At 38.8% G+C, this 72,089-nt stretch overlaps 1 protein-coding gene and 1 long non-coding RNA gene across 2 annotated transcripts; both read right to left on the reverse strand.

Annotated features, from left to right (window-relative positions):
- Positions 1–6,933: 6,933 nt before the first annotated feature.
- LOC148694283 (uncharacterized) lies at positions 6,934–8,919 on the reverse strand. The gene is made up of 3 exons (XR_015966954.1): positions 8,779–8,919; positions 8,574–8,670; positions 6,934–8,454 (listed from the first exon to the last, which is right to left on the reverse strand). It is a non-coding gene; the product is annotated as an uncharacterized LOC148694283 (long non-coding RNA).
- A 6,483-nt stretch (positions 8,920–15,402) lies between these two features.
- LOC137740962 (phospholipase D alpha 4-like) lies at positions 15,403–18,737 on the reverse strand. The gene is made up of 4 exons (XM_068480766.2): positions 18,524–18,737; positions 17,645–18,205; positions 16,361–17,558; positions 15,403–15,998 (listed from the first exon to the last, which is right to left on the reverse strand). The coding sequence occupies exons 1-4, from the start codon at positions 18,617–18,619 to the stop codon at positions 15,553–15,555; spliced, it is 2,301 nt and encodes a 766-aa protein (XP_068336867.2). The 5' UTR covers positions 18,620–18,737; the 3' UTR covers positions 15,403–15,552.
- Between the last annotated feature and the right edge of the window lie 53,352 nt (positions 18,738–72,089).

The following is a 72,089-nucleotide window of genomic DNA, read 5'->3' on the forward strand; positions in this document are numbered from 1 at the left end:
CGCAATTGTAGCCGAGGAAGAAACATATCTCGGCCTTCGGGTTCTAGAGCCTAAAGACAAGGTTGCTAATTCTACGAAGTTCAGTATTAAATTCGGCTTTCAGTGTGCCGAATGTAGTAACCTAGTAACGCCTCACTTCGCCGAGGAGGCTAATGAGATGACCTATTCCAACACGGACTTGGAAATCCTTGTTAACTGGGACTTGGATAAATAACCAGTCGGTCTCGAAACAGTGTTGTTTATCCAAACTGAAGGTGTTCATCGATCGGCTGATTCTACGGCTTCAATGCTATTTATCCAAACTGAAGATGTTGTCGGTTGCCTCCACATTGCTATTTATCCAAACTAAAAGTGTGTTGTGTGTTGATTTTGGAGAAGGCCTCTCAATGTTGTAGATACCCCTGTATTTATAATGCCGAATCGTGCGACGGCTAGTGCAATTCGGCCAGTGCAAGAGCCTTTGCCATGAACAATAAATCACGTATTGATACTAATGGATAATCAACCACTGTTTGATAATCATATTGAGCAATCCTTATCAACACTATTCGCGGCATGCATGGTTGAACGAGTTCCCAATATTCATGTTGAGTGAATCTGGCTTCATAAAAGTCTACATGTTGACTCACGGTGTAAAAGCATAAAAGACCAAAGGTTGATTATCTAATTGTTGCATCTTATCGGCACCATCATTCAAAAAGCCCATTGTTCCTTTGTAGCAAGTTGATACAATCCCATTTTAGTTCTAAGTCTTGCATGCAATCCCTATTTTCCGTAGATGTGATAATGCATTATCCCATTTAATTAAAATACTTGCATCTTGCCAGGATATTCGGTAGACATAATTACCCCATCTTGCATGCTAAAATAAATTTTGTAAACTAAATGATATGGAAGTTGGTGATTGAATTATTACTTAATTATTGATAAACGTGCTCATTTTTATTGGTAACATCTTATTAAATTTGCTAATTTAGTCTACAAATTTAGCCGAGCAGTAATCTTATAAAATTGCAACCGTATTATCCCTCACGGCACTGCCAAATTCTATCAAATCAATCTCCTAATGATGCATTACTCCACATGGCCAAAGCAATACAGAATAAGACAAAGGCATATCCCCATTATTCCACTTTGTTCAAATCGACTGGGATCTTAGATAATATTAAGTTAAAACAATTTAATATACTATTAAGAGATTATAATTATGATTGAAACCTCAATAATGATAAGAAATTACCTTAACAACTCTATCATCCAATGGTCTAGAACTCTGCTTATTCAAAGGTCTCAATTGCTCGGACCAATGGTGTAAAATTGGGTACAAACACATCTACACCATATAACCAAAGTACAACCTAATCAATTAATTTTCAACAATATTAAAAGCATATGCACAAAATATGTACATAGTATGCACAAATGAAGATCGAACAAACTATGAACAAAATTAACTTTCAAAATGCATGCAATTACACAACCCTAAAGCTTAATCAGTTAATTTCCCCCAAAATAAGTGCAAAAAACAGTCAATCGCACCCAAACCCTAAATTCCCAAATTGGGAAAAGCTAAGTTCAAGTAATGAAAATTCAATTAAAAAAATACCTCTTTTTTTTTTTTTTTTTTTTTTTTTTTTTTTTTTTTGTTGCCATTACAATTGTTTGAATCGATGGATACCAAACTCGCTTTGGCCACAAAACTTATAGAAAAGATTGGAAACTTGGCATCAGTCGAAAAATTGAAGAGCATTTGGGTCACGTTGTTTGGGGCTAGGGTTCTTCCAGCTGGGGTCGGGCAAGAGAGATTTTCGGACAAGGAGTATATGTTGATTAGGTTGGACGAAATAACCCATTCATATGGGAGGGCAACCTGGTCATTTCAAGTTTTAATAAAATCCTATTTTTGTCATATACTTATGCATGTCGTGTGCATGTTCTGTTCATATCCTAAAACTCCTATTTTGGTCCCAAAATTAAGAAAATGGTCCATTAATGTCAATTTTCCAAAGATAAATGTCAAATGTTAATTTCATGGTTGACGTGGCAATGTCAGATTTTTTCTTCCTCCAACCTATATGTTCTTTTGTTATAAATGATAGGGTAAATTACATTTTACCCCCTCAGGTTTTGGTACAATTGCAACCTCATACAACATCTTTAAAACATTTCAATCTCATATATTTATTATTATTTCATTTCAATTTTATACATCCGTTAGAAAATATGTTAAGTTAACTGTTAAGTGATGACGTGGCAAATATGAGGTCTTCGTTTATGCTGACATGGTTGCCAAACGTGTGCCACGTGGCATAAACAATTAATAAAAAATTAAAATCTAATTTAAATATTAACATATTAAAATAATTAACTAAAAAAAAAAACAAATTCTTTATCTTCCCACCCCTTCTCCCTTCACCAACCCTGTTCCTTATCACCACCCCCTTCTCCCATCACTTTTGCACCAAGCTTCTCCCTCCAGCACCACCACAATCCCCCATCACCACCTATTCCTCCATCACTACCCATTCCCCCATCACTTCCGCACCAAGCTTCTCTCTACAGCACCACCACCATCAATTTCCTCATCTGCAAAGCCCCGAGCAACCCAGTGACCCCTAATTTTTCCTCCACCTTCATCACCACCTCAAACTTTTTCCTCGATTTCTTTTTCCAAGTGGTGCCCTTCACCTTCGTCTCTTATGTCAGCCAGCAGCTCTCGCTCACTCTTTACCCGTCCCTTAGTTGTTGTTCTCACACATGACCACCTAAACACCCTTACCTCACCAAATGACTCATCGCTGCACCAACTCAGCTTCAAATGACTCGCTCGATTGGGATGATTTCAACGACTCTGTTGCCACACAATCCGAGGAAGAGCTCGACTTGGGCTCTTGGCCCCAATCTTCGAACCTGACCATTTTAAGCCTGACTTAGCCATCAACCCTGACACTGCGCCCATGGACGATGGAGTTTTGGAGATCGAGGAGGAGCTCGACTCGGGCTCCAGGCATCTTTAAAGACGAATAGGGCCTGGAGGTTTCTTTGAGACCCATCATCCAATTGAATTACTTGGATTTGGGATCTAGGGTTTAATCGCCAATGGGGAATTCGAATCAAATTAGATGCAGAAATTAGGAATTTGGGATTTTTGGTTAGAGAATGAGGTGCAGAAGTGATGGGGAATGCGGGTGGTGATGGGAGAATGGTGGTTTGGGTGGGTGATAGAGATTTTACCGCACATGCAAACGGGTTAAAAACTCCTATATTACTTGCAAGAATGACAAGGTTATTGTAGTATAAAATGGTTCTCGCAATGTCGTTCTCCACAGGGATTATTAAATAATTCAAAACAAACCAAATTCCAATTAATTATTGTAAAGTAGAAAGTTGAGATGATTGGTTTTAAAACCTACTTAAATTAAAACGAATTAATTAATAAAAATAAACTAATCTGCAATATTAAAGATGAAAGGGAAAGAAAACTGTTTTGGAAAAATCAAATTAAGAAAGCACTAGGATTCCACCATCACCTAGCAATCCTATGTATTTTTATCCAATTACTTATGATCTACACATGCCACTTTGAAGGTTAGGTTTTTCTAATTTATATTCTACTTGGAACCTCCAACATAGAACGTATGTCTAACATGCAACCCGTCCGGACGTTCGGATCAAATCTGAACATGAAAGACTCATTATGTTTTATGAAAACCCTTTGAAAAACCATGCAACCCTTAAGACGTGGTGTTCATCTTAAGTGAAATTACAATTATTAATCACAAGAAGCCAGCGTCAATTTCAGGGAACCTTTCGACCAAAACTGCATCAAATTACTTTTCTAAGGATCCTAATGGTGATCAAGAATTAAGACAATTAGATAGTTTTAATCACGGTGATTAGTAATTCAAAGTGCACATGCAAACAATCATAAGCAATTGAATAAAATTACATATTCATGCTAAGGCTCAAGGCTATGCCCTAGAAAAAGGAATTAGTTGCGCATATTCATAATTGAAATCATAGAAAATATTATTAAGAATAAAAGGAATGAAAACACCTTAAAGTAGAAAATCTCCAAGAACCCTAGCAATTACTCGCTGACTCCAAAATTGCATAAAAGAAAGCTTCCCCCCATAACTAGAACCGGCCAAAGCCTTTTAATATCTCCCTAAAGCCAGCGCACAAACCCTAACAATCAAGTATTTTATTCCCACTAAGAAACTAAATAATAATAAAATAAAATAGAAAATAAAGTCCTAATTAAACTAGGAAAAGCTGCACAAAAACTATTCAGCCGCGTTTTAGCCTCAAATCTCCTCCAAATCGGGCCCAAATAGCTTGTTTCAAAGATAAGAATGTTCTGAACACATCTCCAGAAAGCCATGAACCTATCCGAGGTCATCTTGGGCTCCAAAAACGCAAGTTAAGCCCAAACTATTCCAGCACTGCGCATTGCTCCTTTATTTTATTACCAGAAAATCATCGCTTGGTAGAAAAATATGATATTTTGATGCGATCAAGCCAAGTGACTCACGAACGTCCTCCAATTGGAATTACTCCAAAATTCATCCATTTGGCCACGTTTTGCTCCAGAAGAAGTCGAAAGTCCTATATTAGAAATACAATTCAAAGTATCAAAATTCTTCTAAAATATTAACCAAAGTATACTAAGAATAGGGTAAAATATATAATATGAAATTTACTCATCAGTGGGGAAGATGAAGATTTGTGTTTTTTGTTAATTAATTATTTTAATATTTTAATATTCAAATTAAATTTTAATTTTTTTATTAATTGTTTGGCTACGTGACACACATTTGGCAGGTACGTCAACACAAATGAGGATTTTATATTTGTCACGTCATCACTTAACGGTTAACTTAACAGATTTTCTAACAGATGTATGAAAATGAAATGAAATAATAATAAATGTATGAGATTGAAATGTTTTAAAGATGTTGTATGAGGTTGCAATTGCATTGAAACTTGAGGGGATAAAATGTAATTTACCCTAAATTATATTTGTAGGGCCACTTAGTACTACGATTTAGTGGTATTTCTTTTCACTTGTAAGTGAGAGGTTTTATGTTCGATTCTCACCAAAGAATTTGAACCATGTTATTGCTAGCAATTTGATATTATAGTGATCGTGGATATTCATAGAGAAGAGTGCGTATTGGGTCGTATGGGATTGTGTGTAACCCCCGTCGGTGAGTGCTTCTTCTTCGGACATTGGTGGTAGCCTTTTCTCTTCATTATGGAAAACTATATGGAAGGCTAAAGTCCTGCCAAGAGTGAGGAACTTTGTGTGGAGAACTTGCCAGAACATTCTCCGACAAAGTCAAATTTATCAAGAAAGGGAGTATCGACGGATACGGTTTGTGTCTTCTGTATATGGGTTCCGAGATTGAGGCATATGTTCTAAAAATGTCATTTCACTAGAATGCAGAAATCCTGCTTTCGACTTGCTTGTATGGTGATGTGGCATCTTTGGTAGGAAAGGAATGATCAAATTTGAAAAGGAAAACATGGGTCTCCAGGGGTGATGGCACAACATTCCATGGCGTGGCGGTAGGAATTTCAGCCAGCTGCAGTTCTCAGGTCTACTGCACAGCAGCGGGGGCTGCACAGTCCGCATAACATGAACCACGGGATGAAGGGATGGGTGCTAGAAAAGGGTTGGGTACGGCTTAGTGTGGATGGGGCGACAAATTTGCAGGCCAATATAGGTGCGGTAGGTGCTGTCTTGCAGGATGCACAAGGGAATTTTGTGGCAGCAGGGACATGGTTTTTGCCTACAATCTCGTCGGCATTTCATGCAGAGATGCACGCGTTCCTTCATGGGGTGGAATTGGCATCACATTTGGGGTTCCAAAAGGTACGAATTAAGAGTGACTCATCCCAAGCTATATCCATCATCAACACTTGTGTGGATCGTGCTTCCACAATGGATTTGTTAACGGGGGATATACTTCATAGTCCAGGTATATTTATTACTTCAAATTTTATTTTTGTTTCTAGGAATAATAATGGGATTGCCTATTGTTTGCCAAAGGTAGCATTGTCTAGCAGTTCAAAACTAGCTTGGATTGAGGAGCCTCCAACTGTTATTTAAGCCCTTGTCATCCAAGAATCAGTGTAAGCTTTCTCAGTTTAATGATATCGTCTTTGATTCAACCCCCAAAAAAAAAAAAAAAAAAAAAAAAAAAAAAAAAATTAAGTGACATCACATTTTCTCATATGTCAAATTTGACATATGAAAATTCATATGTTAATTTACATAGGGTTGACATATCGGTTGAAGCTTATTTCTACTTTCAAATTTGACTACATGGCATTCTACTTAGAATTTGACATCTCCTTTAGAAATGGTCTTAGCGAGTCAAAATTTAATTTGTTGGTGACATTTATTTCACCGAAGTTTCAATGACGGTGATACGATTTTCTCATGCTGCCATCGGTGGTGATACAATCTTCTCATAATATGTTGCCACTGGAGGACAAAGTTGTGGATGAGGTTGTGGGTGGATTTTAGTAGGTCAATCCCAGAAGTGCTTGTGCCAGTTGAAGTAGGGGAACCTTCAAGGCAGTAAAAAGCATATCAACACAGCTTCGTTTTGTTGGTCAAAGCAATCCTAAAACGCAACACATCTTTTGATTCTGATTTTCCACCTTAGGGTAGCAGAGCATTACCAACATTTTTAGTCTTCAACTCTAGTGTTGAAAATAAAACTTGAAAAAACCGTTGTGATGTCCCTGGTGTGTCAATAACATAAGTAGAACATGTTTAGGAGAAGAAATGGATTGGAGAATAATGTAAAAAGAAATTAGAGCAGATGTGCTGATACATCCCGACCGGAGTCGAGGTATGTTGGCCAACACCCAGAGATGACGTAACCAAAAAGGAAAGTGATGCATAAAAATATGGACAAATTTAAACCAAAGCTAACATTTATTTAAACTAATGCAGAGAGTGCACAGTAGTGGGAAAAACCCATAAAACACAAGTGTTCAGAGTGTAGATGACAGTAAGACATAAATAGAACAGTCGAATCTAGTTAAGGTACTTATTACACAACTGGAAATAAGCTCCTACATTTATTTATGGAAATGTCAGAACTGCCAGAGATCCCTTGTACGCCATAGAAAATTCAGCTAACTAAGTCTTGGAGGGGCGAAAAACAGAAGGGTGAGTGGGCAAAAACAAAGGTTTATAAAACACATTTATTTTCTGAATATACTAACCCTTCACCGTAAAACATGTATAGTTTCCAGAAAAATAATACTACATATAAGTATGAAATCAAATGTAAATCAACAATAATTCCATAAATATGCCAATCATAATATCTCAACCGTAGCATAAGAAAATCAGGTGCTCATCAATCTATGCTAACACATGAGTTCATGCAGAGGGAATCTGACATGAACAGGACTGGGTATAATCATAATATGCGCTCTAGTACTATAATCACGTGAAGACTGGCGCTAGGTGCATCACATACAAGTCCTAGTTGCTTATTGCAACCTAGGACATGACTGGCACCTATAATGGATCCAAGGTGAGCGTGTGGTGCGATGTGAACATACACTTTAAGCTTGACCCTGGCCCGGGGTGAGTACTACACCGGTGCAAGCATGCATGACGAGCAAGTATAATGTATATGAGCATGCCATGACAACATATAATCCCAACAATATAATGGCATTTTTAAAATTAAATAAAATAAGACATGATAGGCATAAAATCAATCCAAAAGCACTTATGTAAACTATAATACTTTCTATATAATATATAAAAGTACACAATCCGGCTCACCTTAACACTAAATTATTAGCACAAACGTGTACAATTCTACCTATTGTTAACGTACTTCAACTAAGCGTAACTTTTTCGTTACAAATCTGATTCAGGTCTAACTCGCGCTCATGCATTCATAACAATGAGTACTATTTAATTACGATAAAAGGAAAAATAAATTAAAAGCCGAATAACTACGTTCACGTCAGGTTTCATTTTGCCAATAAGGACATAAACATCATTTTACACACTCGAGAATGAAATTATATAAAAAATTAGGGACAGGTCGTCACATGTGCTTTCCTGTGCATCCGACATCCAATCTCCCTTCCCGCAGTAAGGAATAGTTTAAATTAGGATATCGTAAGTGAGCTTACTCTATCCAGAAAAAGATTTTCACAAGCTGGAGTTTTGAAAAGCGCCAACCTCAGCTCCTCATGGACATTGAACAACAGATAAAATATCAGCTAGTAAATGAAAAACTCAAAGAAAAAGATATACTTTCCATGACCCATGTCAAAGAAATTAAAAAATTAAAACTAAAAAAATTATTCAACACGTGCATAAATTGATGAACCTTGTGAAGTAATCCATCGTCGAGAAAGGAACTACTCAACTTAAACTGTACGCGCAATGCTTCCACCTCATTCACACTAATTGGGAGAGAGAAACAGCGAGAAACATTATCCAATCTATTAATAATTAAATTTAATTAAAAAAAAGATATAATTTCTGAAAAGTTATATACTAAAAAAAAAGCTCATGTACAAACATGGAGAAGTGGCGGCGAGTCGAACGACGTCATCGTGGGTGAAGGAAAGGCGGTGAGGTTGACAGTGGCGATCGAAGCAACTAGCTAAGCTGAAGATCTGAATTATTCACAGAAGTAGCACAGATTGGTGTTGAGTGAAATTTTCCTTCTTATTTTCTTTGGAAACAAACAAAGAAAGATGAAAGTTAGAGGGTGAGAATAATACCGTAAAGCTGTAGGCGGAATAATTTATACGAAATAGTAGGTCACGGATTTGCAACCCGGGTCTCTCAGTGTTCGCCATTGGCGTTTGCAGAGAGAGATGGAGAGGGAGTTTGCCGGTAAATGCTGAAGGAAGGTAAAATATTCGTTTTCTTTTATATTTAAATATAAGGATAATGTTTGAGAGATCAAAATTTTTCATTAAATTTATAAACCAAATGATATGTCACCAATATGAAATGAGCACGTTAATCAAAATTAAGTAATAATTTAATCATCGACATCTACATTATTTGGTTTATAAAAGTTGATTTAGAAATTTAATATTCTTAGCATTATCCTAAATATAATATAAATATCGGTTTACTGAAAGTGCTAGAAAGACAAATCTTGTATTAAAACTCGAAATAACTCAGAAACATAGTTTAGTTGAGGGTCAGCTGACATTTTGAACTCTGGTGAATCTCCATAGATAACTTGGATGCTACCCCTTTAAAAGTTGGAGTTTGCCTTCATACGTGCCCTCTTACTATTTGATAAAATGCTTCAAAAAAGAGTTGTCCTTATTATTATTATTTAAATATTACCTAACCAAAATGACGTCATTTTAAGTCATGTTATTTTATACAAAAAAAAAAAAAAAAAAAAACACAGCTTAAACGAAAGATAAGATAGCCAGAAAAAAAAGATACACTAGAACTTGAAAAAAATAAAAAGACTGCAAGCCGCAGCGAGCAAACCCAGTCCCCAAAGAAACGCAATTTCAAAATTTCAATTTCTACTCTCAAATCTCAATCCCACCGAACTCAATTCCTAACGCCCAAACTCCTACTACCCCACTCCACTAAGGCCTCGTTTGGCAGATCGGACTATACTGACTATTTCTGTCGGATAAGATAAATAGTCACCAGATAGTACTGACTAAATTAGTCAGACGTTTGGTGCAGTATCGGACTAATGACCGTATTATTTATACTGTGTTAGGTATTATACTGGAGAGGAGGAATCAAACTTAAAATAAAATTTTAAAAAAAAAAGTGAAATCATTTTTTTGTTCCCAGATCTCTCCACACCCCCCAAACACCCTCCCTCTTTCTCCGTTCTTCTTCTTCTTCCCTGACTGCAGAAAAATCCCAAATAATTGTTCCTCAGCTCTCTCGGCTGCACCCCCTAAACTCCCTCCCTTTCTCTCCCATATTCTTCTTCCTCGACTGCAGAAGAATCCCAAATAAATTCAAATAGCCAGTTGCAGAAAAATCCCAAATTGAAATCATCTCTTCGTCGCACCATGTTTCTTTGCAAGACCTAGTTGCAGGGGAGGATGGCGAGCAAGGGAGGACGACGAGTAGGTGATGAGGAAGGCCACAAGGAGAGGACAATGAGGAAGTCGACGAGGACTAGGAGAGCAGAGATGGCGAGAGAAAGCAGCGCGACAGAAGGCGACAGGGAGGACGGCGATGGTGAGAGAAGGTGACGGGGAGGACGACGATGCCGACAGAAGGCGACGGGGAGGACGACGATGGCGAGAGAAGGTGACGGGGAGGACGACGATGCCGAGAGAAGGCGAGAGAGAGAGGGCCGAGTTTGCGAGAAAGGAGAGTGAAACCGACTAAATAATCCGAGCGTTTTGGTTGGTTTTATTAAGCATGCGTATATTGTGTTAAATAAGTAAACCAGTAAAATTAATCCGGCACTTATTTAGTACCAGTGAACGCCAAACACCCGGGTCTGTATAACTAATCCTAGCCGATCCTTTATCCGATCTGCCAAATAGGGCCTAAGGATTCTGACGACCGCCTAAATTTCAAAGTAGGTCTTCATAACTTATTTAAAAACAAATTTCTAATTGTTTTAATGAATTGGTTGAAAGTTGTTTCTTTTATGGATAATTAGATTTGATTATTGATGTGAATCATATATTGATATGTGTGTTTTAGAATTTTAGACTTTGGTTCTACTAGTTACTATTACTTGGTGAGAGCTTTTTTCGCTATGAATATTGTGAAAGTACATTACCTAATTGAATGAGAGATCAATGGTTGGTGATAGCATAGCGGTCTATATAGAGTTTAATGTTTTTTCTTCCATTGGTAATAAAGCTATAATGCAGCATTTTCAAAACAGAAAAATACGTCATGGACAATTAGAACTTGTACTGTTATTTGTTTTATAATTTATGAATAATGGAACTATGATTTAACTTTTAAGGTTATTATATGTCTAAGAAACATTTGTGAACTTTTACATATGACCCCTTGAATAATTATTTCTGGATATGCAACTGATGCTTAGTGTAAAATCATTATTTAAAAAAAAAAAATATAATGTTAAATTAAATGACATGGAAGTTGATGATTGAATTATTATTTAAGTGTTGATTAACGTGCTTATTTATTATTGGTGACACATAATTTAGTTTGCAAAATTTATGTAACATCCCACATCGCCCGGGGAGTAGATCATGTAAGCCTTATATGTATATTATCATCTCTACCTAGCACGAGATCTTTTGGGAGTTCACTGGCTTCGGGCTCCATCGAAACTCCGAAGTTAAGCGAGAAAGAGGCGAGAGCATTCCCAGGATGGGTGACCCATTGGGAAGTTCTTGTGTGAGTTCCCAGAAACAAAACTGTGAGGGGGTGGTAGGGGCTTAAAGCGGACAATATCGTGCTACAGTGGAGTCGAGCCCAGGATGTGGTGGGGGCCCGGGCCGGGATGTGACAATTTGGTATCAGAGCCTAACCCTGGGCGCGTGTGTGCCGACGAGGACGTCAGGCCCCCAAGGGGGGTGGATTGTAACATCCCACATCGACCGGGGAGTGGATCCTGTAAGCCCTATATGTATATTCTCATCTCTACCAAGCACGAGGCATTTTGGGAGCTCACTGGCTTCGGGTTCCATCGAAACTCCGAAGTTAAGCGAGAAAGGGGCGAGAGCATTCCCAGGATAGGTGACTCACTGAGAAGTTCTTGTGTGAGTTCCTAGAAACAAAACCGTGAGGGCGTGGTCAGGGCCCAAAGCAGACAATATCGTGCTACAGTGGAGTTAAGCCCGGAATGTGGTAGGGGCCTGGGTCGGGATGTGATAGTTTAACCTCCCTAACATTACTCTAAAAAAATCGTGACCCTAAAAAAAACTTTTGAATTAATTTAAAGATAGTGCTATTCACACACCCATTTTACTTCGTACACACTTTTGTTAATCTTTTACCATGGATCTTCTTTAATTCATTTGATTCGATAGTTAAAAATCAAGAGAGATGTGTAAAAAGTAAAAATTGACTTGTGGGCATCACTATTCTAATTTAATTCTTCATCCTTCAATTATTTGATTTTGATTTGCCTATTGTAAAACAACATAGTACACATACTATTCTTGTAGTTTTTAATGATAGAAATGGAATATAGACACACACTCTAATTCCAAGATATAATTAGAAATGTGATATTTACATACCTCTTTTTATTTCTTACACACTCTTTTAATTTTTTACTATTGGATCAAATGAATTTAAGAAGATCAAATGACATAATTTAACAAGGAATGTGTGAATAGTAAAAAAAGGTGTGCAGATAGCACACTCCTGCAATTATTAACAAAGGATCAATAACATTGATTTGATAATGGGTTCATGATTCATCTTATTTTTGGCACTTTTAAAATTTTAGGGTAAAGTACAAAAAACTACCTCAACTATTGGTGTCACGACACTTTCATATCTCATATTTTAAAATTGATAATATCATACCTCATCTTACGAATTTGTAACAATGTCAGACCTCCGTCATTTTTTCTGTTAATTTTTCTGTTAAGTGTTGACGTGGCTTGATTCGGAGCCCACTTTCTATTAAAAAATTACTAAAATATTATTAAAAACTAAAAAAAATATTTAATATTTTTTAAATATTAAAGTAATAAATAAAAGTAAAAAACAAAAAAAACAAAAAAAAAAAAAACCTTAGTCGTTTCTCCCCTCTCTCTCTCTCTCTCTCTCTCTCTCTCTCTCTCTCTCTCTTCCCCATCTTCATCTTCTTCCTGCTTAATCTTTAACACAAAAAAAGAAAGAAAAAAAAAATGAAAACCCAACCCCCCAACCCCACCCGCCCCACCCCCCTCCCCCCCCCAAAAGGAGAAGGAGGAAGAACCGAAGAAGAAGAAGAAGGAGGAGGAAGATGAAGAGGAGGAGAAAAAAAATTGGAAACTGCAACCCAGAAAAAAATAAAAATAAATAAAACCCAGAAGAATGAAGAAGAAGAAAAAGGAGAAGAAGAAGGAGGAAGAGGAAGAAGAAAACCCATCAACTCAACCCCTCCTCCCGGCCCACCCACGGAAGAAGAAGAAGAAGAAGGAGGCGAAGAGGAAGAAGAGGAGGAGAAGGAGAAAAAAAAAAAAAACCCAAACTGCAACCCAGTAGAAGGAAGAAGAAAGAAGAAGAAGAAAAAAAATTAAAATTAAAACACCCCCTCCTACGGAAGAAGAACAAGGAGAAAAGGAAAAAAAAAAAAAAAACCCCCAACCCAACCCAATTCGTCCCCCCCACCCAACGCGCACTCATCTCCCCTCCCCCATCTTCATCTTCTTCCCCTTTTCCCTCTACCTGCAACCCAGAAACAAAAAAAAAAAACAAAAAAAAATCGAACCCAGTTTTAGCCTAAGAAGAAGAACCCTCTCTGTCTCCTCCCCATCTTCATCTTCATCCCCTTTTCCCTCTACCTGCAACCTAGAAACAAAAAAACAAAACAAAAAAAAAAAACAAAAAAAAAAACAAAAAAACAAAAAGAAAAAAAAATTCATACCTAGTTTCGCCCCAAGAAGAAGAAGAACGAAAAAAAAAAGTGACAAATCCAGTTTTGCCCCAGGAGAAGAAGAAGAAGAAGAAGGAGGGGAGAGAAGAACAAAAAAAATTGAAATTGGTGCGGGTGAAGGAAAGGGGATGCCGCACCCCTAGGAAATTTGTTTTTTTGTTTTTTTATTCTTAATTTTTTAATATTTAATTATTTTTTAATCCAGCTGGATTAATGAGTGGTCCCAGTCTCTTGCCACGTCAGCACTTAACAGAAAAATTGACGGAGGTATGATATTGTCACAAATTCGTAAGATGCAGTATGACATTGTCAATTTTAAAAAATGAGGTATGAAACTGTCGTGATCCTAATAGTTGAGGTAGTTTTTTGTACTTTACCCAAAATTTTATTGTACACTTCTTACAAAAGTATTTTTATTTCTACGTATAAAAAATTTGGAGTACACAATAAAATTTTAAAATGCTGACAACAAAATCTTAAAAATAAGTATAAACTTTTGTCACAGAATTCCATGGGATAATGTAGACATTCCATATAAATTGTTCTCAAACTCAAGACTCAAGGACAAGGCTGCATTGTAAATTTGCAATTTCCCCATTTCAATTATTATTATTATTTTTTTTTTTTAAAAAGAACTAGAAAATGTCATTCACCAGGGCCGAAGCCAAAAGGAGTACAAAAGCCACCAGGGGCCAACAACATGTCGTCCTTGTTTAGAATGCGAACAGATGAAGATGGAGGTCATTGAACCCAAACTAAGTCGCACATTTCCGCTCCCACATGCGATGCCACAAAATCCGTCGTTCCATCGGCTGTTCTCGGTACCCAACACCAGTCACACAACCTGAAATTCGCACCTTTTCTGCGAATCCCAGTTTCCTTGGTCAATACTTCCATTCAGCCAATTTCCGCTTCTTTTGGCCTATTAATTACTAAGCAAAGCAACGTGGCCTAGCTAGTGTATAATGGATATGGATCATATGACATTCATAACTAAGCAATTTTGTATAATAATCTTGGTGCTCTTTCTTGTTTGTTTCCTAATCCATGATTTACAGAACTATGAAAGGTTAAAAACACTTTCAGATAATAAAAAATTATTTTTAGGAATTTTTTTTAACAAATAATATTATTTACATTAAGGGGCAGGGAATTGACTTAGTTTCACAATGGGCTTGCAACAATGTAGTTCAAATTCGCCTTTGGCGAGAATCGAACCTAAGACATCTCACTTACAAGTAAAAATGAATACTACTAGACCGTAATACTAATTGATTGCTTTTAAGAATGTTGTACAACAAATTTTAAAAGTACTTCTGAACTTTTTAACATCAAACTTTTCTTTAAAATGATATCTATTAAAAAATTCCTACTTCGAATCAAAACACTTATATATAAAAGTGCTTTTTTGGTAAACATTTTCAAAAGCACTTATTGTAAGAAATCCTGCATATACATATAAATAGGCCTTTTAAGTGAAAGCATTTCTATTTTTCTCAAAAAATGGGTTTGTTTTGGACCCTTTTCACATTGAATCTCAACAATTTAAACCGTCTATTATGAGATTCTTACCGCATCGTACTTCAACAACCTGAATATATATATATATATATATATATATGAAAAACATAGTATTTCATTTATTGAGGTGAGCAAGGCATCACCACACAAGTAGTTTGTCCTTGTGCAATTATTGACATGTATCCAAAGTCTTTTACAATCATGACATCAAATTAGTACTCTACCCTTCTCCAAAAAAAAAATAAAAAAAGAAAATTAGTACTAATTTCTATCAAATTAGTATTCACGCGACAAAACCAAATGAAAATTTGTATAGTTTTACATTTTCTGCAAACAATGACTTAGCTAAATTGCTCTTAAAATAATTAAAAATAAAAGATTTGTATATATATATATATATATATATACATACATATATATTTATTTATTTAAAAAAAGGCTAATTAATTGACTATGTAGTAAATATTGATGGTATCACTTTTGATCTCTTGCCCTTCACCATAGCCTTTGTATCTGGAAAATGACCATCACTACTTTTAACAAGGTCCTCAACATATCCTTCCTCTGAAACACTCATGGGATATGTCACAAGATGAACACCTTCCATGTCGACCACTTCTTCCCCACTGTAAATTTCCCACATCCGGTCTCCGATAAAACGCATCTTCTGCACGCATTCTAAGCTTTCGGGTTGCTTGAACAGTTCTTCGACACGACCTGTGTGTTCGTACCATAATGACATTCGGTATGCTCCAATGTTGCCTCCCGAGCTCACCATCGTCTTGTTGTCACTGTTGTCGGACTGGTAGCATCCAATGGCGATCTCAGTGTCTCGATGTCCGTCCATGGATCTTTGGTTTATGTTTGCAGATCCTATGATAAGGTATGCATCGTCCACTGGATCATAGTAGGCACCACAACAAAGAGAAATTACTTTAACAATTTAATTTTCTTATATCGCATTATTAATTGTACCACATTATAAAGAACATCTCTTATAGAAGCCACACCATACATAGGATTACTCAACTTTAATTTGACGAGAAAGTAGAAATTGGAATCAATTAATAAGTAATAAGTAATAATGCATGTACCATATTCAGCGATCACATTACTGATTGCATTTTTCACAAAGCGTAAACTATGTGAAATCCACCTACTAAAGCAGGATTTCACTTTTCTGGGAGATACAACCAATTAGTAAATATGATACATATAACTTTATTTATTAAAAAAAAAATTGAAATTCATCTACATACCTATCATGAGCTTGGAGTGAACATAGACCATGAACCTCCTATGCTTTTGCGCATTCCAATATTGTGTTGCATGATGAGGAGAATGAGGGGGAACAAACTCCCCTTGGGTCTCAACTTCTCTATTGGCAAGGCAATAGAAGTTCAAGTAGTCTCTTGGGTGATGCCCTTCAACTCCACTTTCTTTTATGGCTTCTCCAATCAATCTATACATCATTGACATTGTCTCTCTAGTCCAATGAAGTATATCCTGCACAGGTTCACTCTCAGGTAACCCTTCTGGCCACATTGGAATCACGATATACACTGCAAACCTCTCCTTTTCTTTGATCTTACTGACCACTTTTAGTGCAATTTCAACGGGGATCAAGTTTCTACATCCACTATGCCGATCGTTCTCCCACAAATAGCACCCTCCCATGAAATACTGGTTCTCGATGTATAGAAACTTATCGGCGCGCCTAATTGCTTCAACGTAGGCTTCATGAATGCTATGTTCCACGGTCAGGTTTCGAAACAATTGGCTTGCCGAAACATTGTCAATTGACCTAAGAACTTGAACATTCCAGCCCCTCTCAGAGGGTTTACTTGCATAAGTCTGTTGAATGAGGCTTGTTAAGGTGATAGAAGGGACCAATAAAGAGGGATCACATTTCTTAGACCATCGTTGCTCGAAATTTGTTAGAACATCCCAAGCAGCTTCGCCGGTTATACAAGCGTGAGCATCATGCCACGGCGTTCTTGGCCCTCCTCTCTGAAGGCTAGCCCCGGAAATGTTGGTCTGGTAGAAATCAGCACAATGTGATTCTGTATTGAGTGTTTGAAACAACGAATGTTGCTCCGTGTCGTAGCGCCCATCACAAAGATCTAGACCCCCAACAAAGCTCATGATTTCTTTGTCACTTGCACTGGTGAGGGATTGGATGTCTACAGTTATGGTCTTCTGATGGTGAGAGAAGATTGTGGGGAACTTGCGGTGCAATCTAGGGCACAATTTGCATATCACTTTCGTGTGTGCAAAGTAGCAAAATGCATCTTCATCATGTGTTCCCATTATTCCTTTGTTCTTGATAATTTTTAATGAAGTTTGATCATCCCAAAGCATTATTCTCACTGCCACACCTTCCTCGGCCTTCCGCTTTAGTAATTCACCGAGCTTCACCCCTCGCGCATGCGGGATGTCTGTTTGAGGATCCCTGACCTGATTAAGAGCACAATATAAGGCTCCGGAACAAAAGACACAGTATTAATTTATAGCTTGGAAAATTGTGTTGGGATTCTATTTACCAGAACCATCTTAGGATTGAAAGACCAGCCCGCAATGTAAATCAAATGTGTTGCCCCCTCAATGGCTTTGTATACATCTTCCCATAGTCTTCTCGGACTCCCACAAAACTCTGGCGTAGGGTTGAAAGTTGAGCAGTGGTGAGCATCTTGATAAAGGGTGACATGGCTGTTGGATCGTTGTGGAAATGATGCATTCCTCAGCCCCTTGAATCCTCCATTATCAGTTATTGTCCCCCAAGTTGGTTCAAACTTCACGGGCTTAAACCATAACATAAACCGGAGCTTGAGTTCTGGATTTGGCTTCCCATTTTCGATTACAAGAGGGAGAAAACCGTTGATAAAACTTGCTTCGTTCAGTATCTCATGTGCCTGAATTTGAAATTTTCCCAAGATGGAGCATTTTGTTTTCATGGTAATGGTGATGGTCGAATCAGGCGGATGAGCACAGAGGATTTGAAAGGTTTGGTTCCACACACGGTCGCGTTCGTGAGTCGTCTTTGCTACTTTCTTGTTGTCTATTTTGATGGTCACATATGCAGGCTTTCCATTTGCCAAAATACACTGTAAAAAAAGATTTCCACACAATTTTCCGTTACAGCAAAAATCCAACTCTTTGAGATTGACACGACAAATTGTAGAGGAATGATTAATTAGCCTTCTAACTCTTGCATGTATAATGCATTGGAAACTTATAACAATAAATAATTAGACGGTAAACAACTATACGTAGAACATAACGGTTTTCTCTGTCGGTACCCCTCTTTACTGGAGGAGGTGCGTGCTGAGTTCAACACTCATGAACTACAGTTGCTGATAAAATTGTTAAAAAAAAAAAAAAAAAAAAAAAAAAAACGAAAACTAGCTTGTGAAAATTCTTACATTGAAGGGGAATATTGGTGGTGGTGAGTAAGGTGTGGCATTGAAGATGGTAGCTTCAAGAGTTCCATGGAGAAACTTATATACTTTTCCCTCCATAGCTTTAGCCTTCAAAACAATCTGAAGAGAGAGAGAGAGAGAGAGAGAGATTGTCAATTAGTCATTGTCTTATTCTGATATACAAAGGTTGCAAGTAAGTTTTATGTGTTTTGCAGATATAGAAGATCGATGGGAAGGAGACTTTAAGTGCAAATGATGAGGTTGGCAGGAACAAGGTAGGAAAAACTTGTGAAACTTTCAATATCCAGTCTTAGAGGCAACCCTCAACTCCAAAACAAGTTTTTACGTCAAGTTGAAGTATCTTAAACTCAAAAGAACAACAAATTTCATTGGTTTGCCTAAAAACCTAAATTTTAAGTGTCCCATTTGTTTAGTCTTCCATTGGATTATTACAAATTAATTAGATGACATGATCAAAATAAACTAGACAGCCCGACAAGCAAGAGTATAATGTTGGGATTAACATCCATTAATTTTAGTTTGACTTGCTAATTAAACAAAATTGCCAAACTATAAGTCATTAATTTTTTAAACATTTCTGGGTTCCCCAAACCCGCAAAACTGGCAAGGAAGCCGATTTAGCAAAAAAATAATTATTAAAAATTGAAAAATAGAAAAATAGAAAGAAATTTTTTTTGAAGAGGAGTCAAGGGTAACTTTATGTACAAGAAACTGGTTGGAAGGATGATGAGTGTGAGGTGAGATTAGTGATAATGACTTCAAGGCAAGTTAATATGTACCGATGTCAACGTTAGAAAGGAGAACCCAAAAGGAGAAAGAACATCAAAATTCATATAATAACTGCTGGGTTGGGAGTTTGAGGAATACAAATAGGTGATGATGGAGGTAGTGATCAAGATTGAATTAGAATGGATAACTTCTTAATTTTAAGGCACATTGAATGTAGAATTGAATGATTTTTCATTTGGAGGGGATTAGAAGAAGATTAGATATGAAGATAACTCATCCCTTCTAATTCTACAATTTTGAAGAGGATTAAGGATGAAATGGATAAGTCTTCTTCATGAGTAATTCATCTTCTACTCTCTAGTTGGTCATAATTTTTTCATTTCTCGCCTCAACATACCTTGAAATTAAAGACTTATTCATTCCAATTCAATCGTACATACCAAAAAAGTCTATCGGAAACAATAATTCATGTGATATATTGATTTAAAATACAGAATATGAATGGAGATTTGGAAGAGAATATTTCTTAAGGAATTAAGTTGCAAGGAATGGATGAGGTTAATAAGAGTTTGCTAAAGTTTGTTGGACTTCGCAACCATGGGCGTAACCACACATTGGTTGGAGCAGATTCGCTCCCTCTTAGGCAATTAGGTGCGAATCCTCTCATCGCAATTTATATTAGTTTAACTTGAAAATATTAAAAAGAAATCTAATGAACTTTCTTCTACAGAGTTTGGTAATTTTTTTTTTTGTTAGAAATAGGGCATAAGGTTAAGACACCAACTATCATCTAAATACAATGTCATGTGGTAAAACAGAAATATATGACACTATATTATTGATTTAAAATGTAATAATGCTGTCTTGATGAGTATATGTAACTCATTCTCGTTGGCTTGTTTAGGGGCATTTAGGTTATCCATGTCAATGGTATTAACTTAATCTATCCAAACCATCAACATAAAGGTAAAATAAAATTCATTTCACAACATAAGTTCATAGTTAAGCAAAGCCTCCAAGCATAATCAAGAATCTTAAGGGGGGAAAAAAAAAAAAAAAAAAAAAAAAAAAAAAAAAAAAAAAAAAAACTAAAAAAGAACAATTTATTTATCAGCAGCCCACCAATTCCAGACACTAACATGAATATTAAACATTTCATGCATGTTCGTTTCATACTAACCGGCAACCGGTCCTGCATGATTTTACCAAGTCTTTGAAAGGACACGAGAAAGAACCAATAATTGAAAAGGCCAACACAACCGATCCAATAAAATATGGTTCGACTGTGATGCCATGCAAATAACTGAAAATAACAAACCAGCTTTTGAAATCACTAAAAGAGTTTTTTAGAAAAAATATTTTTAATTTTAAAAGCACATAAAATGCTTCTTACAAGAAGCATTAGTTATGTATTTTTTGTAGAAAACATTTCAAGTGTTTTTTTCAAGATTCACTTGCATATTTACTAAATATTGGTTCAAAAAATATTTTCTTCAAAAACGTTTTTAATCATTTCAAAAACATTTATAAACAAGCCCTCAGTTCATCATAAATAATTAGAAAACAGTCCAACACCCACATTAAAATATCATCAAGGACTAGTTTGAAAAGACAATACAAGTGTATATATATACAATTTACTCTATATCTATATATGCCTAGGGTAAGTATTAAATACCTCCAACTCACAAGCATGCTGAGTATGTAAATATAATTTTGATGTTGTATTTGTCATGGCTCTTGGGTATTTTATACACTTAACACCTCATGTATTCTTTTCAAGTCCGTGATTTTTTTTTTAATCCACCATACACTTTTGTAGACCTTTTTAAAGTCCCGTACGCTTGCATTCTTATAAACTATATCAAGTTTAAATTAAATGCGATCAGATTATAATTTATTAAATTTGTTTAATATCAATCAAAATCCCATTTGATTAAAGAAAATTTTACTGAAAATTAATTAGATTCTTTATTAATTTTCATCTAGATGATAACCACTTTTATTTAAGAGGATAAAAAGCAACATAAATGTTGGTTAATGGGGGATAAAAACGTGATTTAAAAAATATGGAGATCTTAGGATCGAATCTCGTGGATGGCGAATTCGATATCTAATTAGGTTACCCATTGTGTGGCTTAGTCAAACTCCTCCTCTCTTAGTGTAAAAATATCGATGTACTAAAAAACATAAAAAGAGGAGATAGTAGGACATGGAAACACGAAACTTCTTTTCTTTTCAAACAATAAAGCAATTCATTCAATTGCAATATGGTTTAATATGCGTCAATTAGTACTATGGTCTAGTGATATTTTTTTTTTTTCATTTGTAAATGAGAGGTCCTAAGTTCAACTTATGTGGATGACCAATCAAAACCAAATTATTATGACTCACACATTGTGTGGCTTTGTTCAATTCCATACCTCTTAAGGTAAAATTATCATTGTATATTAAAAAAAAAATAAATGATAACATCTGTCTCTAAAGCGAGAAGTAACGAAATCACATCCAAACAAATAATAAGAAGAAATCAAGAAAGGCTACTGAAATGAAATCTCATTTATTTAAGAGTTGATCATGATCAATAATATAATTAGTAAATGCGGTTAAATCTTGTATCCCGTGTTTTGATACTTTTGTTTTTTCCATTTCGTATTTTTGTTTTATTGAAGTTGAAACGTTCAATTGTATATCCATTATTTATTGGCCAGATGATCAATTTCACACATGAAGTTTGGGGTTTTCTCAATCAGCCCCGGAGCCGGGCCAATATGGCAAGGGCGGGCAGCTACCCAATCGAAACCCAAAAATTTCCCTTATCGGCCAGATTTTGCCCACTCAGCAATTAGGTATGGCATTTTGGTGCGGCAAACTATGACCATAGACAGTAGGATTAAGTGGCTAAGTCCTTATATGGTTTTTATCACAAATAGTTTTTGAGATTGATCAAACTCATCATTTTGGTTCCTTACTTTCAAAATCAATCATTGTCGTCTCTGACATTCATTACCCGACATCAATTTGGTCATTCCATTAAGATTCCGTCAGCTATTCCGTTAGTTGGTATGTGAGATCCACAAATCCAATGAAATAGTGACACGTGGTTACACAAAGTAAGAGTGACATTGATCAATCTCCTCATTTTGGTCCCTGAGTTTCAAAAGTCAATAAATTTGGTCCTTAACTTTCACTACCGCACATTAATTTAGTCATTCCGCTAAAATTTCATTAATATTTTTCATTTGTGTGCTGATGTGGTCCCAGTAATCCAATCATTAATATTTTTATAAGAAACTATCTTTGACATTTTTCTCGCATCCTACAACCCCAATTGGAAAAGAAAAAAAAATAATCTAAATTCAATAAAATCGAATCCAAGTTCAATTCAAATTTGACAGGATTATAACCAACTAAAGAGAATGATAAGTGAGTTTAGGAGGCCAAGTACTTTAGTGGTGTTATGGTGCCTTCCTTGTATTTTTGAGCATACCTTGATGAAGATGATGATGACTTTTTTCTTCTTTTAATTTTGGTTTCTAGTTTATTATTTTACTTTTAGTTTTAAATCTTAAAAAACTAGTTTCTTGTAATTAATCCACGTGGCGTCATATGATTGGATTATTGGGACAAAAAATATGGACGAAACTTTAACAGAATGATTAAATTGACATCTGGTATTGAAAGTCCGGAACCAAATTTATCGATTTTTGAAACTCTAGGGACCAAAATGAGAAGCTGGATCAATGTCAGGGATCATTGATGATAAAAACCCTTATTCTGTGTAATCCACGTGTCACAATTTCATTAGATTTGTAGGTCCCACATACAAACTAACAGAATAGTTGACGAATTCTTAACGGAATGACCAAATTGATATGCGGTAGTGAATATCAGGGACTACACTGATTGATTTTGAAGTGAATGACTAAAATGATGAGTTTGATCAATCTCAATGATCATTTGTGATAAAAACCTATATTTTTATTTAAAAAAAAAGAAAAAACAAAAAGACAACTGTATTTCTTTCTACTCGAAACTAGCAACTATTTTATACTTTTATCCTCTATTTCAAACTAATTTCATCCACTTCATTCAAATTTTTCTATCCCAACTGCCTTCTTCAATCACTCTCGTATCACACTGCCCACCAACAAGGCAACTTAGGCATGGGCACCACACCAAGTATGTGTCATTTAACCTAATCCCTAATTTCACTGTGTCTAATAAAAATTTATAATTATTTATTAACTGTTTAACATGATTGAAGGAAAAAAAAAAAAAAAAGTGTTTAACATGAACGTTTTCTTAAGGTGTTGAACGGTGAATTGTGAATATAAATACATGATTAGTTTTTAAGGTTTTCATTTTCAACTTAGGCGCAGCAACGTCGTTCGTGATTTTGAATTGTGACTTTGTGACATATAATTAGACTGTTTGTTAATAGTGATTTAATGTTTAGGAGAGTAGTTGTGATGTTTAAGATTGATTATTAATTCAAATTTATTGATTAATTAATAGAGTTTGTATTTTTATTGGTTCTTGATATGGCGATGTTTTTAAAGAGGTCAACACCGCCGAATAGTTTGACTAATCCAGGTAGTTCGAAAAAATTGAAATTAGATAAAACCTTAACTAAGCTTTGTGCAAACTCAAGACTTCGACCTCTAATGTTAGAGCACGATTCTAACTTACTTGTTACATTAATTTTAGTGTAACCGGTTGCAATGGCGAATTCAGGATTTGCACAGTCCTAGTGTGAAATATAATTTTTTTTATATAGGAACAGAAGGTTAAGCATGTAAAAAAAAAAAAATAAAATAAATTAATCTATTCACTTAGGCATTTCGTTGAACGCTTGGTGGACTTGTTGTTGTCAACTAAACTATGTTGCACACATGTCAACATGATAATGGCATATGCTGAAGAAATCTGATAAGTGATATAGAGAGAATTTTGTCGAATATTGTCGGCACAATCTATTGAGATAGTCTAGCATTCATTACATCAAACATTTAGTAGACACAAAGAGAACCAGTACCAAACACTTGGAAGATCCTCAGAAGGCATTCGCATGTATATTTTTTGGACTTCCATATATGATCATGAGACCATTTTGGTCCTTACATCCATCTACCTTTGATCGGTTGTAACACCTTCAGTGGATAATTTTCGCTATGAACATAAGCAATGCCTTCAAATCAAAGGCTCATTTGATAAGAATTTCAATTTTTTTTTTGTTCATATTTGTGCTATATAAATAGAAGATACGTATGTGAGGTAAATGAGGAATGAAGAATGGTGCAAATTGAAACAAATTTGAAGTCAATTTCTCTCCATCCTACTTAATTCTCCGTTACTTTTGTCCATCCTTCTCCAGTTATAAACTGAAATCTAGAACTTAAAAATAAAATTATTATCAAAGGAAATTTAAATTATGAATATTTCTACGTGATAAAGTAAGATGTTTTTTGGTCTGGAAAAATAAGAGTGACAACCATGCTCTCGTAGGCTAGGCCCCTCAATTAGCCAATCCGGCCAGGTTTAACTTAAAGGATCCTCGATGTTGTGACAAATTCTGATTCTCTTTGAATTCTCTTTGTGAGGATCTTGGAAATTTGTGAATTGTGTCTGTTTATCGTACATCATGGGTTCAAAAATCATTTTAATTTTTTAATTTAAAACTGAACACAAACAATATCTGACAAAAACTAACCACACAATGTACAATGAACGGACACGAATCATGAATTTCGGAGATCCTCACAAAGAAAATCCGAATTGGGTTATGACATGGTACCATTGGCTATCTCTAGCAAGGAAAGGGATCCTCTCCGGATCCCCTCCACCTAATCCTCTTCATCAAACAATCTGGACCCTTGAAATTTGATCCAACGGTTACAAACAGGGGGTCTCTTTAAAAGTTATAATAACTTTAGCCATTAGATCAAATTTCTAGGGCCCAGATTGTTTGATGAGGATGATTAGATGGAAGGGATCCGAAGAGGATCCCTTTCCCTCTAGCAACGCACCAAAATTTTCCCCACTTGCGTCCTGGCACGTGTGGGATCAATTGGCTTCCATTTATAGAAAGAACCTAGATATTTTTGGTCCAAAAGGAAAAAGTAACACGCCACGCGGTGTTCCTGGCCTCCACCTCATCGGTGCCCATACATCTCTTTCTCATTCTCGTCCCCACATAGCTTAGTGAGAAGATATTTTTTTAGTTTGACTGGCACACAAGGTGGTTCACCACATGTCAATATACAAATAGTGAGATATGTGTGTTAAAAAGTTAATAATTTAAAAAATAAAATTTCTCACCACTTACATAAAACATGTAGTGTACCACCCGTGTTCCCGTCATAATTAAAATTTTCTCCTTAGGAAGGTCTTGTCCGCACAATAGTTCAAATGATCCCTTCTTGGAAAGTTTTTGAAGATTGGGCCACATCCTCTTCATTAGAGTTCATTCTCTCCCCATGAGAGTTTGTTGTCAAATCCTTTATCCCTCTTCTATTGCCAACCGTGGCTGAGGCCAGGGTCGGTGGCCATCTCTCGTTTCTCCTTTTTATTTCTTTTTGTATGATTGTTGGCCTATGCTTTTGCCTCCGATATTTTGTCCCAATCTAATTCACCCAATGTTCCAAATCCTTTTTGATCCAATCTCTATTTCCCATTCACCTCCCTGTTTCTCTTCATTCTACATTCTATCCTACCCACTTGGCTCTAGCCTTCCTCAATCTCATATCTGTTTGGATCTGCAGTCACGTTTTCTTCGTGCGAATTGCCGCGAACCTCTTGAAAGGTGCGTACAGCTCTAAATTCGATGGATACACCACCACATTCCATGTGTATGCCTTTTTTTGGCATTGTTACTGGTGGGTTCTCTTTCCCACTGGTTTCTTTTAAACTGTGGTTCAGACCACAAGTTTTTTTTACTCTGTGACTCAGATCTATTTGCTGCTCGATGGAAAGGATTGCTACCAACCTTAGACATAGTTATGGTTGGTGGCTAGAAGGAGGTTGATGTTAAGGAGGTCACTCACACAGAGGTAAAAAAAGCACTCACAAGACAGAGACGGAAGATTAATTTTGCTCTTTGTCACGATATAATTAGTTTTACATTCACTTTGTTAGGAACATTTGATACTATTTCATTTCTTTATATATATAATTTATTTGGAAACTACTTCCAGTTTTAAAAAAATGAGAACTAAAATTTAAATAAAAAAGTTTTTATATATTATAAGATTCTCATTAAATATTCATGTCACCTTTTAATTATGAGTTTGTTAGGTATGTGGTATGCGCAGATGTAAATTTTCAACACAAATAAATTGACGGAAAAGTCTTCATATAATTACCACTGTTAGGTTGATTGACAAACATCCAAGAAAGAGGGAGGATATCCGTTAAAAGGCCTTCAATGCTTAATTCAAAAAAAAAAAAAAAAAATGTACGAGAAAGAAACTGAACTCAAATAATTCTGAGTAGTAAATGGCGATTACCGATTTCTCTGGTTAACTTTGCTATTTGTAGGAGAGACTCTTTACATGCAGCATTTGATAAACATTTTTGTTTCATTTCTTTTTAAATAAAAATTTGTTTGAAAACTGCTTTCATTGGTTTGCCTAAAAAGAACAACAAATTTCATTGGTTTGCCTAAAAACCTAAATTTTAAGTGTCCCATTGGTTTAGTCTTCCATTGGATTATTACAAATTAATTAGATGACATGATCAAAATAAACTAGACAGCCCGACAAGCAAGAGTATAATGTTGGGATTAACATCCATTAATTTTAGTTTGACTTGCTAAACAAAATTGCCAAACTATAAGTCATTAATTTTTTAAACATTTCTGGGTTCCCCAACCCCGCAAAACTGGCAAGGAAGCCGATTTAGCAAAAAAATAATAATTAGAAATAGAAAAATAGAAAGAATTTTTTTTGAAGAGGAGTCAAGGGTAACTTTATGTACAAGAAACTGGTTGGAAGGATGATGAGTGTGAGGTGAGATTAGTGATAATGACTTCAAGGCACGTTAATATGTACCGATGTCAACGTTAGAAAGGAGAACCCAAAAGGAGAAAGAACATCAAAAATTCATATAATAACTGCTGGGTTGGGAGTCTGAGGAATACAAATAGGTGATGATGGAGATAGCGATCAAGATTGAATTAGAATGGATAACTTCTTAATTTTAAGGCACATTGAATGTATAATTGAATGATTTTTCATTTGGAGGTGATTAGAAGAAGATTAGATGTGAAGATAACTCATCCCTTCCAATTCTACAATTTTGAAGAGGATTAAGGATGAAATGGATAAGTCTTCTTCATGAGTAATTCATCTTCTACTCTCTAGTTGGTCATAATTTTTTCATTCCTCGCCTCAACATACCTTGAAATTAAAGACTTATTCATTCCAATTCAATCGTACATACCAAAAAAGTCCATAGGAAACGATAATTCATGTGATATATTGATTTAAAATACAGAATATGAATGGACATTTGGAAGAGAATATTTCTTAAGGAATTAAGTTGTAATGAATGGATGAGATTAGTAAGAATTTGATAAAGTTTGTTGGACTTCGCAACCATGGGCGTAACCACATTGGTTGGAGTAGATGCGCTCCCTCTTAGGCAATTAGGTGCGAATCCTCTCATCGCAATTTATATTAGTTTAACTTGAAAATATTAAAAAGAAATCTAATGAACTTTCTTCTACAGAGTTTGGTAATTTTTTTTTTTGGTTAGAAATAGGGCATAAGGTTAAGACACCAACTGTCATCTAAATACAATGTCATGTGGTAAAACAGAAATATATGACACTATATTATTGATTTAAAATGTAATAATGCTGTCTTGGTGAGTATATGTAACTCATTCTCGTTGGCCTGTTTAGGGGCATTTAGGTTATCCAAGTCAATGGTATTAACTTAATTTATCCAAACCATCAACATAAAGGTAAAATAAAATTCATTTCACAACATAAGTTCATAGTTAAGCAAAGCCTCCAAATTGCATAATCAAGAATCTTAAGGGGAAAAAAAAAAAAAAAACTAAAAAAGAACAATTTATTTATCAGCAGCCCACCAATTCCAGAGACTAACATGAATATTAAACATTTCATGCATGTTCGTTTCGTACTAACCGGCAACCGATCCTGCTTGATTTTACCAAGTCTTTGAAAGGACACGAGAAAGAACCAATGATTGGAAAGGCCAACACAACCGATCCAATAAAATATGGTTCGACTGTGATGCCATGCGAATAACTGAAAATAACAAACCAGCTTTTGAAATCACTAAAAGAGTTTTTTAGAAAAAATATTTTTAATTTCAAAAGCACATAAAATGCTTCTTTCGAGCAGCAAATCTGTGTTTTTTGTAGAAAATATTTAAAGTGTTTTTTCAAGATTCACTTGCATATTTACTAAATATTAGTTCAAAAAATATTTTCATCAAAAACGTTTTTAATCATTTCAAAAACACTTATAAACAAGCCCTAAGTTCATCATAAATAATTAGAAAAAAAGTCCAACACCCACATTAAAATATCATCAAGGACTAGTTTGAAAAGACAATACAAGTGTACATATATATATACAATTTACTCTATATCTATATATGCCTAGGGTAAGTATTAATTACCTCCAACTCACAAGCATGCTGAGTATGTAAATATAATTTTGATGTTGTATTTGTCATGGCTCTTGGGTATTTATACACTTAACACCTCATGTATTCATTTCAAGTCCGTGATTTTTTTTTTAATAAGCCATACACTTTTGTAGACCCTTTTAAAGTCCCGTACGCTTGCATTCTTATAAACTATATCAAGTTTAAATTAAATACGATAGGATTATAATTTATTAAATTTGTTTAATATCAATCAAAATCCCATTTGATTAAAGAAAATTTTATTGAAAATTAATTAGATTCTTTATTAATTTTCATCTAGATGATAACCACTTTTATTTAAGAGGATAAAAAGCAACATAAATGTTGGTTAATGGGGGATAAAAACGTGATTTAAAAAATATGGAGATCTTAGGATCGAATCTCGTGGATGGTGAATTCAATACCAAATTAGGTTACCTATTGTGTGGCTTAGTCAAACTCCCCCTCTCTTAGTGTAAAAATATCGATATACTAAAAAACATAAAAAGAAGAGATAGTAGGACATGGCAACATGAAACTTCTTTTCTTTTCAAACAATAAAGCAATTCATTCAATTGCAATATGGTTTAATATGCGTCATTTAGCACTACGGTCTAGTGATATTTTTTTTCATTTGTAAATGAGAGGTCCTAAGTTCAACTTATGTGGATGACTAATCAAAACCAAATTATTATGACTCACATTGTGTGGCTTTGTCCAATTCCATACCTCTTAATGCAAAATTATCATTGTATATTAAAAAAATAGATGATAACATCTGTCTCTAAAGCGACAAGTAACGAATTCACATCCAAACAAATAATAAGAAGAAATCAAGAAAGGCTACTAAAATGAAATCTCATTTATTTAAGAGTTGATCATGATCAATAATCTAGTTAGTAAATGCGGTTAAATCTTAGTATCCCGTGTTTTGATACCTTTGTTTTTTCCATTTCGTATTTTTGTTTTATTGACGTTGAAACGTTCAAGTATATATCCATTATTTATTGGCCAGATGATCAATTTCACACATGAAGTTTGGGGTTTTCTCAATCAGCCCCGGAGCCGGGCCAATATGGCAAGGGTGGGCAGCTACCCAATCGAAACCCAAAAATTTCCCTTATCGGCCAGATTTTGCCCACTCAGCAATTAGGTATGGCATTTTGGTGCGGCAAACTATGACCATAGACAGTAGGATTAAGTGGCTAAGTCCTTATATGGTTTTTATCTCAAATAGTTTTTGAGATTGATCAAATTCATCATTTTGGTTCCTTACTTTTAAAATCAATCATTGTCGTGTCTGACATTCATTAACTCACATCAATTTGGTCATTCCATTAAGATTCCGTCAGCTATTCCGTTAGTTGGTATGTGAGATCCACAAATCCAATGAAATATTGACATGTGGTTACACAAAGTAAGAGTTTTTATCGCAAATGGCTCTGACATTGATCCAGCTCCTCATTATGGTCCCTGAGTTCAAAAATCGATAAATTTGGTCCATAACTTTGACTACCGCACATTAATTTAGTCATTCCGCTAAAATTTCATTAATATTTTTCATTTGCGTGCTGATGTGGTCTTAGTAATCTAATCATTAATATTTTTATAAGAAACTATCTTTGACATTTTTCTCGCATCCTACAACCCCAATTGGAAAAGAAAAAAAAAAGAATCTAAATTCAATAAAATCGAATCCAAATTCAATTGAAATTTGACAAGATTATAACCAACTAAAGAGAATGATAAGTGAGTTTAGGAGGCCAAGTACTTTAGTGGTGTTATGGTGCCTTCCTTGTATTTTTGAGCATACCCTGATGAAGATGACGATGACTTTTTTTTTCTTTTAATTTTGGTTTCTAGTTTATTATTTTACTTTTAGTTTTAAATCTTAAAAAACTAGTTTCTTGTAATTAATCCACGTGGCGTCATATGATTGGAGTATTGGGACAAAAAATATTGACGAAACTTTAACATAATGATTAAATTGACATCTGGTATTGAAAGTCAGGAACCAAATTTATCGATTTTTAAAACTCTGGGGACCAAAATGAGGAGCTGAATCAATGTTAGGGACCATTGGTGATAAAAACCCTTATTCTATGTAATCCACGTGTCACAATTTCATTAGATTTGTAGGTCCCACATGCAAACTAATAGAATAGTTGACGAATTCTTAACGGAATGACCAAATTGATGTGCGGTAGTGAATGTCAGGGACGACACTGATTGATTTTGAAAGTGAATGACTAAAATGATGAGTTATTGATCAATCTCAATGATCATTTGTGATAAAAACCTATCTTTTTATTTTTTTTAAAAAAAAAGAAAAAAAAAAAAAAAGACAACCGTATTTCTTTCTACTCGAAACTAGCAACTATTTTATACTTTTATCCTCTATTTCAAACTAATTTCATCCACTTCATTCAAATTTGTCTATCCCAACTGCCTTCTTCAATCACTCTCGTATCACACTGCCCACCAACAAGGCAACTTAGTCATGAGCACCACACCAAGTATGTGTCATTTAACCTAATACCTAATTTCACTGTGTCTAATAAAAATTTATAATTATTTATTAACTGTTTAACATGATTGAAGGAAAAAAAACAAAAAAAACTGTTTAACATGAACGTTTTCTTAAGGTGTTGAACGGTGAATTGTGAATATAAATACATGATTAGTTTTTAAGGTTTTCATTTTCAACTTAGGCGCAGCAACGTCGTTCGTGATTTTGAATTGTGACTTTGTGACATATAATTAGACTGTTTGTTAATAGTGATTTAATGTTTAGGAGAGTAGTTGTGATGTTTAAGATTGATTATTAATTCAAATTTATTGATTAATTAATAGAGTTTGTATTTTTATTGGTTCTTGATATGGCGATGTTTTTAAAGAGGTCAACACCGCCGAATAGTTTGACTAATCCAGGTAGTTCGAAAAAATTGAAATTAGATAAAACCTTAACTAAGCTTTGTGCAAACTCAAGACTTCGACCTCTAATGTTAGAGCACGATTCTAACTTACTTGTTACATTAATTTTAGTGTAACCGGTTGCAATGGCGAATTCAGGATTTGCACAGTCCTAGTGTGAAATATAATTTTTTTTATATAGGAACAGAAGGTTAAGCATGTAAAAAAATAAAAAATAAATTAATTAATCTATTCACTTAGGCATTTCGTTGAACGCTTGGTGGAGTTGTTGTTGTCAACTAAACTATGTTGCACACATGTCAACATGATAATGGCATATGCTGAAGAAATCTGATAAGTGATATAGAGAGAATTTTGTCGAATATTGTCGGCACAATCTATTGAGATAGTCTAGCATTCATTACATCAAACATTTAGTAGACACAAAGAGAACCAGTACCAAACACTTGGAAGATCCTCAGAAGGCATTCGCATGTATATTTTTTGGACTTCCATATATGATCATGAGACCATTTTGGTCCTTACATCCATCTACCTTTGACCGGTTGTAACACCTTCAGTGGATAATTTTCGCTATGAACATAAGCAATGCCTTCAAATCAAAGGCTCATTTGATAAGAATTTCAATTTTTTTTTTTGTTCATATTTGTGCTATATAAATAGAAGATACGTATGTGAGGTAAATGAGGAATGAAGAATGGTGCAAATTGAAACAAATTTGAAGTCAATTTCTCTCCATCCTACTTAATTCTCCGTTACTTTTGTCCATCCTTCTCCAGTTATAAACTGAAATCTAGAACTTAAAAATAAAATTATTATCAAAGGAAATTTAAATTATGAATATTTATACGTGATAAAGTAAGATGTTTTTTGGTCTGGAAACTTAGGCATGAGCACCACACCAAGTATGTGTCATTTAACCTAATCCCTAATTTCACTGCGTCTAATAAAAATTTATAATTATTTATTAACTGTTTAACATGAGCGTTTTCTTAAGGTGTTGAACGGTGAATTGTGAATATAAATACATGATTTGTTTTTAAGGTTTTCATTTTCAACTTAGGCGCAGCAACGTCGTTCGTGATTTTGAATTGTGACTTTGTGACATAATTAGACTGTTTGTTAATAGTGATTTTATGTTTAGTAGAGTATTTGTGATGTTTAAGATTGATTATTAATTCGAATTTATTGATTAATTAATAGAGTTTGTATTTTAATTGGTTCTTGATATGGCGATGTTTTTAAAGAGGTCAACACCGCCGAATAGTTTGACTAATCCAGGTAGTTCGAAAAAATTGAAATTAGATAAAACCTTAACTAAGATTTGTGCAAACTCAAGACTTCGACCTTTAATGTTAGAGCACGATTCTAACTTACTTGTTACATTAATTTTAGTGTAACCGGTTGCAATGGCGGATTCAGGATTTGAAACTTGATAGTCCTAGTGTGAAATTGTTGATCCTAAAAATTATAAAGCCTACGCGGCGCGCAGGCCGAATAACTAATAAGCTAACTAAGTCCTTCGGTTGAATGCGGGGCGTGCCAACTCCTTGGTCGAGCTCGGCCGAGGAGTAAAATTTGTTGATGTTGCATTGAGCGCGTTGCTGACTTCTTTATCTTGCGACTGCGACCGAGGAAGGAACATTCTCGGTCTTTGGGTTCTAGAGCTTGAAGACAAGGTTGCTAGTTCTGCGAAGTTCATAAGTCGTCGGTGCCTGACTCGATCACCGTGATTATATTCGTAAGGGTATAAGCACGTCGAATCGACACCAGACTATACGGACACAAATATTCAAAGGTGATGTATGTCTTGATGGTGAACATAGTTCGGCCGTTAGAATGCCGAACTTTAAAACTCACTTGTGAATTCCAATCATAAAATCACTCGGCGTTCGATACGCCGAACGTCGTAACTCGTAACACCTTACTTCGCTGAGACAGCTGATAAGATGACCTCTGCCAATAAGGATTCGAAAACCCTTCTCGGCCAAGACTTGGATAGATAATCAGTCGGCCTCGACGCAGTGCTGTTTATCCAAACTGAAGATGCTCCTCGGTCAGCTGATTCTACGACAACAGTGCTGTTTATCCAAACTGAAGGTGTTCGCCGGTTGCCTCCACAGTGCTGTTTATCCAAACTGAAGGTATGTTGGCGGAAAAAGAAAAGGAAAAATCTCAAGGTATTTGAGAGGTTTTGCACAGGGCAATTGTATGTTGAATTAACGGTCCTTCTTTGTTGCATGATTTCTTGTATTTATAGCACCCATTCCTTGAGACCGAATCAAACCCCTATCTGGATTGGGAGTTCTTGCCCCGTTCCAACTTTACTTCAAACAACCCTACTCCCATTAGGACTTTGAACTTACCCCCCTTCGAGGCTTTATTCCTCGCTGGCCGAGAATCCTAGTTGCACCAGGACTTCCTCGACCCTCTTTATTTATCTGGACTACTCCTTCTTATGATAGGACTCGATCAACCCTGCTAAATAGCCCGGAATCCATCAGGCAGCCCATAGTATTTGACACAGCTTTGGGCCGAGCACAACCCTATGCTCAGCCCAACAATATTATTTCGGGCCCAAACATTGCCCCCTCACTTCTGAGGTCACCGACTGTCAACCTTTGGTCGGATTTCGACCTTGAAGAAGTGGAACCATCTTTTTCTCTTTAGACTTCGTTGTTCTTGATAACCATTACTATGCACATTTATGGGATATGATTGCACTATCCTCGTTACTCCCAACGTACAACCACGTGTCGACTATCTGCCAATCCTAACAACTTTCAATCATGGCCCTCGAAAACGTGCACCCACCGAAGCGTCTCTTCCTCATTAATGCATTAAAACCGCTGCCGCACGCAATCGTGCGTCCTGGATCCTTGAAAACCCCGATCCTATCCTTGCAGGTTCCCAAAATATCCGAAATGATTGGGGCCATTTCCCAGTTAAATTTCCCCCCAATTCAAACTCTAGTGCTTTCGAATACCAAACGTTTGGTCTTCTTTCTGAAATGCCTATAAATACCCAAATTTCTATCATTCGTATCCCACGCTTTCAGAAATTTTGAAATCTTCCCTTCGCCATTCCTGCTTGCTCAAACTACGCGCCCTCAAGCTCATCTCTTTGAAACCCCCTTTTTAAACCTACGCACTACTCTATTCCTTACCAATGGCCTCTTTCATCTCCAAGCTCTCCGACGAGTGCAATAAATGCAAGGACTTCATCGACCAGAGCGCCATCAAAACGCTACACTTCTAAAATGACCTAGCCACCACTCACCAAATTCTAGGTCCACTATTCAAAGATGCAGTGCCGTCGTGCATCACCAACCTTCTCAAGGAACAGTGCTTAACACCCTTGCTGCAGGGGTTTGATTGGTCGAAATGGTGTTTGGCACGGCCCCAAGGAGTTTGGCCCTCGACTACTGCAGCCTAGGCCACCTAGGTCGACCGAATGAGTGCATTCTTCGGCAAAGAGTGGAAAGCTCTCGGCATTTATGACGCCATCATGCTATCGACCATGGAGATCACCATGGATAGAGAACTGCTCATGGCGGCCCTGAGTTTATGGTGTTTGGCTACCAACACTATGATCTTTCCTTTCGGCCCCCACCGTCCTTGATATCTCGGTTATCCTTAGGATTTCCCCGTTTGGTCTCCCAATCGATGCCGCCCTTTCCGGATGCCCCTCGCCTCGTCGAAACACTCAATCGAGGCGATCGGGAGCCTTCGAAAGAAGAGGTTCAGAAGCTACACAAGAACTTCTTCAACTACAACACTCTTATCCTCCACTTCGCCAGCCGAGGCGATGAGAGCCTTAGGAAGGGAGAACATGAAGCCTTCCTATTCTACTGGTACAACAAATTCATTTGTTGTACCAGGTCGAACAAATGTTTGGTTGAGAATATGCAGGTGGCTCAGGCCCTGGCTAGCGGTCACTTCTTGGCGCTCAGTTCGGCCATCCTCGCCAATCTTTTCTGTTGTTTGGCCGAGACGACCATCAACAAAATCGACCCGCACCAGAACGGACCCCTCTGGGTATTCCAACTCTGGCTGCAGGTTTACTTCTCCATACTTCGGCCCGAGGTCCCCGTTTTCCAGCGCCTCCTCACCAGGTTGACGAAGTCTTCAAACACTTATTCGGCTTAGATGTCCTCTCTAACGACGAGTTCTTGGTGTGCTGGCGTCAAGAATACCCCGCCTCGATCAGGCTTCCGACGGCAGCGTGGGCCGAGACCGAAGATGCTGATCTTCGTCAACATTGGGGGTCATTTGTACTGGCTTGCGACCTTCCCCTTGGTTGCGATGCTCGCCGAGCGAGTTGGGAGGTCTATCATCCCCATTTCATCGCCCGGTAGCTCGGCTACCTCCAAGGTTGCCTCGTACCCCTGCTCGTTTCTCGCTCCCTCTTAAGTCAATGACGCCTTTCTAGTTCCTCTGAGAGGATGTGTAAGACGACGAAACAGGAGTTTCAGGACAAGTATAAAAAATTTCAGCTTCGACTGACCGTTCCTGAATCTTTTGGTACCGACACCTTTGGGGACTGGTGGGACGAGTACACCCGTGACTTCTTTGGTGTCTCGGTCGAAGAGGTGGTAAGCAGAATCTTCGACGACCGGCCCAGACAAGCTCCTGCAGCCCAACCCAAGGAATCGACCCAAGGTACATTGTCCTTTCGTCTTTTGTACTTCAATTACTTGCCCCCTGTTACTGATTACTTCGCTATCTTAGGTGGTCATGTGTTGAGAAAAGCGGAGGTGGTTGTTGCGGCGGTGACTAAGAAAAAATTGGTCCCCACGAAGAAGACCGTTACTACCGGGCAGACATTATCAACCAAGCGCCTCCACCAAGACGCCGAGACAGGGGATGACGTTCCTCACCCTTCCAAACGCGTCAAGAAGTTGGCAAAGAAAGGCGACCGGGAGATTCATGTTATTCCTAACGACACCACAGGGACGACTGCTCCTGCTATCTCTCCTTCCATCCTGGCTGCCCCGGCTTCGGCGGACCCCCTTCCTCCAACAGTCCCCACGACTGGGGTTATGGCCGATACGGCCGCTGTACCTGCTTCAGCTTCGGAGCCGGCCATTGCGCCTGCTTTGGGGAAAACGACCGCACCCGTCGAGGCATCCCCCATCCAGCGACCGACGGTCATTCTGGAAGAGGTATGATTCCACCGCTATCTTTTGTTTATTTAACTTCTCGTCATAACAAAAGCTTCCTTAGGACAATGAGAGCGACGAGAGTGACGAGATCTCATTGGAGCGTCGCCCTCGATCAGCCAACTCTCCTCCCGTCCATCCCCCTTTTGTGGTTGAGGCAACCGTTCAACCGGATCCCCCTACGGCGGATCATGGGAAGAGGCCCTTGGCCGATCCTGAGGCGATAGCCGAAACGCCGTTCCATCCGCAAGATGAAGACCTCCATATTCCTCCACAAGAAGTTTCCTCGGCCTTTGTAAGTCTTACTTCTTTTTGTTGATTTTATCATGACGCACATTCTTAAAGAAATATTAAATGTCAGGTGCCCGAACATTCATTTCACCAACAATTTTATGCGCCGACAGGCGTTGTTTATATTTCCCGGCCACCGTCGTGGCCATCAAATGTAGATAACCTCCATCGACCGCGTGAATTGAGAAGCGGTCTTAGGCACTGGGCTCGGCCATTAAGTTCCCTGGGTTTGAGCAATGAACCAGAGGGCATGGCCGAAGTCTCCTCCCGGCAGGTCTAAAAACAATCCCTTTTGTCATGCACTCCATGCATTTCACATCTTATTTTCCTTTACGAATTTTCCTCTATGTGCAGCCTTTGTGGGAAGTAGAGCTCGACGCTCTTCTTCAGAGCACGACTGATATGGCCGGCTCCTCTGCTGCCCCTGCCAAACCAGTGGAGGCCGTGCCCGAGGCGCAAGCTTTTGTTAAGCTACATGAGCTCCTGTTCCTCTTTGCCTCCCAAGTCCTCCAATGCAAGGGTCTTGACTCCGTTGGGGAGTGCTTAAACGACCTTGCCAACGGCGGTTACCTGAGCACGGAGAATATCGCTTATCTTATTGACTTTCTGGAGCGGACTCAGCAGCACTTCACTATTTTTGAACAAGCTCTACTGGCCGAGGACGACTTGAAGGCGGCCAACGTTGCGCATAAGGCTGGCCGGGCGGAGGTGGAGGTGATAAAAGCAAAGAAAGCGCAGTTGACCGAGTTTGATCGCCGGATCTTCGATCTCCAACGTCAGATTGCTGAGCTTCAACGGCAAAGGTCTGCTGCTGCTTCAGAGCTTGAGAGGGACTTTAAGGCGCATAGAGCACGGCTTACAGCCTTCGCTGCCGACGTGAGGCATATCCAGCAACTGCAGCTTAACAAGAAGATGAGGCGGGCTGAGATAATTTTGAGCGAAGTGAAGTGGCTGGAGTTGAAAGCTGCCCTCGAGACTTTCCTCCCTTCGACCCCCTAGAAAATTATTTTTATTGTATTTTAGGAGCCTCTCGAATGTATCTGTTCACCCTTTTCTACGAATTAATACAATGGTATTTATTCTTGCATTTCCCATATGACTGGATAGTACTTTTTCAAAAATTTTCCATTAATCGGCAATTTGTGAATTAAACCGGTCCGATCTCTGAGATGATATGCCCCCTTGCCGAGAACTTTGTGAACAATGAAAGGCCCTTCCTAATTTGGCAACCATTTGCCAAACTTGGGGTCTTTATTCCCAACAGGCAACACCATTTGCCAAACTAATTCTCCTTCGCCGAATGTTTTTTGTCTGATGCGCTGGTTATACGCTCGCTCGGCAATTTTCTTCTGTGCTATTAATAAGTTACCCACGTCGATCCGATTTTCTTCCAAGTCTTTTAATTTTTGTCGCATAGCTTAACTGTATTCAGCATTAAACAAACCACTCAGCTCGATCACTCGTAATGAGTTTATACTCAACTCGACTGGTAACATAGTGTCGTGTCCGTAAGTTAACGCGTAAGGAGTCGTTCCGGTGGCTAACCGGGGTGAAATTCGGTATGCCCATAATGCTTCGTTTAACTTTAAATGCCACTGCCCAAGCCTCTCTCTTACCGTTTTTTCGAGAATGTCGATCAACACTTTATTGCTTGCCTCAGCCTGCCCGTTTGCCTGTGGGTAATACGGCGTAGATTGCTCAAGTCGGATATTCAGACTTACTGTGTATTCCTTAAACATGTCGGCCGTGAATATGGTGCCATTGTCGGTTATGATCGTTTCTAGCACGCCGAATCTGGTCACAATATTTTCCTCTATGAAATTGCATACTTCTTTGGCCATTAGTTCGACGTATGACCTTGCCTCGACCCACTTAGTGAAGTAGTCAGTTGCTACTATTATCCACGCATGTTTTGCCGCCCCTGACGATGGCGTGATTTTGCCAATTACGTCCATTGCCCATCCCCTGAACGACCATGGTTTAGTAACCGAGTGGAGTAATTCAGTCGGGGCTCTCTGCACGGGTCCATGAATTTGGCATGGTATGCATCTCTGTGCATATTCGATGCAATCCTTTAATATACTGGGCCAAAAGTAACCGTGTCGTCGAAGCAACCAGCGCGTTTTTCGTCCTGATTGGTGAGCCCCACAAATTCCTTCATGTACCTCGGCCATCGCTTGGGTAGCCTTGTGTGGGCCGAGGCACAATAGTAGTAACCCGTCTTCGCCCTTTCGGTATAATTCATTTTGGTATGACACGTAATTCGTGGCGAGGACCTTCGTTCTCCGGTCGTGTTTCCCATCAGGGTTATCGAGGTATCGTAACATCGTCTTTCTCCAATCGTCTGGTTGTACCTCGACAGCACATACTTCTACAGGGTCTCCCCGTTCTAGTAAGGATGGTATCGACATCACCCTTATGCTCCGGAGGCAATTTGGGTGAGTTCATCGGCGTCTGTGTTGTGAATACGTGAAATATGCTCAAATGTGATCCGTTCAAACGACTCGGCCAGATAGGTGGCGACCATGTGATAGGGCGCTAAAGTATAACTCATGCAACAGAACATGCCGTTGAGTTGGTTAATCACGAGTTTAGAATCACCGAGGACGAAAACGTGGGATGCTCGTAAATCGTGTAAAACGTGGAGGCCGATGATGAGAGCTTCATACTCGGCCTGATTATTTGTATAGCTGAAATCCAACTTGAGAGAAAAATACCAGTGGTATTGGTCGGGTGACTGAATGGCAATACTAACACCAGCCGCGGTCGAAATACTGGAACCATCAAAATGCATAGTCCAATGGTTATCGCATGTTGTGACTAAACCGATGTCGACGTCGCTACCCCCAAAACCATAAGGAGAAGGGTGTTGGGCCAAAAAATCAGCAAGAGCTTGGCCTTTGATGGCCTTTTAGGGGACGTACTAGAGATTGAACTCGGATAACGCGAGCATCCATTTCCCAATTCGGCTTTTGACGATAGGCCGAGTGAGCATGTAACGAATCACATCTGTTTGGGCAATGACCTGATTAACAGATGGGAGCATGTAGTGCCGAAGTTTTGATGCGGCGAAAAACAAAGCTAAGCACAGTTTTTCGACGGGTGAGTAATTGAGCTCCGGCAAACTCAGATTACGGCTAAGATAAAAGATAGTTTGTTCACGCCCCACATTGTTATCTTGCGCGAGGAGACAACCAATGGATTCAGCGGCTGCCGAAATATACAGTTTAAGAGGTTCACCGCGACGAGGTGGAACTAGTACGGGTGGTATGGAAAGGGACACCTTGATTTGTGTAAATGCCGTTTGATGTTCTTCGCGCCATTCGAACTTGTCGGAATCCTTAAGTTGGAGGAGTGTAGAGAATGCCTTCATCTTACCGGCCGAATTGGCCGAAAAATCTCAAGGGTGGCGCGTTTGGATGCGTATCTGGACATAAGGAACGCCCGCATCGCCTACGAAGAACGAGCCCGTAAAGTACATGACCAAAATAAATCTTCAGCAGTAAACATGGTTGAGGAAGACAGCCAGAATAAGATAGACTCGGTTAATACGCCTCAGGAGCCGGTTCGCGCCGAGGCACTCAAAAGTCCGATTGAGGATGCTCCAACAATTGATACTATGATTACTTTTGTGGAAGATGACGATCACGACCCGATGGGTCCCTCGGTCCTCGAACATATGGAGATCAGTATGGTCCACGTCCTACCGGCTGAGTTCCAACCAAGTACCCATCAGTCAAATTTCTTGGATAGGGACTTAGTTGCTGAAGAAGCAACACAAGTGGATTTCATCGCAAACGACGACGATGGAGAAGTCCAAAATGGTAACAACCTTAAGGCAGCTTTGGCCCAACTATTCCCCCTGTTCCCCCTCGGTTAATCTCCAACATCTAAAGCCGTTATACGTCACGGCTCATATCAAAGGATTTCCCATTTCTAAAGTGTTTGTCGACTGCGGAGCCACAATCAACATTATGCCGATGTCCGTCATGAAAGCCTTACATCGTTCTGATAACGAGCTTATCCCGTCAGGAATAACTATGATCAGCTTCATCGGTGACAAGTCTCAGACCAAAGGACTACTCCCGTTGGAAGTCAGCGTTGCTGGTCATCACCACATGACGACATTCTTTATAATTGACTCCAAGACCGACTATAATGCATTACTCGGCCGCAATTGGATCCACCAAACCATTTGCATTCCTTCATCACTATACCAAGTTCTCATCTTTTGGGACGACAAATCGGTCGTAGTACACCCAGCCGATAATCAGCCATTTGAAACCAACATGATTCAGGCCCGCTATTACGACGATCACGTTGGCTATATCACCCTCCAGGGTTTTAATGAGGATGGACGGCCGACGAGAATTTCGGTACAGAAAGCTATTGAGGTAGGCACCGAGACTGTCCAACAGGATTCGATGAGACTCGGTTTGGTAGATTTAATTACCGATGATTGACGCCACCAAGCAAGAAAAACGTCAGGTCGTGATTTCGTCGATAATGGAACGTCTGTTGGCCCATTGGTACGTCATTGCCAAGCAGCCACATTCCGGCATAAACTTAATCGAATTTTTGGCCGAAGCAGATAACGGCCCCATTCTATCTTTTGACAAAGTTCAGGCCGCACCGGCCGAACTCGAAGACAATCGGCCCCAGGTTAAGGACATATTGGAAGAAATCAATGTTGGCACAGCCGATGATCCTTGAACATTGTTTATCAGCGCGTTACTACCACCTTCTATGAAGGTCGTGCTTTGTAAATTGCTTCATGAGTTTAGAGATTGTTTCGCGTGGAATTATCATGAGATGCCAGGCCTTGACCGAAACCTTGTAGAACATGAGTTACACATCAAGGACGGGTGTAAGCCTTTTCGACAACCCTCACGCCGGTTCTCGACCGAAGTACAACTTGGCATCAAGGACGAATTAGTTCGGCTTCTAAAAGCCGGGTTTATTATGACCGCTCGGTACGTTGAATGGTTGGCCAATATCTTCCTGATGTTAAAGAAAAGTGGAGCCCTCCGTATTTGCATCGATTTTCGTAATCTAAATCTGGCCATTCCCAAGGATGAATACACAATGCCAATCTCAGACTTGCTAATTGATGTTGCAACCAATCATGAATTGCTATCTTTCATGGACGGCCATGCCGGTTACAACCAGATCTTTATCACTAAAGTCGACGTCCACAAGATCGCTTTCCGCTGCCCAAGGGCACTCGGTACCTACGAATGGATAGTCATGCCATTCAGCCCCAAGAACGCCGGCGCCACATACCAACGAGCTATGAATACGATATTCCACAACTTAATCGGTACAATCGTCAAAGTTTATATAAATGAAGCGGCGGAGAAAATTTATCTTCCCGAGCAATGACTGGAGCTTCTTCTTTGTTGTCGGGGGTGGGGCGCTAATGATTGCGCAGGCTTTATTTTCGTCAACTTCAATGCCGCGATGGTGCACCAAAAACCCTAAGAAATTACCGGTCGATACACCAAAGGCGCACTTGGCCAGGTTCATTTTGAGATTATTCTTGCGCATATGAAGAAACGTTTGCCGCAGATCATCCAGGTGCGTTTGGCGGCGCTTTGATTTTACCACCACATCATCGATATAAACTTCGACGATTGTACTGATTAAGTTGTGGAATATCGTATTCATAGCTCGTTGGTATGTGGTGCCGGCGTTCTTGAGGGCGAATGGCATGACTACCCATTCGTAGTTACTGAGTGCCCCTGGGTAGCGGAAGGCGGTCTTGTGGACGTCGGCTTCAGCGATAAAGATCTGGTTGTAACCGGCATGGCCGTCCATGAAAGATGGCAATTTATGATTGGCTGCAACATCAATTAGCAAGTCTGAAATTGGCATTGTGTATTCATCCTTGGGAGTGGCCAGATTTAGATTACGGAAATCGATGCAAATACGGAGGGCTCCACTTTTCTTTAACACCAGGACGATATTGGCTAACCATTCGACGTACCGAGCGGTTCTAATAAACCCGGCTTTTAGAAGCCGAACTAATTCGTCCTTGATGCCAAGTTGTACTTCGATCAAGAACCGGCGTGGGGGTTATCGAAAAGGCTTACACCCGTCCTTGATGCGTAACTCATGTTCTACAAGGTTTCGGTCAAGGCCTGACATCTTATGATAATTCCACGCGAAACAATCTTTAAACTCATGAAGCAATTTACAAAGATCTACCTTCATAGAAGGTGGTAGTAATGCGATGATAAACAATGTTCGAGGATCATTGGCTGTGCCAACATTGATTTCTTCCAATAGGTCCTTAACCTGGGGCCGATTGTCTTCGAGTTCGGCCGGTGTGGCCTGAACTTTGTCAAAAGATAGAACGGGCCGTTATCTGCTTCGGCCAAAAATTCGATTAAGTTTATGCCGAAATGTGGCTGCTTAGCAATGGCATACCAATGGGCCAGTAAACGTTCCATTGTCGACGAAACCGCGGCCTGACGCCTTTTTTGCTTGGTGGCGTCAATCATCGGCATTGGTAATTAAATCTGCCAAACCGAGTCTCGCCGAATCTTGTTGGACAGTCTCGGCGCCTACCTCAATAGCTTTCTGTACCGAAATTCTCGTCGGCCGTACATCCTCATTAAAAACCTGGAGGGTGATATAGCCGACGTGATCGTCGTAATAACGAGCCTGAATCATGTTGGTTTCAAATGGCTGATTATCGGCTGGGTGTATTACGACCGATTTGCCGTCCCAAAAGATGAGAACTTGGTATAGTGATGAAGGAATGCAACTGGTTTGGTGGATCCAATCGCGGCCGAGTAATGCATTATAGTCGGCCTTGGAGTCAATTATAAAGAATGTCGTCATATGGTGACGACCGGCAACGCTGACTTCTAACGGGAGCACTCCTTTGGTCTGAAACTTGTCGCCGATGAAACTGATCATACTTATTCCTGATGGGATAAGCTCGTTATCAGAACGGCGTAAGGCCTTCATGACGGACATCGACATAATGTTGAATGTGGCTTCGCAGTCGATAAACACTTTAGAAATGGGAAATCCTTCGATATGAGCCGTGACGTATAACAGCTTTAGATGTTGGAGATTAACTGAGGGGGAACGGGGGAATAGTTCGGCCAAAGCTTCCTTAAAGTTGTCACCATTTCGGACTTCCCCATCGTCGTCGTTTGCGATGAAATCCACTTGTGTTGCTTCTTCAGCAACTACGTCCCCATCCAAGAAATTTGACTGATGGGTACTTGGTTGGAACTTAGCTGGTAGGACGTGGACCATACTGATCTCCATATGTTCAAGGACCGAGGGACCCATTGGGTCGTGGTCGTCGTCTTCCACAGAAGTAATCATAGTATCAGTCGTTGGAGCATCCTCAATCGAACTTTTGACTGCCTCGGCGCGAACCGGCTCCTGAGGCGTATTGACCGAGTCTATCTTATTCTAGCTGTCTTTCTCGACCATGTTTACTGCCGAAGATTTATTTTGGTCTTGTACTTTACGGGCTTGTTCTTCGTAGGCGATACGGGCGTTCCTTGTGTCCAGATACGTATCCAAACGCGCCACCTTAATTCGGTGATGTCGATATCCGTGTAGGGATCGACCTCAAAGCCGAGGACCCGAGCCTCCCGGATATGTTGGAATCTAGCTTTCATTACTGGGTCGAAAGTTTTCTGGATAATTTGCTCGGCATCAGGGCAAGTTAGTGCTAGGTCGAGCGCTTCCCGACACGCCTTGGGTAGTCCGTACAAGTCATTGACGGAATATTTCTTATGAAACTCCCGCATGTACTCTAAGGAGTCACCGAGGAATGGAGGGTGTAGATTGCGTCGTATTTTGATGAATGGTTCTAGCGGTGGTAACGGAGAAAGTTTCCTTTTGGCCTCTTGTCTAAAATGCTCGAGACGAGCTCTCGTCTCCCCAGGCCGGAGAAGGAGCTTGATGCGTTTCTCGGACTCTTCAATGGTGGTCTCAAAGTCACGAGCCGCTACCTTTTTCCCTTCGAGTAATTCGGTCATGATAGTCGGGGTAGGCCAATCATCAATGTTTCCCACGGCCTCTTTTGGCTGCCACCGGTTTGCAGGGTTGGCCTGCGCTTCTTGTTGCCGAGCCATGCAATCCATCCGTTGGCGATAACGTTTTTGAGATTTAGACAACGTCATATATAGGCCAGTCGGAGAATTGTAACTGTACCAACATTGATCTGGTGTCCTGGGCGGTTTAAAAGTTTTTCGATCGACTGGCGAGCCCGAGCTGCTGGTATTGCGCGAGTAATAATCCTCGTCATAGAAAGGTACGTCAAAGTCAAAACGCCGCCTGACCGGGGCCTGGTCTTTTGTTCGTACCTGTGGGCCGAGTCTCTCAAACACTTGGCGTCGGGCACCATTACTAAGTTCCCTTGGCGATTTTGTAAAGGTCATGGATGGTGGGCCTGAAGTTGGTGCCGAAAATGTCCTCTTTCTAGGTTCGACTGGTTTTTTACAATGGTTGCATGAAGCCATTGATTCATGAGTTTCCTCGGAACTCGACCCCGTCATAGGCTCATCGATGGTCGGCCCCGAGCGCTCCGTAGGTGATGCATTTGAAAACAAATCAATTTTCAGTCTTGGTTGACCATTCTGCTCACGGACATGCTGCACCGGGTCGTATTCGGCCTTCCTTTTTCCTTTGTTTTTAGGGAGATGAGCATCCACCATACCAATTATTGTTGAGGGGAAGGGATTGACGTCGACCGCCATCTGTTTCTCCGAAAATTTTAGCTTTCCTTTCTCGATCCAACTTTGAATCATGTATCGGAATACAACACAATTATTGGTTGCATGCTTATTAAAATTATAATACTTGCAATATATTTTTCCCTTCAATTCGTCGACCTTAGGGATGTTGTGTCTCGGCCGAAGTTTGATGATTTTTGCTACCAATAATTGATCGAAAATTGCATCGGCCTTGGTGATATTGAAAGTGTACACTTTCGATGTTTTACTCATCTCTTCGGCAACCGAGCGGGTCTTGGTGTCTTTGGAACTAACTTGAGCTAATGCCTTGCAGACATAAGGTTTATCTATTACTATCTCGGCCGCGTCCACACTGGCATACTGGGTATCCTCGCTTTCGGCCAATGCATAGCTAACCGTGGGATTCTTATACAACGTTCCCCGGGATGGTGACTTCGACATCTTCTCTTCTCGGAGCAAATAATCATACTGCTCAATGTGTTGAGCAAGTTCGTACATATCTCGAATATTTGCCCCCAGAAACTTCTTTTTGTATTCCACGTCCAAACCGTTTAGGGCGATCCTGACAAATTCAACTTCAGGGAGAGGTACTCGACACCAATTCCTGGCCGACTTAAACCTTGTTAAATATTCCATTGGAGATTCGTCGGACGCTTGAGCCATCCTAGCCAACGATGATACGGACATTGCCATCCCCAGCCGATAGAATTGTTCATGGAATTTCTCGACCAATTCCTCCCAACTCTGTATGGAGTTCGGTGGGAGATTAATTTACCAAGCGAAAGCTGAGCCTGTCAATGAAAAGTTAAACAGTCGTAGTTCATAGAAGTCACTATTGACGTCTCCACACTGCGCCGTGAACCGAGCCACATGTTATAACAAGGATAAGGACGATTCTCCGGCGAACAGACTGAAATCAGGGACCTTGAAGCCTCGCGGGTATTCGAACCTCTCTACATAAGCCGGGTATGGATGGATGAATTTTGGAAACTTCGATCCCTTCTTTAGGGCCGAGTCGATCATTCTTTGGACCTCGATCATGTTGACGAAAGCTGCTTCTTCTTCCTTCTTATTCCTGGCTTGGTCCGTCAGATCTATTACCTGGCCCGCCTCTTTTCTCTAAGTTGATTGGTTGTAGCCTGGCGGACCCTTTCTCGGCTTGTATTGGAACATTTGTAGAAGAAGGCTGCCGAGATTGGTTGACCTGGCTATCTTCAAAGGCTTTACTAACCAATAGTTCAAGCATCCTGGTTTGTGTGTCGTTGTTGATTCGTATTGCGTCTAGTAAATCATTCATCTTTTGACCAATCGACTGCTCGACCTGTCGATATTGTTCATCGAGTCGTCTCCGAATAAATGACCTAGTTGGTGGATCAGAACCCTCCACACCATCTTCTTCGCAATCTTCCATTATTCCTTCAACGAACATGCCTATTGTTTGGTTAGGGACTTCTGGGTTGCGAGGTTGTCCACCGAGACAGATTTCATTTTCTCGGCGCGTCGCACTTGTAGCCTCGGGCAGCGCAACAATGATCGGATTTTTCGTCAGATGCAAATCCTGCCCAAGGCTTTGCACTGGTAAGTCAGCTGTTGACTTTCTCATGATTGTTTTCTTTTTTACGGACCGTGTCTCAATGGTCATGAACTCCGAAGGTCTAGCACAATGGTCCCACTGGGCGTGCCAAAATGTTGACCCTAAAAATTACAAAGCCTACGCGGCGCGCAAGCCGAATAACTAATAAGCTAACTAAGTCATTCGGTTGAATGTGGGGCGTGCCAACTCATCAGCCGAGCTCGGCCGAGGAGTAAAATTTGTTGATGTTGCGTTGAGCGCGTTACTGACTTCTTTATCTTGCGATTGCGACCGAGGAAGGAACACTCTCGGTCTTTGGGTTCTAGAGCCTGAAGACGAGGCTGCTAGTTCTACGAAGTTCACAAGTCGTCGGTGCCTGACTCGGTCACTGTGATTATATTCGTAAGAGTATAAGCACATCGAATCGACACCAGACTATATGAACACAAATATTCAAAGGTGATGTATGTCTTGATGATGAACGTAGTTCGGCCGTCAGAATGTCAAACTTTAAAACTCATTTGTGAATATCTAATCATAAAATCACTTGGCGTCCGATACGCCGAACGTCGTAACTTGTAACACCTTATTTCGTCGAGACGGCTGATAAGATGACCCCTGCCAATAAGGATTCGAAAACCCTTCTCAGCCGAGACTTGGATAGATAATCAGTCGGCCTCGACACAGTGCTGTTTATCCAAACTGAAGATGCTCCTCGGTCGGCTGATTCTATGGCAACAGTGTTGTTTATCCAAACTGAAGGTGTTCGCCGGTTGCCTCCACAGTGTTGTTTATCCAAACTGAAGGTATGTTGGCGGAAAAAGAAAAGGAAAAATCTCAAGGTATTTGAGAGGTTTTGCGCAGGGCAATTGTATGTTGAATTGACGGACACTCTTTGTTACATGATTTCTTGTATTTATAGCACCTATTCCTTGAGACCGAATCAAACCCCTATCTGGATTGGGAGTCCTTGCCCCGTTCTAACTTTACTTCGAACAACCCTACTCCCATTAGGACTTTGAACTTACCCCCCTTCGAGGCTTTATTCCTCGCTAGCCGAGAATCCTAGTTGCACCAGGACTTCCTCGACCCTCTTTATTTATCTGGACTACTCCTTCTTATGATAGGACTCGACCAACCCTGCTAAATGGCCCGGAATCCATCAGGCAGCCCATAGTATTTGACACAGCTTTAGGCCGAGCACAACCCTATGCTCGGCCCAACAATATTATTTTGGGCCCAAACAGAAATATAATTTTCTTTTATATAGGAACAGAAAGTTAAGTGCGTAAAAAAAAAATTAATAAATCTATTCACTTAGGCATTTCGTTGAACGCTTGGTGGACTTGTTGTCAACTAAACTATGTTGCACACATGTCAACATGATAATGGCATATGCCGAAGGAATCTGATAAGTGATATAGAGAGAATTTTGTCGAATATTGTCGGCACAATCTATTGAGATATGTCTAGCATTCATTACATCAAACATTTAATAGACACAAAAAGAACCAGTACCAAACACTCGGAAGATCCTCAGAAGGCATTCACATGTATATTTTTTGGACTTCCATGATCATGAGGCCATTTTGGTCCTTACATCCATCTACCTCTAACCGGTTGTAACACCTTCAGTGGATAATTTTCGCTATCAACATAAGCAATGCCTTCAAATCAAAGGCTTATTTGATAAGAATTTCAATTTTTTTTTTTTGTTCATATTTGTGCTATATAAATAGAAGATACGTATGTGAGGTAAATGAGGAATGAAGAATGGTGCAAATTTAAACAAATTTGAAGTCAATTTCTCTCCATCCTACTTAATTCTCCATTACTTTTGTCCATCCTTCTCTAGTTATAAACTGAAATCTAGAACTTAAAAACAAAATTATTATCAAAGGAAATTTAAATTATGAATATTTCTGCGTGATAAAGTAAGATTGGTCTGGAAAAATAAGAGTGACAACCATGCTCTTGTAGGCTAGGCCCTCAATTAGCCGATCCAGCCAGGTTTAACTTAAATGATCCTTGATGTTGTGACAAATTCTGATTCTCTTTGAATTCTCTTTGTGAGGATCATGGAAATTTATGAATTGTGTCTATTTATTGTACATCGTGGGTTCAAAAATCATTTTAATTTTTTAATTTAAAACTGAACACAAACAGTATCTGACAAAAACTGACCACACAATGTACAATGAACGGACACGAATCATGAATTTCGGAGATCCTCACAAAGAAAATCCGAATTGGGTTATAACATGGTACCATTGGCTATCTCTAGCAAGGAAAAGGATCCTCTCCAAATCCCCTTCACCTAATTCTCTTCATCAAACAATCTAGACTCTTGAAATTTGATCCAACTGCTACAAACAGGGGACCTCTTTAAAGTTATAATAACTTTAGCCATTAGATCAAATTTCTAGGGCCCAGATTGTTTGATGAGGATGATTAGATGGAAGAGATCCAAAGAGGATCCCTTTCCCTTTAGTAACGCACCAAAATTTTCCCCACTAGCATCCTGGCACGTGTGGGATCAATTGGCTTCCATTTATAGAAAGAACCTAGATATTTTTGGTCGAAAAGGAAAAAGTAACACGCCAAGCGGTGTTCCTGGCCTCCACCTCATCGATGCCCATATGTCTCTTTCTCATTCTTGTCCCCACATAGCTTAGTGAGAAGAGATTTTTTCAGTATGACCGGCACATGAGGTGGTTCACCACATGTCAATATACAAATAGTGGGATATGTGTGTTAAAAACTTAATAATTTAAAAAATAAAATTTCTCACCACTTACATAAAACACGTAGGGTACCACCCGTGTTCCCGTCATAATTAAAATTTTCTCCTTAGGGAGTTCTTGTTCGCACAATAGTTCAAATGATCCGTTCTTGGAAAGTTTTTGAAGATTGGGCCATTTCCTTTTCATTGGAGTTCCTTCTCTCTCCATGAGAGTTTGTTGTCAAATCCTTTATCCCTCTTCCGTCGCCAACCGTGGCTGAGGCCAGGGTCAGTGGCCATCTCCCATTTCTCCTTTTTATTTCTTTTTGTATGCTTGTTGGCCTGTGCTTTTGCCTCCGATATTTCGTCCCAATCTACTTCACCCAATGTTCTGAACCCTTTTTGATCCAATCTTTATTTCCCATTCACCTCCATGTTTCTCTTCATTCTCCATTCTATCCTACCCACTTGGCTCTAGGCTTCCTCAATCTCATATCGGTTTGGATCTGCAGTCACTTTTTCTTCGTGCGAATTGCCGCGAGCCTCTCGAAAGGTGCATACAGCTCCAACTTCGATCGATACACCACCACATTCCATGTGTATGCCTTTTTTTTTGGCATTGTTACTGGTGGGTTCTCTTTCCCACTGGTTTCTTTTAAACTGTGGTTCAGACCACAAGTTTTTTTACTCTGTGACTCAGATCCATTTGCTGCTCGATGGAGAGGACTGCTACCAACCTTAGACATAGCTAGGGTTGGCGGCTAGAAGGAGGTTGATGTTAAGGAGGTCACTCACACAGAGGTGAGAAAAGCACTCACAAGATAGAGACGGAAGATTAATTTTGCTCTTTGTCACGATATAATTAGTTTTACGTTCACTTTGTTAGAAACATTTGATACTATTTCATTTCTTTATATATATATATATAGTTTATTTGGAAACTACTTCCAGTTTTTAAAAAATGTGAACTAAAATTAAAAAAAAAAAGTTTTTATATATTATAAGATTCTTATTAAATATTCATATCACCTTTTAATTATGAGTTTGTTAGTATGCGCAGATGTAAATTTTCAACACAAATAAATTGACGGAAAAGTCTTCATATAATTACCACTGTTAGGTTGATTGACAAACATCCAAGAATGAGGGAGGATATCCGTTAAAAGGCCTTCAATGCTTAATTCAAAAAAAAAAAAAAAAAAAAAAAAAGTTATGAGAATGAAACTGAACTCAAATAATTCTGAGTAGTAAATGGCGACTGATTTCTTTGGTTAACTTTGCTATTTGTAGGAGAGACTCTTTACATGCAGCATTTGATAAACATTTTTTTTCATTTTAAAAAAAAAAAAATTGTTTGAAAACTGCTTTCAATTTTTAGAAGAATGAGAACTAAAAGTAAACAAACATAATAGTTTTTAATTATTTTATAAGATTCTCATTATATATCCTTATCATCGTAGTTTGTAAGGTATGTGGTATGTGTGGATGCAAATTTTCATCATGAATAACTTGATGAAAAAATCAGCATATAATTATCACCGTTAGATCAATTGATGAACATCCAAGAAAGAGGGAGGGTATCCCCCAAAAAGGCTTTTAATGCTTAAGTCAGAAAAAAGGTGAGAAAACAATTGAACTAAAATAGTTCTAAGTAGTAAACGGTGATTGCCAACTTGGCTATTATAAGAGACACTCCTTGTATGTAGCATGACAATGGAGTTGCAAGCCATGCTAAGTAAACCTCTGTTGTTTTGCTAGGGAGGGTGCATACCACTTGAGCATATCTCTAGGCATGACCTTTGAGACATAGGCTGAACTGGGGACACCCAAAGTAGACTTCGAAAAATCGACCCATGCCTCCTTGAGCTCGGCAAGGGCAAAGTGTCAATCCAAACAACAATATAATGTTTAAATAAAGGGTTTTTTTTTTTTTTTTAATCACAAATACCCATCTCATTAAGATAATGCTTAAAATTCAAAATCAATCAATGTCGTCCCTGAAAATGGATATGCAAATCAATGTCGTCCTTTCATTTGAATTCCGCTAAAAAATCTATTAGAGTGTGTTTGTTTGCCCTCACTAGCTTTCATTGGACTGGACTGGATTAAGTGCTAGTCCAATCTTTTGTTTGTTAGCTGCATAGACTAAGTTTAATGAGACAAAGTGGACTTGCATGGACTAAACGCTTCGTTAGCCATTCTTAGTGAGACCCGCCGAAGTAGAGCGGACTAATAAGACCGCTTCGTCCCTCCTCGCTTCGCCCACCCCATCTGCTTCATCTTCCTCACTTTGCCCTTCCCATCTGCTTTATCTTCCTTGCTTCACCCATCCCACTGAGCGCATCTCGAGTTTTTCGCCGCTCGGAGAAAACCCAAAACGAAAACCCAAATACCACAACTCAATTGAAATTCGGTCGACAAGATCAATAGAGAAGCAGGGAGGGTCGTCATCGTCCTCAACGTTGAAGATCAGCAGTAGCAACAGAAGCGGCAACGGCTCTGCTCTCAATGTTAAAGCTTGTCGTCGCCGTCTAATCTCTCCTCCATTCCGATTCATATGCAAGTTGTCTGTTTCATCAGTTTTCATTTTTGAATCCAGTGTTTTGTTATTATGCTTGAGATTTTTTAGATTCATTTATAATATACCAGAGCCCATTGAAGGGGGCATGAATCCCAAAGAGGTTCATGCACTGACAATGCCCCATTTTTCTCCCAAAACAAGAAAAAGAAAGTCCACAAAATAAGAATTAAAACTTTAATTAATCTAAAAAGATGAAAAATTTCACCCATTTATTATCTTATTCTTTCCTTGCAATACTTCAACTTAGTCCAATCACCAACTTCTGTTTTTGTCCAGCTATCGAAATCTTCTGCAGGTCAGTTAGGATAACAATATTTTCTTAAAAGCTCCAATCTTTGTTTATCCAAATGCATTTTGTGCGGCGAATTATGTTTCCTAATTATATGTATGTATATTATGTTTGCTTTTTGAGAAAATAAGAGATCATAAACTTGATTAATTGGATTCTAGGTTGATGTTTTGGTTAATTGCATTCTACGTATTTATGTCAAAGATATAAGGAAAATAGGTAATTTAATTGGAAGCCTAGGAATTGAACTAGAATTAGAAGTCAGTCCAGCTTTTTAGTCTGATACTGCACCAAACGCTTCATTAAATTAGTCCAGGTTAGTCTAGTCTAAGTCAGTCGAGCTTAGTCCCTGAAGCTAGTCCGGTGCAACAAATGCCCCCTTAGTGTAGTGAGGTGGCACATTGTAAGCCCCTACTTCAAGATTATGATGCCATGTAGATTAGTGAGTTTATTTTTAATTTCCCTTGTTTTACCAAAAACAAAATTTTATTTTTAATTTAGGAAAAATGAAATGGGGACTGGGAATTGCAGCAGCTGCTGCTCTAGCAACCTTAACCGGTCTTCTTCTTCTTCCTTGGATCGTAATTCATTCTTCTGGGTTATTGATTCGACCTCTCACCTCAACTCATATACCTGTGCTTTCAGTCTCTTTGCGTCTTCAAAAACCCTAAATTCTCGAAAGCACACAGAGGTGCAAACCCTATCAACAATGGCAAAGGCATCCTCCATCGTCGCCCTCACGGCAGTCCTCTTCGCCGTCCTCTCGGTTGCCCAGGAGGCTCCGGCTCCCAGCCCAGTCTCCCCCGTATCCATCTCCCCCTCGTTCGAATCCGCCTTCGTTGCCGCCGTTGCCGCTCTCTGCTGTGTAGAGCGGTTGGGAATTTTGTTGTTCGTTTTTTCAAAAGTGGAGTGTCGTTTTAGTAGTTGGTGGTTGTGGAAATTATTATTATTACTGGGATGGATTTTGTGGATTTCTGAGCATATCATGAGTAAATAATTCATTTATTTTGAAAAAAATTTGGGTAATTGATTATTCTCCTTCAATTCCAATCAATCGATTCGACGCAAGAGAAATCTGGGTAATTGTGAGAAGAGATTATCGCCGTCGTCGAGCTACCATCCCTTCTTGTCTTTCGCAATTGGGGAATGAAACCCGGAGTCGAACCTCACGAGATTGGCACTGGAATCGCTCAATTTTTTATGGGCGTCTTTGTTACTGGAAAGACGAACAGGAGATGTAGGATAAGTGCAATGGCTAAATTAAAAATTAATTTTGTTTATTGGAGTCAGGTTCTTTTTTTTTCTTTTTTTTATTTTCTATTTAATTAAGGCAAAGGCTAAAAAAAATTAATTTTATTTTTTTCTAATCTACATGTCATTTATAATAGTGAAGTGGGCCCCAATATGCCAAACTAACAGATTTTTTTACGGAATTCAAACAGAAGGACAACATTTGATTTGCACCACCCATTTTTAGGAACGACATTGATTGATTTTCAATTTCAGAAACCATCTTAATGGAATAAGCCAATTTTAGAAATTATTTGTGATAAAAACCCTTAAATAAATAAAATTAAAGATATCAGCAAGGAGATAAATGAGAGTTTTAACGAAACACTCATGGTACTGTTCACTTTTAACGAAAAATCACATTTTTACCTTTTCCTGGTACTATTCACTGCACCCTTATTTGTCCATTTTTATTAAAACTAGAGTTTTTTTTTACTTTTCATTAGTTTTCATATAAATATTTATCTACACTAAATACCAATTTGGCACAGTTGAAATTATAAAAAGGGCAGCTATGAAAAAGGTTTGGGTGTAAAATGTGTTTGGTAAATGTAAAAGTAAGTGCTTCTTTTCAAAGTTTCAACCATAATATGCAGAAAATTGGAAGCAGCATTTTGTTGCTTCTCAAAACCAGTTTTTTTTTCAAAGTAGGTGGATGAACAATAAAGTTTAATGAAACTTTCTTAATCCCAATTATAACCTCTTTCTCCTTCTAGCGATCTCCATTCGGCGCATCAATGCCATGTCGTGGAAAAACGTCATAAGCTCCTTGGAAGTGGTCTTGAGCGTGCGCGACAGCAGCTCACAGTTATGGGAGGTGAAGGGGAGGGACGTCTCGATCGTGAGGGTGGTGGAGTCATGGTGGCGAATGAGATGGGACGGTAGAGTGATGGGCAGAGGGATAAGGCAGAGGTGAAGGGACTCAGGAGATTGGAGCCGGATGAGGAACTGGGTTTCCTGGCGGGTCCAAATACCCTAGAATCATCACCCGCGCAGCTCTTCGGCAAATCGTCGAGACCGGGTTTCGATGACAAAGATTCGACTGCAACTGGATTTTCCGATTTGAAGACAGATGGTGGAGATGGAGGAAGAGAGGGCGACGGTGGGGTGGTGATGGAAGGTTGAGGGGGACATGGGTTGGGAGGGGAGGACACGGCAAATCCCAGAAATCCCATTTAAAAAAATTATACATTTTTAGTCATTTAACATAGTCACAGCAGTTTTATATAAAGTTTACCAAACACTTAAACATTATTTTTTTTTTTTTTTTTTTTTGGTTAAAAGCACTTTTACAATAAAAGTTTATCAAACACGTAACTGCTTTATTTTACAGCTACTTATTTTTATAGTACAACAGAAGCAATTTTTCTTTTAAAAAAGCACAGCAATACCAAACTAGCCCTAAAAACTATGGAGCTTGCATACAAAGTTAATTACATATGCCATGCAGTTGAACTTTCACAGATAACAATACATAAATAGCTTGAGATACCAGTTGCATTCTTGTCGTAAGGAAGGTTCTTTAAAATAAAAAAAAAGAAAAAAGAAAAAAGAAAAAAAAAAAAAAAAACTCTCCCTTACACTTCTTTCAATAACAACTTTCAACCCAATTTGATTATGTAGGCATCGATTTTGACGAAAAAAGATCCTCCATATGATGAATGCTAACAACATTCTTATTTGAACTTTTTTGTTCTTCTTTCTCGATTGTCTTTCTCATCCTGTAATGTTATACAACGATATGAACTATTTTCTAGGTTACCCTATAAAAATCAACACTGTCAAAATTCAACCAAATTTGAAATCAGTTATTTTTGTGCAAATTTTTGTCGAGGTTGAATTGACAAGAAACATGCAAGACAAAATTATAAAGACAAAAAAAGTTATTACTAACACAAGTATGGTGTTTTCCAAAGAACCTCTAACGCTTAGGTCAGGAAAGACTTTTAGGTTTGTATAAGTATGGCTAGAGAGAAATTAACCTGAAAAATGATGGAGGTTAGGCTATTTATAGGCAAACAAGGAGTAAACCCTGGCATCTAGGTTCGTTGAACATTGGATTAAAGTGGTACCTTGTATGCAACACCAATGTAGAAACATTCTAAAAGGTCGTTGCAGAAGGCATTTCCCCGCAAATGTCTTGAGTATGCTTCGGCAGTTCCCGCCAAGAGCAGGGACTGACAAGCGGACTCATAGTATATCAAGATCGCTTGCATTAAGGCTGTTTGGTGGCGAGATAGGCCTCGGGACCTGATGATTGTAGGCTTCTTGGGCGCTCTGCAGAATAGAGGCTTGGAAGCCCATAAGATATGGACAACGTTTGGATGGCTCGTCAAGGGCAAGACAGGTCATATTGGAGCTGAAATACATGTGGCATAGTCAACAGGTCAGGATATCTCAACAGTTTAGTCATCTATAACACATCCTCAATTGGTTTTCGCATTACCAATAAAAATAACCCTTGACCGGTACGCAAATAAAAAACAAAAACTAAAAATGGGAAACCAACTTCTCTTATACAGACAATTCAAAAAACCTTACGAGGTGTACAAATATAAATAAAACCCTTAAATCTCTCATTTAAAACAAACTCATCTCGTCTAGTTCTTGTTTTGCTAAATAACTCATCTGTAAAATAAAAGGGTGAAGGGTGAACAACTACTATCACCTACTAGTAGAATATGTAATATGCAGTCAATCCTGCTATTTTACACTCTAGAAAATAGAGTACTAATATAAAATCGTAGATCACATAATTCTAATCACATCATTCCTTTATGTGTACAGTTGACATTCATCCCTTGGAATAATGCAACACTAAAGTTCTCATGCTCCATGAACAATCCCAAACAATTATGATCATATGTATAATAACTCCAAAACATTTAACCAAATCTAACATGCTTGACTTGAAAGTAAGTAAACCCACAATAGTTTGTGGTTTTCACATTCATAACAAAATAAGAAATTTTATAACACATTACATAAATCACTCACCTCAATCGATAACTAGAATCTTTACAAGACAATTCCCTTAACAATCTCCACACATAGAACACTCTAACCCTAAACTCCCTTCCTTTCTCTCTCTCTCTCTCTACGTGAAACAGCAGCTTGCATGCATAGCATGCATTTCTCAAACAATTTCATGTTCGAAAACAATGGTAGGAAACCTATTTATACTAGAAAATGGAGGCTGTAAAATTTAGAAACTAAGTAAAATTACTTATAAAATAATATTGGTGGAGATGTAGATCAACTTCAAACATAGTCTAGTGATGCTTGCCATAGTAATATGGATGGTAAAAATTAGGATAAATTACATAAAACTACTTCAATTTTGGGTCGAACAACAATCTCATACCTCATATTTTAAACATTACAATGTCATACCTCAACTTATGAATTTGTTGTAATGCCAAACCTCCGTTAAATTTTCTGTCAATTTGACTAGTAAATGATGACGTGACAAGAGCGGAGCCTTAGTTTTCTCTCCTCGCTCCTCGCTCCTCCCTCTCCCTTGTCTTTCTCCTAGCTTCTTGATGGCCTTCCAGTACACACCACTAGTGTAGGATTCCCATTTTTTTACAAGCTTAAACGAGTACAACCCAGATCGCAAAACCTTACTCGCAGTGAATTTCTGCCCGGAACGATGGAATCAGTGGGATTATCGAAGCTGGAACAATTCGGAACGATGTCGTTTCGGGATACGAATTTGCTCGAATCAAATCGCCAATTTCAGCCGACGAGACGCTGTGGCTGGCCGTGTGAAGTCCCATAGAGTGACGATGGAGCCGTTGACGAGGCGGAGGGTGCCCGATTTGAGGCAATGGCAACCGCGAATCTTACTGCTTCCACGCCACAGATGCAATGGATGTGTAATCACAATTCGTAACCCAACAATCTGGAGAAAGCGGAGAGAGAAAACGAACCCGAAAGAGAGAAGCAACCAGGCATGGCCAACTCCGCCGCAATCGACGGTGTCCTCGCAACGGCGCTTCGCTCAGTGCTGCAGCGGGTCCAGTAGGCATCTGAAAAATCAGCGCGTGAAGCCCAAAACATCTGAGTGGTGCCGTTGAGAAAGACTAAGCCAGTCTCCCCGCTCCGCCAAGTGTACGACGTCGGCCATCGCTGTTTCGGTGAAAACTACATCCAAGAAATCGTCGAGAAAGCTCCTCAGGTATAAAACTTCTGCCTCTCCCTCTAAAGAGTTTTGGGCAACCTACTTCAATTTCTGCCTCTCCCTCCAAGAAATCGACTAGGGCCCCTTCCAAGAAATTGAAATTGAAATTCTGCCTCCCCTCAGGTATAAAATTTCAGCCTCTCCCTCTAAGAATGGAAATGGGGTGAAGTTGAGGTATGAAATTGCAATATTTAAAACATGATTATGATATTGTAGTTCGACACAAAATTAAGATAGTTTAGTGTGATTTACCCTAGAAACTAATTTGGTGCATCTATCTTCCTCTTAGCAAGCCAGGTTCAGATTGTCTAATTGCCTGCTCATGCAAATGAAGAGTCGGTACTATGAAGTAGGAGCTGTCTGAAAACTAGGAAATTAGGATCAAGATGTTGAGTTAGCTTGGCCATGGAGATGAGGAGAGAAATAGGTAAGAAGAAAGAAGAAGAATTTGGAAGGAGACCTCCCTTAGACCATCTTCAATCCTTGAGTTAAAACCTAAAATTTTTAGTCCAAAAAATTTAGATTTTAACCCAGAAACAGTTTTTCCCCTCCAACTCTTCTGGGTTAAATATTTAGCCCTGTTGTAGTCATATTGAATTAGGAATGTGATTGTGTAAATCCTAGTGTATCTAGGAGTATCTTTTATATTCCCTTTAGTAGTTTAATTCCCTATTAGAGATGTAATCCTATTAGGGTAAGGATTCTACCTATCCTAATACTATAAATAAAGGCATAAAGGGGTGATACAACACACACACACACCTTAGAATTAAATCTCTCACTTCTCTCTTGTTGCTGCCAGCCCCTCTCCCTCTATGTTTTTTATACAGTTCAGTCAAATAGGCCTACAACACGTTATCAGCACGGTTTTGCCAGAAGCTAAGGAGCTGAAGGATTGTAGGAGGAGGCAGTCTTTTACAAATTCAAAGGCTTTCAATTGTTTTCTGTCAATTAGGTTATTCTAAAATAAATTATGATATTTGAAAAAACCTTGAAGCATGAAAATATTCCACATGATGCATGAACTCCCCTTATATTTATATTTTCCTTCCAATTATATATATCGTATATATGTTCATATATTTTGTCAATATATATAATTGTTCTTGCATTACGCATATATGCTATGTGGAATTGTGGGTCAAAGAATTGAAATTAATTTAGAAGCAATTAGAGTTTTTAACCCTAGAATTCGAAGAAAAAAAAACACACAAAAATCTAGGATTTTTGCGGCACTGCCGCAACATCACCATGCTGGCCTAAAGCCCAACCAACGCCCTGGACCTTGCATGTGGCCCTTTTGGGCTCGTTGCCTCTCTCGGACCCAACCAAGCTTCGGCCTAAGTTGCTTGCTCCATGGGCCTAAAGCCCCAGTTCCAAACCTGAGCTCAAACCCGTATGCCTGAAGCCATGATGTGCTGGTCCTTCGTCTCGGCCCATGCCAGCAACTTTGCTACTAGGCTTAGCCTTACTCACGACCCATAATACCATCAGCCAGCCCATGGGGCTGGGCTTGTCCCTGCAGCCTAAACCTGAAACCGAGCTGCGGCTAGGGTTTCCTTACATCCCGCAAGCTTTTGGGCTTGCCCCGTGCGTCTACCTCGACCCAAAACACCAGCCTTTACAGCTAGGCTTACCCAGATCGACCTGTGGCCTGAAGCCACTCATTGAGCTACTTCATAGCAGCCACCCAAGCCCAATAAACCCTATAGGGCTTTGCCCTATTCACGGCACCCATACTCACCGTGTTTGGGCTATGGTTTTTCGAACCCAATGCTAACTTTTGGCATTTTAAATAATTTTAACCCATATGTTATAATTATTTTTGCTTTTCCAATCGACCCTGAATGATCTCAATCTATTGAATTAATTAAAGTGATCAAAAGTCCATTAATTTGACAATTAATCCAAAATTATTGGCCTCAAGTCCACTTTTTGGCATTAACAATTCAATAAATTATTTCGTTTCTTTGAACCGTTGACTATTTTCGTAGTCATGAAGCACTCACACTTGGGTTCCTGAAGTAATCCACAAATCCACTACACTTTATTGCACATTATATTCTATGTTCTTGTAGGTACCTCTGTATGAACTAAATGTTCATAACTAAATCGAACTTGTAGTTTCGAATTTAGTTCCTTTGAAACCCAACATTTCATTCAAAACTCACCACATGAAACATGTAGCCTTCATGCATAAATTAAACCAATACATATATATAGAATCCGAATGTTCTACAATGTATGTTTATGGATTCCCTTACAACTAACCACGTTTTGTGTGTACCATCTGTTTAGGGACGTGTTGAACTTGAACAAGCTTGATTTCACCGCTCTGGAAGTCTCTGGAAGAAGCCATCTGAAGTGGGTTCAAGATGTGAAACTCCATCTTACTACAAAGAGTCTTAGAGCTACCATCGAGGAACCAATCAATGATGAACCCGTCGACAAAGTTCAAAAAGCTACTGCTATGATCTTCATCCGAAGACACATCCATGATGCATTGCAGACTAAGTACCCCGCAGAGGAGGATCTACGTACCTTCTGGCTCACCCTGGCAAATCGCTTTGATCACCAGAAAGACATTTACAAGCCTGAAGCAATACACGACTAGCAACATTTATGCTTCCAAGACTTTAAATAAGTGAATGAATACAACTTTGAAATTTGTAGAATTCGATCACTGCTTAAGTTCTGTAAAGAGGACTTATCCGAACAGGATCTCCTGGAGAAGACCTATTCGACCTTCAATGCCACTAATATTGTCCTGCAGCAACAATATAAGGCACATAAGTTCACCAAATTTTTGAATTTGGTATATTTTCTACTTCTCGTTGAAAAGAAAAACTAGCTTTTGATGAAGAATTATAAAGCTCGACCTACTGACTCAAACGCTGCGCCTGAAGCCCATGTGACAAATTCTAGCAGCCATAACCGATGGAGATCCCATCATGGCCATGGAAAAGGGTGGCAAGGCCCATCACGGGCCCAAGGTCCACCGAACAAAAGCCTATCCAAAGGAGGAAACTTGACCCAGAAGTGCCAACCCTTTGCCCCAAAGACACCAAACTTCAAGAACAAGGGAAAAACTACCGTTCAATCGAATTCCACTAAAGTGGACATGTGTTATCGTTACAGATCAAAAGATCATTAGTCATGTGTATGCCAAGCTAACCTCGAGGCTATTGCCAAGTATCATTCATGTCGTGAGTCCAACTTTGCGCATGTAGAACTTCCCGAATATGCTACTACATCCATGGAGGTTTCAGATTTTCAGGAGGCATCCACTTATATGGAATAATAAATTTTAGACATGTTTTTAGGGCGTTTTAACCCCTAAAGAGAATAGTTCTTAATTTCTTTGTATCACTTCTTACGAATATGGCTGGAAGCGTATTCACGAGAAGCTGGAACATCTCCCGAGTGGGTTGTACATAACAACCATTCGAGTAATTGAGACACACCATATGGCCGCCCTTATGGCTGGGTTCCAGGACACTTTATTGCTTTGGCATGATCGAATGGGACACCCCGGACAAGATATGATGCGCCGTATACTCAAAGTATCTTATGGGCATCACTTGAAATCTTATCTCGGCCATCCTCTTTGCAAAGCATGGTCTTTAGGGAAGTTGAACATTCAACCCTCAATTACAAAGATTATTCATGACCCCCTAAGTTTCTTTAGAGGATTTAAGAGGATATTTGTGGACTTATCTAGCTAACATGTAGACCATTTAGATACTTCATGGTGTTGGTTGATGCATCGACATGATGGTCACATGCTTGCTTATTGTCCACACAAATTATTAAGCTTAGGGCTCACCACCCTGATCATTCGATCAAGTCAATTTGATTGGATAATGCTAGAGAGTTTATGTCACAGACCTTTGACGATTATTGCATGTCTGTTAGGATTGAAGTTAAACATCTTGTACCCCATGTTCACACCCAAAATGACCTAGCAAAAGCTTTCATAAAGTGCCTTCAAACGATAGCTCAGACTTTGGTTATGCGAACCAACTTACCGGTATCTGCTGGGGCCATGCAATATTGCACGCAAATATGTTGGTTATCCTGAGGCCCACCACTACCCAACCTCATTCACCGTTATAGTTGGTTGCTAGATACGAGGTTGACGTCTTGCATTTACGTGTGTTTGGGTGCGCAGTCTTTGTGCCAGTAACGTCACTACTACGTACCAAAATGGGTCCTTAGAGAAAAATAGGAATTTATGTCGATTATGATTTGCCATCAATTATGCACTACTTAGAGCCAATGACAGGAGATCTCTTTACTGCACATTTTGCAAATTGTCACTTCAATGAGATAGTCTTCCCGTTGTTCGGGGGAGATAAAATCACTAACGTTCATGTAGAACGCCGCGAATTGTCGTGGATTACTCCCATTATGTCTCATTTAGATCCCTGCACCCCTTAATTTGAAACTAAAGTGCGACGAATTCTAGATTTTCAGAGCATTGCTCAAAGCATGCTGAATGCTTTTACTGATCTAAAAGGTGACAAAATCAGATATACTCGCTACAAACGCACTTACAAGGATGGACGTACCGAACGTACGTTGTAACATCACCATGGAAGGCCGAACCGACCCTGAAGGTGGGGTGGCCGCACCTCTCACACGGCATGGTACAATGGTGGTTAGCCAATCACCTGTTCCTACCTTGAAGCATGGTAGGCCTTCTGGTTTAAAGGATTCACAACCCCGGTAGAGGAAAACGACACAAACTAGTGACCCTAGTTTGAATTCGACCATTGCTTACTCATCTATTCCAACGCATGAGGGTATTTTAGATTACAGGGAAGTCTTAGACAAAACAACCTAACCTCCCAAGAATCGTGAGAATTCGGTCCATTACGTAGTATTGGATGACGTTTCAAATCGGAATGAGATTATTGTCAATGATGTATTCGCATATACCGTTACTTCTGATGTCATGCTTAGCAATGACATTGAACCATGCTCTGTTGGTGAATGTCGACATAGAATGGATTGGTTAAAATGGAAACAAGCAATCTAGGTTGAACTTAATTCGTTTGCAAAACGAAAGGTGTTTAGGCCTATAGCTCCTACTCTACCACATGTGAAGCATGTGGGCTACAAGTGGGTTTTCGTGAGGAAGTGTAATGAGAAGAATGAAATAGTGTGATACAAAGCACACCTTGTAACTCAAAGCTTCTCTCAAAGCCCTGGGATTGATTACAAGGATAAGTATTCCCCCTTTAATGGACATCATAACGTTCTGCTACCTTATTAGTTGGATAGTTTCTGAAAAACTAAATATGCAGCTTATAGACGTGGTAACCGCGTATCTTTATTGGGATCTAGATACGGAAATGTACATGAAAGTTCCAAAAAGACTTCTATTGACTGGTTCAAATAGTTCTAGACCATGGAACACTCTCTTGATTAGATTGAGGAGGCGACTCTACGGATTAAAACAATGCGGGCAGATATGGTATAACCGTCTAAGTGAATATTTGACAGGTCAGGGTTATGTGAACAACAAACTATGCCTATGCGTGTTCATTAAAAAGTCACATTCTGGATTTGCAATCGTTGCAGTTTATGTCGATGACATGAACCTCATTGGAACTCCCGCAGAGTTTGAGGAAATTACCACGCACTTGAAATCGGAATTTGAGATGAAAGATCTTGGGAAAACTTGATATTGCCTTGGCCTGAAGATCGAGCATTGTTCGGATGGAATCCTAGTACATCAATTGAACTACACCCATAAGGTGTTGCAATGTTTCAATGAGGATAACGCGAAGCCTTCGAGTACTCTTATGGTCATTCAGACTCTAGATGCTAAACGAGATCCTTTCCATCCGAAGAAGGATAGGAAGAGATTTTGGAGCCTGAAGTTCTATACCTAAGTGTAATTGGTGCTTTATTGTACTTGACTCAATACACTAGACTTGACATCTTCTTCGCTGTTAAACTTTTGGCTAGAACAGCAACTCACCTACACGCAGACACTAGAATGGTGTTAAATACATTTTCTGCTACCTCAAGGGTATGACGGATTTGGACTTGTTCTACACTCACGAATCCTCGAGATGAACCACCATCCCCTCGGTCCTCGGGTTAATTCTCGCCTCGTTGGTTATGCATATTCTGGTTATTTGTCTAACCTGCATAGGGCATGTTCTCAAACGAGCTATGTCTTGACCATTTACCAAGTAAACGTTAGTTACGACTTCTTCAAACCATGCTGAGATTCTTGCCCTGCATGAAGCCTCGCAAGAGTGTTTTTGGTTTAGAGCAGTTATGGAACATATTCGAAGCACTAGTGGTATTTCTTCCATCGTTGACCTTTCTACGACGATCTTTGAAGACAATGTAGCATGTATCGAGCATTTAAAGAATAGATACATCAAGGGAGACAACACCAAGCACATAGCGTCGAAGTTCTTTTATTCTCACAAGCAACAACAACATCAAAACATTGAAGTCAAACAAATATGTTCCTAAGACAACCTAGCTGATCTCTTTACCAAGTCATTGCCCAAGTCTACTTTTCAAAAGCTCGTCCAAGGAATCGGTATGCATAAATTATCTGAATTGAATTACTTATAGTTTTCTTATTTGTAAGTTATGTCTAACTCAAGGGGAGTATCATGAAGCATACTCACTTGATCTTAATGTACTTTTTTTTCCTACGTTTAGGATCATTTTTCCCACTGGGTTTTTGCTACCTAATAAGGTTTTAATGAGGCACCCATCCTGGGATGATCATATTCCATTGAGTTCACTACTTTCGTCATGTTTGACGTTTGTTTAGACATTATGCATACTTCTCACTTTTGTCCTTAGTCTATAGGTTTTCCCCATACCTTGGGTTTTACCATAGCGAGGTTTTGTGAGATTTACTACAATTGCATACTTATGTTTCTTATATTTGAGACTCGCGTTCACCCGTTATGTTGACGACTTCATCAACTGTTCTACCTTATCTGCTGAAGATCTGATGCGACCTTTTGTTTGAGTATTTACACACTCAAGGTGGAATGTTGCAGTCCTATTGGATTAGGAATGTGATTGTGTAAATCCTAGTGCATCTAGGAGTATCTTGTATAATCTATTTAGTAGTTTAATTCCTATTAGAGATGTAATCCTATTAGGGTAAGGATTCTACCTATCCTACTACTATAAGGGGGCGATACAACACACACCTCATAATTAAATCTCTCTTTTCTCTCTTGTTGCTGCTGGCCCCTCTCCTTCTTTATCCTTTATATAGTTCAGTCAAATAGGCCTACAACAAGCCCAAGATTATTAAAGAATGAATTTAGGATAATTTCTTTCTTAAAGTAACTTTAAAATATATATATATATATATATATATATATATATATATATATGTAGACGATCCTAATTTAAGTTTATGAACATTTTAACCTAAAAATATTTAGATTTCCAAAAAATATTGAAAAATACTAAATTGACACTAAGAAACTCGTGGAACACTACAAAAGAATATGAAACGTATAAAATAATTTTTTTTTTAATTACTTTAACCATTGGATTTAAATTTTGACTGTTATATATATATTACCGTTGGATTTGATCAAATTAGTATTAATCGTTGGATTTAATTAATTTATAAATATAAAACTAAAAAATATACATATATGGTGGGCCAACTTTACTAACCCAGGGGAGAATCCTGGGCTAAATTTGCCCAGAAATGAGTTTTGAGTTTTAATGCATATTTTGCCCAAGGGTTGGAGCAAGTTGGGGTAAGTTTAGAATCTAAAATTTGAGTTTTATTTCAAGGGTTAGAGTTGGTCTTATCATTGATTTGGTGGTGATATCCAATAAATTAGGCCGAATGGAAGTGTAATGTAATTCGGCTTTGTTCACTAAATATGGCCCAAATAAAATAACAGTCAATTAAGTGAGAAAATGACCATTTAAGAAAATCCACTTAGAGTATAAGAGATTGTATAAAATAATTAATAATTATCAGCTGTAAATATTTTATAATACAAAGCTTAAAAAAATTATTATGTGTTGCAGTCCTATTGGATTATGAATGTGATTGTGTAAATCCTAGTATATCTAGGTGTATCTTGTATATTCCTTTTAGTAGTTTAATTCCTATTAGAGATGTAATCCTATTAGGGTAAGGATTCTACCTATCCTACTACCATAAATAAAGGCATAAGGGGGGTGATACAACACACCTTAGACTTACATATCTCTCTTCTCTCTCTGTTGCCGTCGACCCCTCTCCCTCTCTGTCATTTACACAATTTTGTCAAATAAGCCTCTAACAACCCTCTCAGGCTCATCCAACCTGATAGAACGATATGAAAAGGCTCGTATTATGTTGTCCAATGGTATTGAATTAACCATTAAAGAGGCACTCTATTCTCCATGTTTTGGAAGAACGTTGCTGAGTTTTAGAGATATTCGAGATAAACTATATCATGTTGAAACCAATGAAGAGAATCATTCTGAATTTCTTTGTATCACTTCTTACGAATATGGCCGGAAGTGTATTCACAAGAAGCTGGACCATCTCCCGAGTGGGTTGTACATAACAACCATTCGAGTCCTCAAGACACACCACGTGGCCGGCCCTATGGCTGGGTTCTAGGACACTATCCTGCTTTGGCATGATCGAATGGGACACCCCGAACAAGATATGATGTGCCATAGCCTCAAAGTATCTCATAGGCATCACTTGAAATCTTATCGCAGCCATCCGCTTTGCAAAGCATGCTGCTTGGGAAAGTTAAACATTCAACCCTCAATTACAAAGATTATTCAAGCCCCCCTAAGTTTCTTCAGAACATTCAAGGGGATATTTGTGGACCTATCCAACCAACATGCAGACAATTTAGATACTTTATAGTGTTGGTTAATGTATCGACGCGATGGTCACATGTCTGCTTATTGTCCACACACAATGCTGCATTTACGAAACTCCTAGCACAAATTATTAAGCTTAGAGTTCACCACCCTGATTATCTGATCAAGTCGATTCGACTAGATAATGCTAGAAAGTTTACGTCACAGACTTTTGACGATTATTGCATGTCTGTTGGGATTGATGTTGAACATCTTGTACCCTATGTTCAAACCCAAAACGGCATGGCAAAAGCTTTCATAAAGCGCATTCAAACGATAGCTCGGACTTTGGTTATGCGAACCAATTTGCCGGTATCTGCCTGGGGCCATACAATATTACACGCAACTATGTTGGTCTGCCTGAGGGCCACCGCTACCCAAACTCGTTCACCGTTACAGTTGGTTACTGGATACGAGCTTGACGCCTCGCATTTACGTGTGTTTGGGTGCGCAATCTATGTGCCAATAGCGCCGCCACTACGCACCAAAATAGGTCTTCAGAGAAAAATGGGAATCTATGTCAGTTATGATTCGCCATCAATCGTTCGTTACTTAAGGCCCTTGATAGGAGATCTCTTTACCGCATGTTTTGCAAATGGTCACTTCGATATGACAGTCTTCCCATCGTTAGAGGGAAATAAGATCACTAACATTCTTGCAGAACGCTGCGAATTACCGTGGATTACTCCCACTATGTCTTATTTAGATCCCCGCAATCCTCAGTCTGAAACTGAAGTGCGACGTATTCTAGATCTTCAGAGCATCGCTCAAAACATGTCAGATGCTTTTACTGATCTAGCAATGGTGACGACACATATAACCGCTACAAACGCACCTGCAAGGATAGACGTACTTAACGTACGCCATAACACTGCCGTGGAAGGCCAGACCGTCCCTGAAGGTGGGGCAATCGCACCTCCCACATGGTAAGGTACATTGGCGGTTTGCCAATCACCTACTTCTACCCTGAAGCATGGCAGGTCCCCTGTTTCAAATGATTCATAACCCCGAAAAATGAAAACGGCACAAACTAGTGGCCCTAGTCTGAATCTAACCATTGCTTACTCATTTGTTCTAACGCATGAGGTTATTTTAGATTACTGTGATATTTTAGATGAGACAACTCAGCCTCTCAAGAATTGTGAGATTTTGATCCATTACACAATGAGGTTTGAAATCGGAATGAGATAATTGTCGATGATGCATTCATGTATACCGTTGCTTTCGACATCATGCTTAGTGATAACATTGAATCACGTTCCTTTTATGAATGTCGACGTAGAACAAATTGGTCAAATTGGAAACAAGCAATCTAGGTCGTACTAGATTCGCTCACAAAACGAAAGGTGTTTGCTTTTGTGGCTCTTACTTTACCACATGTGAAGCCCGTGGGCTACAAGTGTGTTTTTGTGAGGAAGTGTAATAAGAATAATGAAATAGTGCAATATAAAGCATGTCTCGTAGTGCAAAACTTCTACCAACGCCCTGGAATTGATTACGAGGATACGTATTCCCCTATAATGGACGTTATAATGTTTTGCTACTTTATCAGTTTGGTAGTTTCAGAAAAACTGAATATGCAGCTTATGGACATGGTAACCACGTATCTCTATGGGGATCTAGATACAAAAATCTACATGAAAGTTCCAGAAGGACTTCCATTGGCTGGTTTAAATAGTTCTAGACCACATAACACTCTCTCTATTAGATTGAGAAGATCACTCTACGAATTGAAGTAATTCGGATGGATATGGTCTAACCGTCTGAGTGAATATTTGATAAGTCAGGGTTATGTGAACAACGAACCATACCCATGCGTGTCCATTAAGAAGTCACATTTCAGATTTGCGATCGTTACAGTTTATATCGACAACATGAACCTCATCGAAACTCCTGCAGAACTTGAGGAAATTGCCCCTCACTTGAAATCGGAATTTGAGATGAAAGATCTTGGGAAAACTCGATATTGTCTTGGCTTGATGATCGAGCATTTCAAATGGAATCCTAGTACATCAATCGAACTACACCCATAAGGTGTTGCGACATTTTAATGAGGATAAAGCGATGCCTTCGAGTACTCCCATGGTCGTTCGGACTCTAGATGCTAAATGAGATCCCTTTCGTCCCAAAGAAGATGAGGATGAGATTTTGGAGCCTAAAGTTCCATACCTAAGTGTAATTGGTGCTTTATTGTACTTGGCTCAATGCACCAAACCCGACATCTCATTCGCTATTAATCTTTTGGCTAGATACAGCAACGCGCCTACATGCAGACACTGGAATGGTATTAAAGACATTTTCCGCTACCTCAAGGATACGACGGATTTGGGCTTGTCCCACGAATCCTCTAGAGGAGTCGTCGCCCCTTCGGTCCCCCTCAGTCCTCGAGATGATTCCCGCCTCGTTGGTTATGCAAATGCTAGTTTTCTGCCATAAGGCACGTTCTCAAACGGGTTTTGTTTTTACCATTAGAGACACCGCTATATCTTGGAGGTCTACCAAGCAAACGCTAGTTGCAACTTCTTCGAACCATGCTGAGATTGTTGCCCTACATGAAGCCTCGCGAGAGTGTTTTTGGTTAAGAGTAGTCATGTAACATATTCAAAGCACTAGTAGTCTTACTTCCGTCTTTGAACACAATGCAACATGTATCGAGCCGTTAAAGAAGGGATACATCAAGGGAGACAACACCAAGCACATAGCGTTGAAAGTCTTTTATTCTCACCAGCAACAACAACATCAAAACATTGAAGTCAAGCAAATCCGTTCCCAAGACAACCTGGCTGATCTCTTTATCAAGTCATTGCCTAAGTCTATTTTTCAGAAGCTCATCCAAGGAATCAGTATATGTAAATTAGCTAAGTTGAATTGCTTGTAGTTCTCTTATTTAGAAGTTATGTCTAACTCAGGTGGAGTATCCTAAAGCATACTCACTTGATCTTAATGTAATCTTTTTCCTACGATTAGGAGCATTTTTCCCACTGGATTTTCGCTACGTAACGAGGTTTTGATAAGGCACCCATCTTGAGATAATCATACTCCGTTGAGTTCACTACTTTCGTCATGTTTGATGTTTGTTTTAGATATTATGCATACTTCTCACTTTTCTCCTTAGCCTATGGGTTTTTGCCTACCTTAGGTTTTACTGTAGCAAGGTTTTGTGAGTTTTACTACCAATGCATACTTACTTTCTTATATCTGAGACTCACATTCACCCGCTATGCCGACGATTTCATCAACTGTTCTACCTTATCTGGTGAAGATCTGATGCGACATTTTGTTTGAGTATTTGCACACTCAAGGGGGAGTGTTGCAGTATTAGGAATGTGATTGAGTAAATCCTAGTGTATCTAGGAGTATTCCCTTTAGTAGTTTAATTCATATTGGAGATGTAATCCTATTAGGGTAAGGATTCTATCTATCCTATTACTATAAATAAAGGCATAAGGGGGTGATACAACACGCACCTCAAAATTACATATCTCGTTTCTCTCTGTTGTCGCCGACCCCTTTCCCTCTCTGTCCTTTATACAATTAAATCAAATAAGCCTACAACAATACGATATTTAACACACGATTATTACATAAACACTTTAGAAATATAAGTCTTCATAGCTGGGCCACCAGTGTTGAAGAGGCCCAACCATGTGCAAAGAGGTCTGCTGCATTGCAGACTTCCTAATAGAGCTCATTTAAACTTGTTTGGAAGCATTTATATAGAAAAAAAACTTTTGCTTATAATCGTTCAATTGATATCAAACTCGTCTTCCACGAGATTCAAACCAAACTATAACTTTTTATTTACTCGTGAAGAAGATTCAAATACAAGACTTTTCACCAAGAGACCACAATACTTAGTGACTGTTCTCCCTTATTATTAAAGAGATTTTTTTTTTCCTTAATTTTATTTATTAAATCAAAGGCTAGTTTTTATCCGAATATGCATTGAAACAAAAAAAAAAAAAATGCGGAAATCATTTTTATTGGGTACTATCCAAAGCTAAACTTAATTTTTATTTTCATGTTTAGTTGATGGAAAATTCGAGTTTTCAGGAGTTTCGAAACCAAGTTGAATTTTTTTGTTTGTAAATCAAATTCAAGCCAAGGTTATAAACATGATTGTCAACCCTTCGTGAGTAATAATTATGAATTTAAATATTTCTTGGTGTGATCCGTGAAGTATATAAAAAAGTTTAAGATTATTCTAAATATTTTACCCTTATAAAAACCCTTAATCCCCGTATTAAATATTTTGCAAGTAGCCCTTTAATATAGTGATGAAGAAGAGTGTTGTTATTGCACCACGACGGCGTATATTCGAACTCTGTTAATTTTCTAATCTAACAAATTTATCGTGTGACAAAAAAAAAATATTATATATTTCGTTAAAAAAGTTTATAAACTAAATTACTGTTTGGCGTCGAGTTTCTCTTCAGAAGGGGCTAGGATTCTCTCCCCTTCTCTTTTCATCCCCTTCCATCCCCTCCTCTCACATTCTTTTATTTATTTATTTTTTTTTGCTAT

Source organism: Pyrus communis, chromosome 9, assembly GCF_041283825.1.
Source record: "Pyrus communis isolate YQ-2024b chromosome 9, ASM4128382v1, whole genome shotgun sequence".
NCBI classification, from domain to species: domain Eukaryota; kingdom Viridiplantae; phylum Streptophyta; class Magnoliopsida; order Rosales; family Rosaceae; genus Pyrus; species Pyrus communis.

Bases quoted from the DNA above. Each gene is read 5' to 3' on its own strand.
- LOC137740962 (XM_068480766.2), bottom strand. From the start codon at position 18,619: ATGGAGGGAAAAGTATATAAGTTTCTCCATGGAACTCTTGAAGCTACC. The intron at 17,559-17,644 runs GTAAATAGAATC...GCTCTTAATCAG, and splicing joins TCAATCCTAAGATGGTTCTG to GTCAGGGATCCTCAAACAGA. The intron at 15,999-16,360 runs GTATGTAGATGA...ACTATGATCCAG, and splicing joins TCACTCCAAGCTCATGATAG to TGGACGATGCATACCTTATC.